The following is a 72,089-nucleotide window of genomic DNA, read 5'->3' as shown; positions in this document are numbered from 1 at the left end:
CTACTTACAGAGTTGAACCTTCCTTTTCATGGAACAGTTTTGAAACAGTCTTTTTGTGGAGTCTGCAAGTAGATATTGGAGCGCTTTGAAGTCTATAGTGGAAAAGGAAACATCTTCACATAAAAACTAGATAGAAGCATTCTCAGAAACTTTTTGAGATGTGCGCATTCAACTCACAGAGTTGAAGTTTCCTTTTGATATATCTGTTTTGAAACACTCTTTCAGTAGAATCTGCAAGTGGATATTTGGAGTGTTAAGAGGCCAACACTGGAAAAGGAAATATCTTCACATAAAAACTAGACGGATGCATTCTCAGAAACTTCCCTGTGCTTTATGCATTCAAGTGACAGAGAGGAACCTTCCTTTTGAAAGCGCAGTTTTGAAACACTCTTTTTGTACGATTTGATAGGGGACGTTTGGAGCGATTTGAGGCCTAGGCTGGAAAATGAAATATCTTCCCATAAAAACTAGACAGAAGCATTCTCAGAAACTTCTTTGTGCTGTGTGCATTCAACTCACAGAGTTGAACCTGCCTTTTGATAGAGTAGTTTGGAAACAGCCCTTTTGTATAATCTGCAAGTGGATATTTGGAGCGATTTGAAACCTATGGTGCAAAAAGAAATGTCTTCACATAAATCATAGACAGAAGCATTCTCAGAAACTTCTTGATCATTTGGGGATTGAACTCAAAGAGTTGAACCTTCCTTTTCATAGAGCAGTTCTGCAACACTCTTGTTGCGGAAACTTCATGTGGATATTTGGTGCAATTTTGGCATCTAGTGGAAAAGGAAATACATTCAGATGAAAACTAGATAGAACCGTTCTCAGAAACTTCTTTGTGATGTGTGCATTCTACTCACAGGGTTGAAACTTCCTTTTGATAGAACAGTTTTGAAACACTCTTTTTGTGGAGTCTGCAAGTGGATATTTGGGGCTCTTTGAAGCCGATGCTGGAAACGGAAACATCTTCACCTAAAAACTAGATAGAAGCGTTTTCAGAAACTTCTTTGTGATGTGCACATTCAACTCACAGAGTTGAAGCTTCCTTTTGATATATCTGTTTTGAAACACTCTTTCAGTAGAATCTGCAAGTGGATATTTGGAGTGCTAAGAGGACAAAACTGGAAAAGGAAATATCTTCACATAAAAACTAGACGGAAGCATTCTCAGAAACTTCCCTGTGCTTTATGCATTCAAGTCCCAGAGAGGAACCTTCCTTTTGAAAGCGCAGTTTTGAAAAACTATTTTTGTAGAATTTGCCAGTGGATGTTTGGAGCGATTTGAGGCCTATGCTGGAAAACGAAATATCTTCCCATAAAAACTAGACAGAAGTATTCTCAGGAACTTCTTTGTGCTGTGTGCATTCAACTCACAGACTTGAACCTTCATTTTGAAAGACCAGTTTTGAAACACTCGTTTTGTAGAATCTGGAAGTGGATATTCTGAGCGTTTTGAGGCCTTTGCTGGGAAATGAAATATCTTTACCTGAAAACTACACAGAAGCATTCTCAGAAACTTCTTTGTGATGTGTGCATTCAACTCACAGAGTTGAACCTGCCTTTTGATAGAGCAGTTTGGAAACAGCCTTTTTGTAAAATCTGCAAGTGGATATTTCGAGCAATTTGAGGCCTATGCCGCAAAAGGAAATATCTTCACAGAAACCCTAGACAGAAGCATTCTCAGGAACTTCTGTGTGACGAGTACATTCAACACACGGACTTGAACCTTCCTTTTGATAGAACAGTTTTGAATCACTCCTTTTGTTGAATCTGCAGGTGTTTATTTGGAGCGCTTTGAGGCCTATGATGGAAAAGGAAATATCTTCACATAAAAACGAGACAGAAGCATTCTCAGAAACTTCTGTGTGATGAGTGCATTCAATTCACACATTTGAACTTTCCCTTTGATAGAGCAGGTTTGAAACACTCTTTTAGTCCCATCTGTAATTGGATATTTGGAGGGCTTTTATGCCAATGCTGGAAAACGAAATATCATCACAGAAAAAGTAGGCAGAAGCATTCTCAGAAACTTCTTCATGATGAGTGCATTCAACTCACAGAGTTGAACGTTCCTTTTGATAGATCAGTTTTGAAACACTCCTTTAGTAGGGTCTGCAACTGCTTATTTGGAGTGCTTTGAGGCCTATGTTGGGAAAGGAAATATCTTCACATAAAAACTAGACAGAAGCATTCTCAGAAACTTCCCTGTGCTTTCTGCATTCAACCCATATAGTTGAACCTTCCTTTTGATAGAACAGTTTTGAAAATCTCTTTTTGTAGAATCTGCAAGTCGACATTTGGAACGCTTTGAGGCCTATGCTGGAAAAGGAAATATCTTCACATAAAAACTAGATAGCAGCATTCTCAGAAACTTCTTTTTGATGTGCAAATTCAACTCACAGAGCTGAAGCTTCCTTTTGATATAGCTGTTTTGAAACACTCTTTTAGTTGAATCTTCAAGTGGATATTTTGAGTGTTAAGAGGCCAAAACTGTAAAAGGAAATATCTTCACATAAAAACTAGACGGAATCATTCTCAGGAACTTCCCTGTGCTTTGTGCATTCAAGTCACCGAGAGGAACCTTCCTTTTGAAAGCACAGTTTTGAAACACTCTTTTTGTAGAATTTGCTAGTGGTTGTTTGGAGCGATTTGAGGCCTATGCTGGAAAACGAAATATCTTCCCATAAAAACTAGACAGAAGCATTCTCAGAAACTTCTTTGTGCTGTGTGCATTCAACTCACAAAATTGAACCTGCCTTTTGATAGAGTAGGTTAGAGACAGCCTTTTTGTAAAATCTACAAGTGGATATTTGGAGCGATTTGAGACCAATGCTGCAAAAAGAAATATTTCCACATAAACCCTAGACATAAGCATTCTCAGAAACTTCTTTGTCATTTGGGGATTGAACTCACCGAGGTGAACCTTCCTTTTCATAGAGCAGTTCTGCAACACTCTTGTTGTGGAAACTGCAAGTGGATATTTGGTGCGATTGTGGAATCTAGTGGAAAAGGAAATACATTCAGATGAAAACTAGATAGAACCATTCTCAGAAACTTCTTTGTGATGTGTGCATTCTACTCACAGAGTTGAACCTTCCTTTTGATAGAACAGTTTTGAAACACTCTTTTCGTGGATTCTGCAAGTGGACATTTGGAGCGCTTTGGGGCCTTTGCTGCGAAATGAAACATCTTCACCTGAAAACTAGACAGAAGCATTCTCAGAAACTTCTTTGTGATGTGTGCATTGAACTCACAGAATTGAAGCTTCCTTTTGATATAGCTGTTTTGAAACACTCTTTCAGTAGAATTTGCAAGTGGATATTGGGATTGTTAAGAGGCCAACACTGGAAAAGTAAATATCTTCACATAAAAACTAGACGGGAGCATTCTCAGAAACTTCCCTGTGCTTTATGCATTCAAGTCACAGAGGGGAACCTTCCTTTTGATAGCACAGTTTTGAAACACTCTTTTTGTAGAATTTGCTAGTGGATGTATGGAGCGATTTGAGGCCTATGCTGGAAAACGAAATATCTTCCCATAAAAACTAGACAGAAGTATTCTCAGAAACTCCTTTGTGGCGAGTGCATTCAACTAACAGACTTGAAACTTCCTTTTGAAAGAGCAGTTTTGAAGCACTCTTTTTGTATAATCTGCAAGTGGATATTTTGAGCGTTTTGAGGCTGGGAAATGAAATATCTTCACCTGAAAACTACATGGAAGCATTCTCAGAAACTTCTTTGTGATGTGTGCATTCAACTCACAGATTTGAACCTGCCTTTTGATAGAGCTATTTGGAAACAGCCTTTTTGTAAAGTCTGCAAGTGGATGTTGAAGCAATTTGAGGCCTATGCTGTGAAAGGAAATATCTTCACAGAAACCCTAGACAGAAGCATTCTCAGGAACCTCTGTGTGATGAGTGCATTCAACTCATGGACTTGAGCCTTCCTTTTGATAGAACAGTTTTGAAACACTCCTTTTATAGAATCTGCAATTGTTTATTTGGAGTGCTTTGAGGCCTATAATGGAAAAGGAAATATCTTCACATTAAATACGAGACAGAAGCATTCTCAGAAACTTCTTTGTGCTGTGTGCATTCAACTCACGGAGTTGAACCTGCGTTTTGATACAGTGGTTTGGAAACAGCCTTTTTGTAAAACCTGCAAGTGGATATTTTGAGCGATTTGAGACCTATGCTGCAAAAAGAAATATCTCCACATAAACCCTAGACAGAAGCATTCTCAGAAACTTCTTTGTCATTTGGGGATTGAACTCACAGAGTTGAACCTTCCTTTTCATAGAGCAGTTCTGCAACACTCTTGTTGTGGAAACTGCCAGTGGATATTTGGTGCGATTGCGGAATCTAGTGGAAAAGGCAATTCATTCAGATGAAAACTAGATAGAACCATTCTCAGAAACTTCTTTGTGATGTGTGCATTCTACTCACAGAGATGAACCTTCCTTTTGATAGAACAGTTTTGAAACACTCTTTTCGTGGTGTCTGCAAGTGGACATTTTGAGCGTTTTGAGGCCCTTGCTGGGAAATGAAATATCTTCACTTGAAAACTAGACAGAAGCATTCTCAGAAACTTCTATGTGATGTGCACATTCAACTCATAGAGTTGAAGCTTCCTTTTGATATAGCTGTTTTGAAACACTCTTTCAGTAGAATCTGCAAGTGGATATTTGGTGTGTTAAGAGGCCAACACTGGAAAAGGAAATATCTTCACATAAAAACTAGATGGAAGCATTCTCAGAAACTTCCCTGTGCTTTATGCATTCAAGTCCCAGAGAGGAACCTTCCTTTTGAAAGCGCAGTTTTGAAACACTCTGTTGTAGAATTTGCTAGTGGATGTTTGGAGCGATTTGAGGCCTCTGCTGGAAAACGAAATATCTTCCCATAAAAACTAGACAGAAGCATTCTCAGAAACTTCTTTGTGATGAGTGCATTCAACTAACAGACTTGAAACTTCGTTTTGAAAGAGCAGTTTTGAAACACTGTTTTTGTAGAATCTGCAAGTGGATATTTGGAGCGTTTTGAGGCCTTTGCTGGGAAATGAAATATCTTCACCTGAAAACTACACAGAAGCATTCTGGGAAACTACTTTGGGATGTGTGCATTCAATTCAGAGAGTTGAACCTGCCTTTTGATAGAGCAGTTTGGAAACAGCCTTTTTGTGAAATCTGCAAGTGGATATTTTGAGGGTTTTGAGGCCTATGCTGCAAAAGGAAATATCTTCACAGAAACCCTAGATAGAAGCATTCTCAGAAACTTCTGGGTGAATAGTGCATTCAACTCACGGACTTGAACCTTCCTTTTGATAGAACAGTTTTGAAACACTCCTTTTGTAGAATCTGCAAGTGTTTATTTGGAGCGCTTTGAGGCCTATGATGGAAAAGGAAATATCTTCAAATAAAAACGAGACAGAAGCATTCTCAGAAACTTCTGTGTGATGAGTTCATTCAACTCACACACTTGAACTTTCCTTTTGATAGAGCAGTTTTGGGACACTCTTTTAGTAGCATTTGTAAGTGCATATTTGAAGGGACTTTATGCCAATGCTGGAAAACGAAATATCATAATTAAACTAGGCAGAAGCATCCTCAGAAACTACTTCATGATGAGTGCATTCAACTTACAGAGTTGAAAGTTCCTTTTGATAGAACAGTTTTGAAACACTCCTTTTGTAGGATCTGCAACTGTTTAATTGGAGGGCTTTGAGGCCTATGGTGGAAAAGGAAATATCTTCACATAAAAACTATACAGAAGCATTCTCAGAGACTTCCCTGTGCTTTCTGCATTCAGCTCACATAGTTGAATCTTCCTTTTGATAGAACAGTTTTGAAAAACTCTTTTCGTAGAATCTGCAAGTCGACATTTGGAAAGCTTTGAGGCCTAGGCTGGAAAAAGAAATATCTTCACATAAAAACTAGATAGAAGCATTCCCAGAAACTTGCTTGTGATGTGCACATTCACCTCACAGAGTTTAAGCTTCCTTTTGATATAGCTGTTTTGAAACACTCTTTTAGTAGAATCTTCAAGTGGATATTTGGAGTGTTAAGAGGTCAACACTGGAAAAGAAAATGTCTTCACATAAAAACTAGATGGAAGCATTCTCAGAAACTTCCCTGTGCTTTATGCATTCAAGTCACAGAGAGGAATCTTCCTTTTGAAAGTGCAGTTTTGAAACACTCTTTTTGTAGAATTTGCTAGTGGATGTTTGGAGCGATTTGAGGCCTATGCTGGAAATTGAAATATCTTCCCATAAAAACTACAAAGAAATATTCTCAGAAACTACTTTGTGATGAGTGCATTCAACTCACAGACTTGAACCTTCATTTTGAAAGAGCAGTTTTGAAACATTCTTTTTGTAGAATCTGCAAGTGGATATTTGGAGCGTTTTGAGGCCTTTGCTGGGAAATGAAATATCTTCACCTACAAATTATACAGAAGCATTCTCAGAAACTAATTTGCAATGCGTGCATTCAACTCACAGAGTTGAACCTGCTTTTTGATACAGCAGTTTAGATACAGCCTTTTTGTAAAGTCTGCAAGTGGATATTTGGAGCGATTTGAGGCCTATGCTGCAAAAGGAAATATCTTCACAGAAACCCTAGACAGAAGCATTCTCAGGAATTTCTGTGTGATGAGTGCATTCAACTCACGGACTTGAACCCTGCTTTTGATAGAACAGTTTTGAAACCCTCCTTTTGTAGAATCTGCAGGTGTTTATTTGGAGCGTTTTGAGGTCTGTGATGGAAAACGAAATATCTTCACATAAAAATGAGACAGAAGCATTCTCAGAACCTTCTGTGTGATGACTGAATTCACCTCACACACTTGAACTTTCCTTTTGATAGAGCAGGTTTGAAACACCCTTTTAGTAGCATCTGTAAGTGGATATTTGAAGGGTTTTTATGGCAATGCTGGAAAAGGAATTATCATCACATAAAAACTAGGCAGAAGCATTCTCAGAAACTTCTTCATGATGAGTGCATTCAACTCACAGAGTTGAACGTGCCTTTTGATAGAACAGTTTTGAAACACTCTTTCAGTAGAATATGCAAGTGGATATTTGGAGTGCTAAGAGGCCAACACTGGAAAAGGAAATATCTTCACATAAAAACTAGACAGAAGCATTCTCAGAAACATCCCTGTGCTTTCTGCATTCAATCTACATAGTTGAACCTTCCTTTTGATAGAAAAGTTTTGAAAATCTCTTTTCGTGGAATCTGCAATTCGACATTTGGAACGCTTTGAGTCCTATGCTGGAAAAGGAAATATCTTCACATAAAAAATAGATAGAAGCATTCTCAGAAACTTCCCTGTGCTTTATGCATTCAAGTCACAGAGAGGAACCTTAATTTTGAAAGCACAGTTTTGAAACACCCTTTTTGTAGTATTTGCTAGTAGATGATTGGAGCGATTTGAGGCCTATGCTGGAAAACGAAATATCTTCCCATAAAAACTAGACAGAAGCGTTCTCAGAAACTTCTTTGCGATGAGTGCATTCAACTCACAGACTTGAACTTTCGTTTTGAAAGAGGAGTTTTGAAAACACTCTTTTTGTAGAATCTGCAAGTGGATATTTTGAGCGTTTTGACACCTTTGCTGGGAAATGAAATATCTTCACCTGAAAACTACAGAGAAGCATTCTCAGAAACTTCTTTGTGATGTGCACATTCAACTGACAGAGTTGAAGCTTCCTTTTGATATAGCTGTTTTGAAACACTGTTTCAGTAGGATCTGCAAGTGGATATATGGAGTGTTAAGAGGCCAACACTGGAAAAGGAAATATCTTCACATAAAAACTAGATGGAAGCATTCTCAGAAACTTCCCTGTGCTTTATGCATTCAAGTCATAGAGAGGAACCTTCCTTTTGAAAGTGCAGTTTTGAAACACTGCTTTTCCAACATAGGCCTCAAAGAGCTCTAAACACTTGCAGATTCTAAGAAAACAGTGTAGAGTGGATTGGAGATTCCAATCCATTCCATTCCATTGCATTCTACTCACAGAGTTGAACCTTCCTTTTGATAGAACAGTTTTGAAACACTCTTTTTGAACAATCTGCAAGTGTTTATTTGAAGCGCTTTGAGGCCTAAGTTGGAAAAGGAAATATCTTCCCATAAAAATTAGACCGAAGCATTCTCCGAAACTTCTTTGTGATGAGTGCATTATTCTCACAGAGTTGAACCTTCCTTTGATAGAATAGTTTTGATTCACTTTTTGTAGATTCTGCAAGTGGATATTTTTGCGCTTTGAAGCCTATGTTGGAAAAGGAAATTTCTTCCCATAAAAACTATATCGAAGCATTCTCAGAAACTTCTTTGTGATGAGTACATTCTACTCACAGAGTTGAACCTTCCTTTTGAGAGAACAGTTTTGAAACACTCTTTTTGGAGATTCTGCAAGTGTTTATTTGAAGCTCTTTGAGGCCTATGCTGGTAAAGAAATTATCTTCACATAAAAACTAGACAGAAGCATTCTCAGAAACTTTTTCTGATGTGCGCATTCAACACACCAAATTGAACCTACCTTTTGGTATAGCAGTTTTGAAACAATCTTTTTCTAGAATGTGCAACTGGATATTTGGATTGTTAGGGGGCCAACACTGGAAAAGGAAATATCTTCCCATAAAAACTAGACAGAAGCATTCTCAGAAACTTCTTTGTGATGAGTGCATTCAACTCACAGACTTTAACTTTTCTTTTGAAAGAGCAGTTTTGAAACACTCTTTTTGTTGAATCTGCAGGTGGATATTTTGTGTGCTTTGAGGCCTAAGGAGCAAAAGGAAATATCTTCACATAAAAACTAGACAGAAACATTCTCCAAAACCTCTTTGTGATGTGTGCATTCAAATAACGGAGTAGAACCATCCTTTTGATAGTGCAGTTTTGAAACACCCTTTTTGTAGAATCTGCAAGTGTATATTTGGAGAGATTTGAGGCCTATACTGAAAAAGGGATATCTTCACATAAAAACTAGAGAGAAGCATTCTCAGAAACTTCTCTGTGCTTTATGCATTCAACTTACAGACTTTAAACTTCCTTCTGAAAGAGCAGATTTGAAACACTGTTTTTGTAGAAACTGCAGGTGGATATTTGGAGCTCTTTGAGGCCTATGCTGGAAAAGGAAATATCCTCACATAAAAACTAGACAAAAGCATTCTCTGAAACTTGTTATGATGAATGAATTCAGCTCACAGAGTTGAACCTTCCTTTTGATGGAACAGTTTTGAAACCCTCTTTTTGTGGAATCTGCAAGTGGGTATTTGGAGCGCTTTGTGGCCTATGTTGGAAAAGGAAATATCTTCACATAGAAACTAGACGGAAGCATTGTCAGACACCTCTCTGTGATGAGTGCATTCAACTCACAGAGTTCAACCTTCCTTTTTGGAGAACAGTTATGGAACACTCTCTTTGTAGAATCTACAAGGGATCATTTGGAGTACATTGAGGCCTATGCCGGAAAAGGAAGTATCTTCCCATAAAAAAATAAGCAGAATCATTCTGAGATACTTTTTTGTGATGAGTGCATTCGACTCACAGACTTGAACCTTCCTTTTGATAGAGCAGTTTTGAAACACTCTCTTTGTAGAATCTGCAGGTGGATATTTGGAGCACTTTGAGGCCTGTGCTGGAAAAGAAAGTATCTTCCCATAAAAACTAAGCAGAATCATTCTCAGAAACATTTTTGTGATGAGTGCATTCAACTCACAGACTTGAACATTCCTTTTGATAGAGCAGTTTTTAAACACTCTTTTTGTAGATTCTGCAAGTGGGTATTTCAAGCGCTTTGAGGTCAAAGATGGAAAAGGAAATATCTTCATATAAAAACTAGACAGAAGCATTCTCAGAAATTACTTTGGGATGAATGCATTCAACTCAAAGAGTTGAACCTTCCTTTTGATAGAACAGTTTTGAAACACTTTTTTTTGTAGAATCTGGAAGTGGATATTTGGGGCAACTTGAGGCCTATGCTGGAAAAGGAAATATCTTCACATAAAAACTAGATGGAAGCATTCTCAGAAATTTCTTGGTGATGAGTGCATTTAACTCACAGGTTTGAACTTGCCTTTTGATAGAAGAGTTTTGAAACACTCTGTAGAATTTGCAAGTGGATATTTGGAGAGATTTGTGGCCTGTGCTGCATAAAGGGAATATCTTAACTTAAGAACTAGACAGAAGCATTCTCAGAGACTTCCCTGTGCTTTATGCATTCAAATCACAGGCTTGAACCTTCGTTTTGATAGAGCAGTATTGAACCACTCTTTTTGTATAATGTGCAAGTGGATATTTTGAGCGATTTGAGGCCTATGATGAAAAAGGAAATGTCTTCACCTAAAAGCTAGACAGATACATTCTCAGAAACTTCTGTGGGATGAGTACATTCAACCAACAGAGTTGAACCTTCCTTTTGATAGACTAGTTTTGAAACACGCTTTTTGTAGAATCTGCAAGTGGATGTTTGGAGGGCTTTGAGGCCTATGCTGGAAAAGAAAATATCTTCACCTAAAAACTAGACAGAAGCATTCTCAGAAATTTCTTTGTGATTAGTGCATTCAACTCACAGGGTTGAAAGTTCCTTTTGATAGAGCAATTCTGACACAATCTTCTTGTAGAATCTGCAAGTGGATATTTGGATCGCTTGAGGCCTATGCTGGAGTAAGAAATAATTTCACATAAAAACTATATTGAAGCATTCTCAAAAACATCTTTGTGATGTGTGCCTTCAACTCAAGAATTGAAACTTCCTTTTGATAAAGCAGTTTTGAAACACCATATTGTAGAATCTGCAAGTGGATAGTTTTAGCACTTTGAGGCCTAGCCTGGAAAAGGGTATATCTTCACATAAAAACCAGACAGAAGCATTCTCAGAAACTTCCCTGTGATTTATGAATTCAACCCACACACTTGAACCTTCCTTTTGATAGAACAGTTTGGAAACACACTTTTTGTAGAATCTGGAAGTGGATATTTGGAGCGCTTTGAGGCCTATGCAGGAAAAGGAAATACCATCACATAAAAACTAGACAGAAGTATTCTCAGAAACTTCTTTGTGATGTGTGCATTCAACTCACAGAGTTGAACCCTGCTTTTGAAAGAGCAGTTATGAAACACCCTTTTTGTAGGATCTGCAGGTGGATATTTTTGGTGCTTTGAGGCCAATGCTGGAAATGGAAATATGTATTCATAAAAACGAGACAGAAGCATTCTCAGAAACTTCTCTATGTTTTATGATTTCAACTCAGAGTGTTGAACCTTCCTTTTGATAGCGCAGTTTTGAAACACTCTTTTTGTAGAATCTGCAAGTGGATTTTTGGAGTGCTTTGAAGACTCTGCTGCAAAAGGAAACATCTTCATATAAAAATTGGACAGAGGCCTTCTCAGAAACTACTTTGTGATGAACGCATTCAGCTCACAGGGTTGAACCTTCCTTTTGATAGAACATTTGTGAAGCACTCTTTTAGTAGAATCTTCAAGTGGATATTTCGAGCTCTTTGAGGCTTATGATGGAAAAGGAAATATCTTCACATAAAACCTAGACGGAAGTATTCTCAGAAACATCATTATGATGAGTGAGTTCAACTCACAGAGTTGAACCAACCTTTTGATTGAACAGTTTTGAAACACTCGTTTTGTAGAATCTGCAAGTGGATATTTGGAATGCTTTGAGGCCTATGCTCGAAAAGGAAATTTCTTCATATAAATACTAGACAGAAGCATGCTCAGAAACTTCTTTGTGATGAGTGCTTTGTACTTACAGACTTTAAATTTCCTTTTGATAGAGCAGTTTTGAAACAGTCTTTTTGTAGAATATGCGAGTTTATATTTGGTGCGATTTGAGGGCTAAGCTGGAAAAGGAAATATCTTCACATAAAAACTGGACAGAAGTATTCTCCTATCTTCTTTGTGATGTGTGCATTAAACTAACAGAGTAGAACCTTCCTTTTGATAGAGCAGTTTTGAAACACCCTTTTTGTAGACTCTGCAAGTGGATATTTGGAGCGATTTGAGGCCTATGGTGAAAAAGGGGATATCCTCGCATAAAAACTAGATAGAAGCATTCTCAGAAACTTCCCTGTGCCTTATGCATTCAACTCACAGATTTAAAACTTCCTTTTGAAAGAGCAGATTTGAAACACTTTTTTTGTAGAAACTGCAGGTGGATATTTGGAGCGCTTTGAGGCCTACGCAGGAAAAGGAAATATCCCCACATAAAAAGTAGACAAAAGCATTCTCCGAAACTTCTTTGTGATGAATGCATTCACCTCACAGAGTTGAACCTTCCCTTTGATGGAACAGTTTTGAAACACTCTTTTTGTAGAATCTGCAAGTGGATATTTGGAGGGCTTTGAGGCCTATGCTGGAAAAGGAAATATCTTCACATAATAACTAGACGGAAGCATTCACAGAAACTTCTCTGTGATGAGTGCATTCAACTCACAGAGTTCAACCTTCCTTTTGGTAGAACAGTTATGAAACACTCTCTTTGTAGAATCTACAAGAGATTATTTGGTACTCATTGAGGCCTATGCTGGAAAAGAAAGTATCTTCCCATAAAAACTAAATAGAATCATCCTCAGAAATATTTGTGTGATGAGGGCATTCAACTCACAGACTTGAACCTTCCTTTTGATAGAGTAGTTTTGGAACACTCGTTTTGTAGAATCTGCAAGTGGATATTTGGAGCACTTTGAGGTCTATGCTGGAAAAGGAAATATCTTCACATCAAAACTAGACAGAAGCATTCTCAGAAATTTCTGTGTGATGAGTGCATTCAACTCACAGACTTGAACATTCCTTTTGATAGAACAGTTTTGAAACATTCTTTTTGTAGAATCTGCAAGTGGGTATTTGGAGTGATTTGAGGCCTATGCTGCAAAAAGTGAAATCTTCACATAAAAACTAGACAGAAGCATTCCCAGAAACTTCCCCATGCTTCATGCGTTCAACTCACATACTTGAACCTTCCTTTTGATAGAGCAGTTTTGAAACACTCTTTTTGTAGAATCTGCAATTGGATATTTGGAGCGATTTGAGGCCTATGATGAAAAAGGGAATATCTTCACCTAAAAACTAGACAGAAGCATTCTCAGAAACTTGTTTGTGATGAGTTCATTCAACCCACAGAGTTGAAACTTCCTTTTTTTAGAACAGTTTTGTAACACTCTCTTTGTAGAATCTGAATGTGGATACTTGGTGCACTTTGAGGCCTATGCTGGAAATGGAAATATGTTCTCATAAAAACTAAGCAGAAGCATACTCACAAAGTTCTTCATGATGAGTGCATTCAACTCAGAGACTTAAACCTTTCTTTCGATATAGCAGTTTTGAGACACTCTTTTTGTAGAATCTGCATGTGGATATTTGGAGAGCTATGAGGCCTACGCTGTAAAAGGAAATATCTTCACATAAAAACTATACAGAAGCATTCTCAGAAACATCTCTATGATGAGTGCATTGTACTCACAGACTTGAACTTTCTTTTTGATAGAGCAGTTTTGAAACACTCCTTTTGTAGAATTTGCAAGTGGATATTTGGTGTGCTCTGAGGCCTAATCTGGAAAAGGAAATATCTTCACATAAAAACTAGACAGAAGCATTCTCTGAAACTTCTTTGTGATGCATGCATTCATCTAACAGACTAGAAACTTCCTTTTGATAGAGCAGCTTTGAAACACCCTTTTTGTAGAATCTGCAAGTGGATATTTGGAACGATTTGAGGCTTGTGGTGTAAAAGGGAATATCTTCACATAAAAACTAGATGGAAGCATTCTCAGAAACTTCAGTGTGCTTTATGCATTCAACTCACAGACTTGAACCTTCCTTTTGAAAGAGCAGGTTTGAAAAACTCTTTTTGTAGAAATTGCAAGTGGATATTTGGAGCGCTTTGAGGCCTATGCTGGGAAAGGATATATCCTCACATAAAAACTAGACAAAAGCATTCTCCGAAATTTCTTTGTGATGAATGCATTCAGCTTACAGAGTTGAACCTTCCTTTTGATAGAACAGTTTTGAAACGCTCTTTTTGTAGAATCTGCAAGTGGATATTTGGAGTGCTTTGAGACCTATGCTGGAAAAGGAAATATCTTCACATAAAAATTAGACAGAAGCATTCTCAGACACTTCTCTGTGATGAGTGCATTCAACCCACAAAAATCAACCTTCCTTTTGGTAGAACAGTTTTGAATCACTCTCTTTGTAGAATCTACAATAGATTATTTGGAGCGCTTTGAGACCTATGATGGAAAAGGGAATATCTTCCCATAAAAACTAAGCAGAATCATTCTCAGTAACATTTTTGTGATGAGTGCATTCAACTCGGAGACTTGAACATTCCTTTTGATAGAGCAGTTTTGAAACACTCTTTTTATAGAATCTACAAGTGGATATTTGGAGCAATTTGAGGCCTATGCTGGAAAAGGGAATATCTTCACATAAAAACTAGACAGAAGCATTCTCAGAAATTTCTTTGTGACGAGTGCATTCAACTCACAGGGTTGAACTTTCCTTTTGATAGAACAGTTTTGAAACACTCTGTTTGTAGAATTTGCAAGTGGATATTTGGAGCAATTTGAGCCCTATGCTTCAAAAAGGGAATATCTGAACATTAGAACTAGACAGAAGCATTCTCAGAGACTTCCTTGTGCCTTATGCATTCAACTCACAGGCTTGAACCTTCCTTTTGATAGGGCAGTTTTGAAACACCCTTTTTGTAGACTCTGCAAGTGGATATTTAGAGCGATTTGAGACCTATGGTGAAAAAGGGGATATCTTCACATAAAAACTAGATAGAAGCATTCTCAGAAACTTCCCTGTGCTTTATGCAGTCAACTCACAGACTCGAAACTTCCTTTTGAAAGAGCAGATTTTAAATACTCTTTTTGTAGAATCTGCAAGTGGATATTTGGAGCGCTTTGAGGCCTGTGCTGGAAAAGGAAATATCTTCACATACAAACTAGTCGGAAGCATTCTCATACACTTCTCTGTGATGATTGCATTTAACTCACAGAGTTCAACATTCCTTTAGATAGAACAGTTTTGAAACACTCTAGTGGTAGAATCTGCAAGAGATTATCTGGAGCGCTTTGAGACATGTGCTGGAAAAGGAATTCTCTTCCCATAAAACATGAGCAGAAGCATTCTCAGAAACATTTTTGTGATGAGTGCATTCAACTCGCAGACTTGAACCTTCTCTCTGATAGAGCAGTTTTGAAACACTCTTTTGGTAGAATCTGAAAGTGGATATTTGGAGCACTATGAGGCCTTTGTTGGAAAAGGAAATATGTTCACATAAAAACTGGACAGAATCATTCTCAGAAACTTCTTTGTGATGTGTGCATTCAACTCACAGTGTTGAACCTTTCTTTTGAAACAGCAGTCTGAAACACACATTTAGTAGAATCTGCAAGTGGATATTGGGAGCGCTTTGAGGCCTTTTATGGAAAAGGAAATATCTTCACATAAAAACTAAACAGATGCATTCTCAGGAACTTCTTTGTGACGTGTGCACTCAACTCACAGAGTTGAACATGACTTTTGATAGAGCAGTTTTGGAACATCCTTTTTGTAGAATCTGCAAGTGGATATTTGTAGCGCTTTGAGGCCTCTGCTGGAAAAGGAAATATCTTCACATTAAAACTACAGAGAAGTATTCTGAGAAACTTCTTTGTGATGAGTACATTCAGCTAATGCAGTTGAACCTTCCTTTTCATAGAACTGTTTTGAAACACTCTTTTTGTAGAATCTGCAAGTGGATATTTGGAGAGCTTTGAGGCCTATGGTGGAAAAGAAAATATCTTCACATAAAAACTAGACAGAACCATGCTCAGAAACTTCTCTGTGATGAGTGCATTGAAGTCAAAGAGTTGAAACTTCCTTTTGATAGAGCAGTTTTTAAGCACCCTTTTTGTAGAATCTGAAATTGAATATTTGGAGCTCATTGAGGCCTATGCTAGAAAAGGGAATACCTTCACATAAAAACTAAAGAAAAGGATTCTCAGAAAATTCTTTGTGATGTGTGCATTCAATTCACAGAGTTGAACAGTATTTTTGATGGAGCAGTTTTGAAACACCCTTTTTTCAGAATCAGCAAATGGATATTTTGAGTGCTTTGAGGCCTATGCTGGAAAATAAAATATCTTCACATAAAAACTAGACTGAAGCATTCTCAGAAACTTCTTAGTGATGAGTGCATTCAACTCATGGATTTGAACCTTTGTTTTGATAAATCGGTTGTGAAGCACACTTTTTGTAAAATCTGCAGGTGGATATTTGGAGTGCTTTGAGGCCTACACTGGAAAAAGGAATATCTTCACATAAGAACTTGACAGAAGCATTCTGAGAAACTTCCCCGTGCTTTATGAATTCAAATCAAAGAGTTGAACCTTCCCTTTGATAGCGCAGGTTTGAAACACTCTTTTTGTAGAATCTACAGTTGGATATTTTGAGTGCTTTGAGGTCTATCCTGGAAAAGGAAATAACTTCACATAAAAACTAGATTGAAGCATTCTCAGAAACTTCTTTGTAATGTGAGCATTCAACTCACAGAATCGACCAGTCCTTTTGACAGAGCAGTTTTGAAACACCCTTTTTGTAGAAACTGCAAGTGGATATTTGTAGCCCTTTGAGGCTTATGCTGGAAAAGGAAATATTTTCACATAAAAACTAGACAGAAGCATTCTCAGAACCTTCTTTGTGATGATTGCATTGAACTCACTGAGTTGAAACTTTCTTTTCATAGGACAGTTTTGAAACACTCTTTTTGTAGAATCTGCAAGTGGATTTTTGGAGCGCTTTGAGGCCTACCCTAGAAAAGGAAATATCTTCACATAAAAACTAGACAGAAGAATTCTCAAAAACATCCAGGTGATGAGTGCATTCAATTCACGGAATTGAAATTTCTTTTCAATAGAGCAGTTTGAAATACTCTTTTAGTGGAATCTGAAAGTGGATATTTGGAGTGTTATGAGGCATTTGCTGTCAAAGGAAATATCTTCACATAAAAACTAGACAGAAGCTTTCTCAGAAACTTGTTTATGATGCCCGCATTCAACTCACAGAGTTGAAACTTCCTTTTGAAACAGCAGTTTTGAAACACACTTTTAGTAGAATCTGCAAGTGGATATTTGGAATGCTTTGAGGCCTATGCTGGAAAAGGAAATGTCTTCACAGAAAAACTAAACAGAAGCATTCTCAGAAACTTCTTTATGATGTGGGCCTTAAACTATCCGATTTGGACCTTCCTATTGATAGAACAGTTTTGCATCACTGTTTTTACAGAATCTGCAAGTGTATATTTGGAGCGCTTCGAGGCTTATGAGGTAAAAGGAAATAACTTCACATAAAAATGAAACAGAAGCATCCTCACCAACTTCTTCATGATATGTGCATTCAACTCACAGAGTTGAACCGTACTTTTGATACAGCATTTTTGAAACACCCTTTTTGTAGGCTCTGCAAGTGGATATTTTCAGTGCTTTGAGTCCTATACTGGAAAAGTAAATATCTTCACATAAAAACTAGATGGAAGCATTCTCAGAAACTTCTTTGTGATGAGTGAGTTGAACTGACAGAGTTTAACTTTGCTTTTTAAGAGCAGTCTTGAAACACCTCTTTTATAAAATCTGCAAGTGGATATTTGGAGTGCTTTGATGCCAATGATGGAAAAGGAAATATCTTCACATAAAAATTAGACAGAAGCATTCTGATAAACTTCTATGTGATGAGTGCATTCAAATCTCAGAGTTGAACCGTCGTTTGGAAAGAACAGTTTTGAAACACTCTTTTTGTAGAATCTGCAGTTGGATATTTGGAGCAATTTGAGGCCTATCCTGGAAAGGGTTATATCTTTATATAAAAACTAGACAGTAGCATTCTCAGAAACTTCTTTGTGATGAGCACATTCATCTCACAGACGTGAGACTTCCTTTAAATAGAGAAGTTGTGAAACACTCTTTTTGTAGAATCTACAAGTGTATATTTGGAGTGCTTTGAGGCCTATGCTGGTTAAGGAAATATCTTCACACAAAAATTAGACAGAATCATTCTCAGAAACTTCTTTGTGATGAGCTCATTCACCTCGCAGAGTTAAGCCTTCCTTTTGATAGAGAAGTTTGAAACACTCTTTTTGTCGGATCTGCAAGTGGATATTTGGGGTGCTATGAGGCTTACGCTGGAAAAGGAAATATCTTCACATAAAAACAAGACAGAAGAATTCACGAAAATTTCTTTTTTATGAGTGCATTCAACTCACAGAGTTGAACCTTCCTTTTCATAGAACAGTTTTGAAACACTCTTTTTGTAGAATCTGCAAGTGGATATTAGGAGCATTTTGAGGCCTATGATGGAAAAGGAAATATCTTCACATAATAACTAGACAGAAGTATTCTCAGAAACTTCTCTGTGATGAGTGCACTGAACACCCTGAGATGAAACTTTCTTTTTATAGAACAGTTTTGAAACTCTCTTTTTGTAGAATCTACAAGTGGATATTTGGAGCCCTTTGAGGCCTATGCTGGAAAAGGAAATATCTTCACATAAAAACTAGACAGAAGAATTCTCAGAAATATCTTTGTGTTGAGTGCGTTCAACTCACAGACTTGAACTTTCCTTTTGATAGAGCAGTTTTGAAAAATTCTTTTGGTAGAATCTGAAAGTGGATATTTTGAGTGCTATGAGGCTTATGCTAGAAAATTGAATATCTTCACATAAAAACTAGACAGAGGAATTCTCAGAAAATTCTTTGGGATGTGTGCATTCAACTCACAGAGTTGAACCTTACTTTTGAAACAGCAGTTTTGAAACACACTTTTAGTAGAATCTTCAAGTGGATATTTGGAATGCTTTGAGGCCTATGCTCGAAAAGTAAATATCTTCTCATAAAAAATAGGCAGATGCATTCTCAGAAAGTTCTCTGTGATGAGTGCTTTCAACCCACAGAGTTGAGCTTTCCTTTTGATAGAACAGTTTTCAAACACACTTTTTGTAGAATCTGCAGGAGGATATTTGGAGTGGTTTGAGACCTATGATGGAAAAGGAAATATTTTCTCATGAAAACAAAACAGAAGCATTTCAGAAACTTCTTTGTTATATGTGCATTCAACTCACAGAGGTGAACCATACTTTTGATAGAGCAGTTTTGAAACACCCTTTCTGTAGTATCTGCTAGTGGATATTTGGAGTGCTTGGAGGCCTATACTGGAAAATTAAATATCTTCAAATAAAAACTAGACAGAAGCATTATGAGTAACTTCTTTGTGATGAGTGCATTCAACTCACAGAGTTTAAAATTCCTTTTCATAGAGCAGCTTTGAAACACCCTTTCTGTAAAATCTGCAAGTGGATATTTGGAGCTCTTTGAGGCCTATGCTGGAAATGGAAGCATCTTCACATAAAAACTAAACAGAAGGATTCTGGGAAACTTCTATGTGATGAGTCCATTCAACTCTCAGATTTGAACCTCCTTTTGATAGGACAGTGCTGAAACACTATGTTTCAATAATCTGCAAGTGGATATTTGGAGCACTTTGAGGCCTATGCTGGAAAAGGAAATATCTTCACATTAAAACTAGACAGTAGCATTCTCAGAAACTTCTTTGTGATGAGCACATTCAACTCACCAATTTGAGCCTTCCTTTTGATAGAGCAGTTTTGAAACCCTCTTTTTGTAGAATCTGCAAGTGGATATTTGGAGGACTTTGAGGCCTATGCTGGAAAAGGAAATATCTTCACATAAAAACTAGACAGAAGAATCCTCAGAAACTTCTTTGTGATGAGCACATTCAATTCACAGAGGTGAGAGTTCCTTTTGATAGAGCAGTTTTGAAACACTCTTTTTGTAGAATCTGCAAGTGGATATTTGGAGCGCTTTGAGGCCTATTCTGGAAAAGGAAATATCTTCACATAAAAACTAGACAGCAGTATTCTCAGAAACTTCTCTGTGATGAGTGCATTGAACTCCCTTAGTTGAACCTTTCTTTTGATAGAACAGTTTTGAAGCTCTCTTTTTGTAGGATCTGCAAGTGGATATTTTGAGCGATTTGATATCTAAGCTGGAAAAGGAAATATGTTCACAAGAAACTAGACGGAAGAATTCACAGAAACATCTTTATGATGAATGCACTTAACTCACAGACTTGAACTTTCTTTTAATAGAGCAGTTTTGAAACACTCTTTTGGCAGAATCTGAAAGTGGATATTTGGAGCGCTATGAAGCCTGTGCAAGAAAAGGAAATATCTTCACATAAAAAGTAGATGGAAGCATTCTCAGAAACTTCTTTGTGATGTGTGCATTCAACTCACAGAGTTGAAACTTCGTGTTGAAACAGCAGTTTTGAAACACACTTTTTGTAGAATCTGCAAGTGGATATTTGGAATGTTTTAAGGCCTATGCTGGAAAAGGAAATATCTTCACATAAAAACTAAACAGAAGCATTCTAAGAAACTTCTTTGTGATGTGTGCATTCAACTCACAGGTTTGAACCTTACTTTTGATAGAGCAGTTTCGAAACACCCTTTTTGTAGTATCTGCAAGTGGATATTTGGAGCACTTTGAGGCCTATGCTGGAAAAGGAAATATCATGACATAAAAACTAGACGGAAGCATTCTCAGAAACTTCAATGTGATGAGTGCATTCAACTAATGGAGTTGAACTTTCCATTTGATATAGCAGTTTTGAAACACCATTTTTGTGGAATCTGCAACTGGATATTTGGAGTGCTTTGAGGCCTATGCTGGAAAAGGAAATATCTTCACATAAAAACTAGAGAGAAGCATTCTCAGAAACTTCCCTCTGCTTTATGCATTCATCTCACAGACTTGAACTTTCCTTTTGATGCAGCAGTTTTGAAACACTCTGTTTGTAGAATCTACACGTGGATATTTGGAGCGCTTTGAGGCCTATGATACAAAAGAAAATATCTTCACATAAAAACTCAATGGAAGCATTCTAAGAAACTTCTTTGTGATTACTGAATTCAACAGACAGACTTGAACCATCCTTTTGATAGAGGAAATTTGAAACACTCTTTTTTTAGAATCTTCAAGTGGATATTTGGAGCAATTTGAGGCTTATGATTGAAAAGGAAATATCTTCACATAAAAATTAGACAGAAGCATTTTCAGAATCTTCTCTGTGATGAGTGCATTCAACTTACACAGTTGTACTTTTCTTTTCATGTAACAGTTTTGAAACACTCTTTTTATAGAATATGCACGTGGATATTTGCAGCTTTTTGAGGCCTATGCTGCAAAAGGAAATATCTTCACACGAAGACTAGGCAGAAGCATTCTGAGAAATTTCTTTGTGATGTGCACATTCAACTCACAGAGTTGAACCTTCCTTTTGATAGAACACTTTTGAAACATTCTTTTTGTAGAATCTCCAAGTTATTATTTGGAGTGCTTTGAGGCCTTTGCTGGAAAAGGAAACAACTTCACATAAAAACTAGATTGAAGCATTCTCAGACACTTCTTTGAGATGTGTGCATTCATCTTACAGGCTTGAACCTGCCTTTTGATAGAGCAGATTTGAAACACTCTTTTTGTAGAATCTGCAAGTCGATATTTGGAGCACTTTCAAGCCTATGCTGGAATAGGAAATATCTTCACATAAAAACAAGACAGAAGCTCTATCGGAAACTTCTTTTAGATGAGTGCATTCAACTCACAGAGTTGAACCTTCCTTTTGATAGAACGGTTTTGAACCACTCTTTTTGTAGAATCCCAAGTGGATATTTGGAGGGCTTTGAGACCTATAATGGAAAAGGAAATATCTTCACATAAAAACTAGACAGAAGAATTCTCATAAACTTCTCTGTGATGAGTGCATTGAAATCCCTCAGTTGAAATTTTCTTTTGATAGAAAAGTTTTGAAATACTCTTTTTGTAGAATCTGCAAGTGGATATTTGGAGCGCTATGAGGCCTATGCTGGAAAACGAAATGTCTTCACATAAAAGTTATACAGAAGAATTCTCAGAAACAACTTTGTGATGAGTGCATTCAACTCACAGATTTGAACTTTGCTTTTGATAGAGCAGTTTTGAAAAACTCTTTTGGTAGAATCTGAAGGTGGATATTTGGAGCGCTATGAGGCCTATGCTATAAAAGAAAATATTTTCACATAAAAACTAGACAGAAGCATTTTCAGAAACCTCTTTGTGATGTGCACATTCAACTCACAGAGTTGAACCTTGCTTTTGAATCAGCAGTTTTGAAACACACTTTTAGTAGATTCTGCAAGTGGATAGATTGAATGCTTTGAGGAATAAGCTGGAAAAGGAAATATCTTCACATAAAAACTAAACAGAAGCATTCTCAGAAACTTCATTGTGATGTGTGCATTCATCCACAGAGTTGAAGCTTACTTTTGATAGAGCAGTTTTTAACCACCCTTTTTGTAGAATCTGCAAGTGGATATTTGGAGCACTTTGAGGTCAATGCTGGAAAAGGAAATATCTTCACATAAAAAATAGACAGAAGCGTTATCAGAAACTTCTTTGTGATGTGTGCATTCAACTCACAGAATTGAAACTTCCTTTTGATAGAGCAGTTTTGAAACACCCTTTTCGTACAATCTGCAAGTGTATATTTGGAGCGCTTTGAGGTCTATGCGGGAAAAGGAAATATCTTCACATAAAAACTAGACAGAAGCATTCTCAGAAAGAGTGCATTAAACTGACAGAGTTGAAACTTCCTTTTGATAGAATACTTTGGAAACACTCTCTTTGTAGAATCTGCAAGTGGATACTTAGAGTGCTTTGGGGCCTATGCTGGAAAAGGAAATCTTACCACAAAAACTAGACAGAAACATTCTCAGAAACTGCTTTGTGATGAGTGCATTCAACTCGCAGAGTTGTACCTTCTTTTTGATAGGACAGTTTTGAAACAGTCTTTTTGTTCAATCTGCAAGTTTATATTTGGAACGCTTTGAGACCTATAATGGAAAAAGAAATATCGTCACATAAAAACTAGACAGATGCATTCTCAGAAAGTTCTCTGTGATGAATGCGTTCAACTCACAGAGTTGAACTTTCCTATTGATAGAAGAGGTTTGAAACACACTTTTTGTAGGATCAGCAATTTATATTTGGAGGGCTTTGCGGCCTATGCTAGAAAAGAAAATATCTTCACACAAAAACTAGACAGAAGTATTCTCAGAGACTTCTTAGTGATGAGTGCATTCAACTCACACAGTTGAACCTTCCTTTTCATAGAAGTGTTTAGAAACACTCTTTTTGTATAATCTGCATGTGGATATTTGGAGCGCTTTAAGGCCTATGATGGAAAAGGAAATATCTTCACATAAAAACTAGAAAGAATCTTTCCAAGGAACTTCTCTGTAATGATTGTATTCAACTCACAGTTTGAACCTTCCTTTTGATTGAGCAGCTTTGGAACACCATTTTTGTAGAATCTGCAAGTGGATATTTGCAGCAATTTGAGGCCTGTGCTGGAAAAGGAAATATATTCACATAAAAACTAAACAGAAGCATTCTCAGAAACTTCTTTGTGATGTGTGCATTCAACTCACAGAGTTGAACCATACTTTTGATAGTGCAGTTTGGAAACACCCTTTTGTAGAATCTGCAAGTGGATATTTGGAGCGCTTTGAGGCCTATACTGGAAAAGTAAATATCTTCACATAAAAACTAGACAGAAGCATTCTCAGAAACTTCTTTGAGATGAGTGCATTCAACTCACAGAGTTTAAACTTTCTTTTGATAGAGCAGTTTTGAAACAACCTTTTTTAAAATCTGCAAGTGGATACTTGGAGCACTTTCCGGCCTATGCTGGAAAAGGAAACATCTTCACATAAAAACTAGACAGAAGCATTCTCAGAAACATCTTTGTGATGAGTGCATTCAACTAACGTAGTTGAACCTTCCGTTTGATATAGCAGTTTCGAAACACCATTTTTGTGGAATCTGCAACTGAATATTTGGAGCACTTTGAGGCCTATGCTGGAAAAGGAAATATCTTCACATAAAAACTACAGGGAATCATTCTCAGAAACTTCACTGTGCTTTACACATTCAACTTACAGACTTCAACTTTCCTTTTAATAGAGCAGTTTTGAAACACTCTTTTTGTAGGATCTGCAAGTGGACATTTGGAGCACTTTGAGGCCTATTCTGGAAACGGAAATATCTTCACACAAAAAATTAATGGAAGCATTCTAAGAAACTTCTTTGTGATGAGTGAATTCAATCACAGGCTTAAACCATCCTTTTGATAGAGCAATTTTCAAACACTCTTTTAGTAGAATCTGCAAGTGGATATTTGGAGGGCTTTGAGGCCTATGCTGGAAAAGGAAATATCTTCACATAAAAAATAGACAAAAGGATTTTCAGAAACTTCTTTGTGATGAGTGCATTCAACTCAAAGAGTTGCACCTTCCTTTTGATAGAACAGTTTTGAAACACTCTTTTTGTAGAATCTGTAAGTAAATATTTGCAGTGCTGTGAGGCCTATCTTGCAAAAGGAAATATCTTCACATAAACACTAGACAGAAGAATTATCAGAAACTTTTTGTGATGTGTGCATTCAACTCACAGAATTCAACCTTCCTTTGATAGAACAGTTTTGAAACACTCTTTTTGTACAATCTGCAAGTTGATATTGGAGAACTTTGAGGCCTGTGCTGGAAAAGGAAATAACTTCACATAAAAACTAGATGGAAGCATTCTCAGAAACTACTTTGGGATGTGTTCATTCAACTCACAGGTTTGAACCTTTCTTTTATTAGAGGAATTTTGAAACACTCTTTTTGTAGAATCTGCAAGTGGATATTTGGAAAATTATGGGGCTTATGATGGAAAAAGAAATACCTTCTCATAAAAACTAGACAGAAGAATTCTCAGAAACTTCTCTGTGATGACTGCATTCAACTCATAGAGTTGAACCTTCCTTTTGACAGAACGGTTTTGAAACACTCTTTTGAACAATCTGCAAGTGGATATTTGGAGTGCTTTGAGGCCAATGCTGGAAAAGGAAATATCTTCACATAAAAACTAGACAGAAGCATTCTTAGAAACATCTTTTGATGAGTGCATTAAACTCACAGACTTGGACCTTCCTTTCCATAGAGCAGTTTTGAAATACTCTTTTTGTAGAATCTGCAAGTGGATATGTGGAGCACTTAGAGGCTGATGTTGGAAAAGGAAATATTATCACATAAAAACAAGACAGAATCATTCTCAGAAAATTTTCTGCAATGAGTGCATTCAACTCACAGAGTTGAACCTTCCTTTTGAGAGAACAGTTTTGAAACATTCTCTTTGTAGAATCTGCAAGTGTATATTTGGAGAGCTTTGGGGACTATGCTGGAAAAGGAAATATTTTCACATAAAAACTAGACAGAAGCATTCTCAGAAACTTCTTTGTGATGTGCACATTCAACTAACAGTGTTGAACCTTCCTTTTCATAGAGCAGTTTTGAAACACCCTTTTTATGGGATCTGCAAGTGGATATTTGGAGAGCTTTGAGGCCTATGTTGGAAAAGGAAATATCTTCACATAAGAACTAGACAGAAACATTCTCAGAAACTACCCTGTGCTTTACGAATTCAACTCACAGACTTGAACCTTCCTTTTGATAGAGCAGTTTTGAAACACTCTTTTTGTAGAATCTGCAAGTGGATATTTGGAGCGCTTTGAGGCCTATGCTGTAAAAGGGAATATCTTCACATAAAATCAAGACAGAAGCATTATCAGAAACTTCCTGTGCGTTGTGCATTTATCTCACAGACTTGAACCTTCCCTTTGATAGAGCAGTTTTGAAACACTCTTACTGAAGAAACTGCAAGTGGATATTTGGACCGCTTTGAGGTCTATGCTGGAAAAGGTAATATCTTCACATAAAAATTAAGCTGAAGCATTCTCAGAAACTTCTTCATGATGAGTGCATTCAACTGACAGACTTGAACTTTCCTTTTGATAGAGTCGTTTTGAAACACTCTTTTTGTGGAATCTGCAATTGGATATTTGGAGCGCTTTGAGGCCTATGCTGGAAAAGGAAGTGTCTTCACATAAAAACTAGACAGAAGCATTCTCAGAAACTTCTTTGTGATGTGTGCACTCAACTCACAGAATTGAACCTTCCTTTAGGTAGAGAAGTTTTGAAACACCCTTTTTGTAGAATCTGAAAGGGGATATTTGGATCGCTTTGAGGCCTATGATGGAAAAGGAAATATCTTCACATAAAAACTTGACAGAAGCATTCTAAGAAATTTCCCTATGCTTTATGAATTCAACTCACAGACTTGTACTTTCCTTTTGATTGAGTAGTTTTGAAACACACTTTTTATAGAATCTGCAAGTGGATATTTGGAGCATTTTCTGGCCTTTGCTGGAAAAGGGAATATCTTCACATAAAACCTAGACAGAAGCATTCTAAGAAACTTTCCTGTGCTTTATGAATTCAACTCACAGACTTGAAGTTTCCTTTGATAGAGCAGTTTTGAAACACACTTTTTGTAGAATCTGCAAGTGGATATTTGGAGCACTTTCTGGCCTATGCTGGAAAAGGGAATATCTTCACATAAAATGTAGACAGAAGCATTCTCAAAAATTTCACTTTGCTTTAGGCATTTAACTCACAGATTTGAACCTTCGTTTTGATACAGCAGTTTCAAAAAACTCTTATTGTAGAATCTGCATGTGGATATTTGGAGCGATTTGAGGCCTATGCTGGAAAAGGAAATATCTTCACATAAAAACTAGACAGAAACATTCTCAGAAACTTCTTTATGATGAGTGCATTCATCTCACAGAGTTCAACATTACTTTTGATAGAACAGTTTTGAAACACTCTTTTTGTAGAATCTGCAAGTGCATATTTGGAGCATTTTGAGGCCTATGATGGAAAAGGAAATATCTTCATATAAAAACTAGACAGAAGCATTCTCAGAAATTTCTCTGTGATGACAGCATTGAACTCACAGAGTTGAACTTTCCCTTTTAAAGAACAGTTTTGAAACACTCTTTTTGTACAATCTGCAAGTGGATATTTGGAGCGCTTAGAGGCCTATGCAGGAAAAGGAAACATCTTCACATAACAGCTAAGCAGAAGCATTCTCAGAAAGTTCTTTGAGATGAGTGCATTCAACTCACAGACTTGAGCCTTCCTTTTGATAGAGCAGTTTTGAAACCCTCGTTTTGTAGTATCTGCAAGTGGATATTTGGAGCGCTTTGTGGCCTATGCTGGAAAAGGTAATATCGTCACATAAAAATTAAGCTGAAGCGTTCTCATAAACTTCTTCATGATGAGTGCATTCAACTGACAGACTTGAACCTTCCTTTTGATAGAGCCGTTTTGAAACACTCCTTTGTGGAATCTGCAATTGGATATTTGGAGTGCTTTGAGGCCTATGCTGGAAAGGGAAATATCTTCACATAAAAAATAGACAAAAGCATTCTCAGACAGTACTTTGTGATGAGTGTATTGAACTCGCAGAGTTGAACCTTTCTTTTCATAGAGCAGTTTTGAAACACTCCCTGTGTAGAATCTGCAAGTGGATATTTGGGTCCATTGAGGCCTATGATGGAAAAGGAAATATCTTCATATAAAAACTAGACAGAAGCATTCTCAGAAACTTCTTTGTTATGAGTGCATTCAACTCACAGACTTGAACCTTCCTTTTCATAGAGCAGTTTTGTAAGACACTTTTTGTAGAATCTGCAAGTGGATATTTGGAGCGCTTTGAGGCCTATGCTGGAAAGGGAAATATCTTCAAATAAAAACTAGACAGCAGTATTCTCAGAAACTTCTCTGTTATCAGTGCATTGAACTCACAGAGATGAATCTTCCTTTTGATAGAAGAGTTTTGAAAAACTCTCTTTGTAGAATCTTCAAGGGGATATTTGGGGTCCTTTGAGACCCATGCTGTAAAAGGAAATATCCTCACATAAAAACTAGACAGAAGCATTCTCAGAAACTTCTTTGTAATGTGTGCATTCAACTCACAGAGTTGAACATTCGTTTTGATAGAGCAGTTTTGAAACACACTTTTTGTAGAAACTGCCAGTGGATATTTGGGGATATTTGAGGACTATGCTGGAAAAGGGAAAATCTTCTCATAAAAGTATTAAAGAAGCATTCACAGAAACTTACCTGTGATTTATGCATTCAACTCACAGACTTGAACCTTCCTTTTGATAGAGCAGTTTTGAAATACTGTTATTGTAGAATCTGCAAGTGGATATTTGGACAGCTTTGTGTTCTATGCTGAAAAAGAAAATATCGTCACGTAGAAACTAGACAGAAGCATTCTCAGAAACTTCTTGGTGATGACTGCATTCAAATCACAGAGTTGAAACTTCCATTTGACAGAACACTTTTGAAACACTCTTTTTATGGAATCAGCAAGTGGATATTTGGAGGGCTTTGAGGCCTACGATGGAAAAGGGAATATCCGTGATGAGTGCCTTCAACTCACAGACTTGAACATTCCTTTTGATAGAGCAGTTTTGGAACACTCCTTTTGTAGAATCTGCAAGTGGATATTTGTAGCACTATGAGGCCTACACTGGAAAAGGAAATATCTTCACATAAAACTAGACAGAAGTACTCTCAGAAACTTCTTTATGATGAATGCATTCAGCTCACAGAATTGAACCTTCCTTTTGATAGAATAGTTCTGAAACATTCTTTTTATAGAATCTGCAAGTGGATGTTTTGAGGGCTTTGAGGCCTATGCTGGAAAAGGAAATATCTTCATTTAAAAATAGACAGAAACATTCTCAGAAAATTCTTTGTGATGAGTGCATTCAACTCAAAGACTTGAACCTTCTTTTGATAGAGCAATTTTGAAACACTTTTTTGTGGAATCTGCAAGTGGATGTTTGGAGCAATTTGAGGCCTATGCTGGAAAAGGAAATATATCCACATAAAAAGTAAACAGAAGTGTTCTCAGAAACTTCGTTGTGATGTACGCATTCAACTATCAGAGTTGAACCTTTCTTTTGATAGAGAAGTTTTGAAACACCCTTTCTGTAGAATCTGCAAGTGGATATTTGGAGCGCTTGAGGCCTATGCTGGAAAAGGAAATATCTTCGCATAAAAATTAGACCAAAGCATTATCAGAAACTTCCCTGTGCTTTATGAATTCAACTCACAGACTTGAACATTCCTTTTGATAGCTCAGGTTTGAAACACTCTTTTTGTAGTGTCTGCCAGTTGATATTTGGAGAGCCTTGAGTGCTATGCTGGAAAAGGAAATATCTTCACAGAAAAACTAGACAGAAGCAATTTCAGAAACTTCTTTGTGATGAGTGCATTCAACTCAAAGACTTGAACCATCTTTTGATTGAGCAATTTTGGAACACTCTTTTGTAGAATCTGCAAGTGGATATATGGAATAATTTGAGGCCTATGCTGGAAAAGGAAATATCTTCACATAAAAAGTAGACAGAAGCGTTCTCAGAAACATCTTTGTGATGTATGCATTCAACTCACCGTGTGGAACCTTCCTTTTGATATAGCAGTTTTGAAACACCCATTCTGTAGTATCGGCAAGTGGATATTTGGAGTGCTTGAGGCCTATGCTGGAAAAGGAGATATTTTCCCATCATAATTAGACAGAAGCATTGTCAGAAACTTCCCTGTGCTTTATGAATTCAACTCACAGTCTTGAACATTCCTTTTGATAGTTCAGTTTGAAACACTCATTTTGTAGTATCTTCAATTTGATATTTCGGGCGTTTGAGTGCTGTGCTGGAAAAGGAAATATCTTCACATAAAAACTAGACAGAAGAATTCTCAGAGACTTCTTAATGGTGAGTGCATTCAACGCACACAGTTGAACCTTCCTGTTGATGGAACAGTTTTGAAACACTATTTTTGTAGGATCTGCAAGTGGATATTTGGAGCGATTTCAGGCCTATGATGGAAAAGGAAATATCTTCACTTATAAATTAGACAGAAGCATTCTCAGCAACTTCTCTGTGATGAGTGCATTCAACTGATAGTGTTGAACCTTCGTTTTGATAGAATAGTTTTGAAACTCTCTCTTTGTAGATTGTGGAAATGGTACTTGGAGCGCTTTGATGCCTATGCTGGAAAAGGAAATATCTTCACATAAAAAATAAACAGAAGCATTCTCAGAAACTTCTTTGTGATGAGAGCATTCAACTCATGGATGTGAACCTTCCTTTTGATAGAAAAGTTTTGAAGCATTCTTTTTGTAGAATCTGCAAGTGGATATTTGGAGCGCTTTGAAGCCTATGCCGGAAAAGGAAATATCTTCACATAAAAACCAGACAGAAGCATTCTCAGAAACTTCTTTTTGATGAGTGCATTCAACTCACAATGTTGAACCTTCCTTTTGATAGAAGAGTATTGAAACACTCTTTTTGTGGAATCTGCAAGTGGATATTTGGAGCCCTTTGGGGCTTATACTGGAAAAGGAAATAAATTCACATAAAAACTAGATTGAAGCATTCTCAGAAACGTCTTTCTTATGTGTGCATTCAACTCACAGACGTGAACCTTCCTTTTCATAGAGCTGTTTTGAAACACCCTTTCTGTACAATCTACAATTGGATATTTGGAGCGATTTGAGGCTTATGATGGCAATAGAAATATCTTCACATACAAACAAGTCTGAAGCATTCTCAGAAATTTGTTTTTGATGTGTGCATTCAAATCGCAGTGTTGAACCTTCCTTTTGATAGAGCAGTTTTGAAACACACTTTTTGTAGAATCTGCAAGTGGATACTTGGAGCGATGTGACGCCAGTGCTGGAAAAGGGAATATCTTCACATAAAAACTAGATAGAAGCATTCTCAGAAACTTCTCTGTGCCTCATAAATTCAATTCACAGACTTGAAACTTCCTTTTGATAGAATAGTTTTGAAACACTCTTTTTGTAGAATCTGCAAGTGATTTGAGTGATTTGAGGCCTATGCTTGAAAGCGAAATATCTTCACATGATAAGCAGACAGAAGCATTCTCAGAAACTTCTTTGTGATGTCTACATTCAACTTACAGAGTTGAACATTCCTTTTGATAGAGCTGTTTTGAAACACCCTTTCTGTACAATTTGCAATTGGATATTTGGAGCGATTTGAGGCCTATGATGGAAATAGAAATATGTTCACATACAAACAAGACAGAAACGTTCTCAGAAACTTCTTTGTGATGAGTGCATTCAACTCATGGTTTTGAACCTTCTTTTCGGTAGAACAGATTTGAAACACTCTCTTAGTAGAATCTGCAAGTGGATATTTGGAGAGTTTTGAGGCCTATGCTGGAATAGGAAATACCTTCACAAAAAAACTAGACAGAAGCATTCTCAGAAACTTTCTGTGAAGAGTGCGTTCAACTCACAGATCTGAACTTTCCCTTTTGATCGAACAGTTTTAAAAAAACCCTTTTGGGGAATCTACAGGTGGATATTTGGAGCGCTTTCAGACCTATGCTGGAAAAGGAAATCTCATCACATAAAAACTAGACAGAAGCATTATCAGAAACTACTTTGTGATGGGTGCATTCAACTCACAGTGTTGAAACTTCCTTTTGATAGGACAGCTTTGAAATACTCTTTTTGTAGAGTCTGCAAGTGGGTATTAGGAGTGCATTGAGGCCAATGGTGAAAAAGGCAATACCTTCACATTAAAAGTAGACAGAAGCATTCTCAGAAACTTCTTTGTGATGAGTGCATTCAGCTCACAGAGTTGAACTTTATTTTTGATAAGGCAGTTTTGAAACACTCTTTTTGTAGAATCTGCAGGTAGATATTTGGAACACTTTGAGGCCTTTGCTGAAAAAGGAAATATCTTCACATAAAAACTGGACAGAAGCATTCTCGGAAACTTCTTTGTGATGAATGCATTCAACTCACAGAGTTGAACCTTCCTTTTGATAGAGCTGTTTTGAAACACCCATTCTGTACAATCTGCAATTGGATATTTGGAGCGATTTGAGGCCTATGCTGGAAAAGGAAATATCTTCACATAAAAACTAGACAGAAGCATTCTCAGAAACATCTTTGTGATGCGTTCATTCAACCCACATAATTGAACATAACTTTTCATACAGCAGTTTTGAAACAGTATTTTTGTAGAATCTGCAAGGGGAGAAGTGGACCAATTTGAGGCTTTCATTGGAAAAGGGAATATCTTCACATAAAAACTTGACAGAAGCATTCTCAGAAACTTCTTTGTGATGTGTGCATTTAGCTCAAAGAGTTGAACCATCCTTTTGGTAGAGCAGTATTGAAACACTCTTTTTGTACAATCTGCAATTGGACATTTGACCTATTTGAGGCCTTCATTGTAAACGGGAATGTCTTCACATAAAAACTAGACAGAAGCATTCTCAGAAACTTCATTGTGATGTGGGCATTTAACTCACACTGTTGAACCTTTCTTCTGATTGAAGAGTTTTGAAACACTCTTTTTGTAGAATCTGCAACTGGATATATGGACTGCTATGAGGCCTTCATTAGTAATGGGAATAATTTCGAATAAAAACTAGACAGAAGTATTCTCAGAAACTAATTTGTGATGTGTGCATTCTACTCACATAGTTGAACCTTCCTTTCAATAGAGTAGTTTTGAACACTCTTTTTGTAGAACCTGCAAGGGGATATTTGGAGCGTTTTGAGGCCTTCGTTGGAAATGGGAATATCTTCACATAAAAATTGGACAGAAGCATTCTCAGAAAATTCTTTGTGATGTGTGAATTGAACTCACAGATTTGAACCTTCCTTTGGATAGACCAGTTTTGAAACACCTTTTTTGTGGAATCTACAAGAGAACATTTGGAGTGCTTTGAGGCCTACACTGGAAAAGGGAATATCTTCACATAAAAACTAGACAGAAACTTCTATGTGATGTGTGCATTCAACTCACAGAGTTCAAATTTCCTCTTGATATAGCAGTTTTGGAACACTCTTTTGTGGAATCTGCAATTGGATATTTGAAGCATTTTGAAGCTTTAGTTGGAGAAGGGAATATCTTCAAATAAAAGCTAGACAGAACAATTCTCAGAAACTACTGTGTGATGTGTGTATTCAACTCACAGAGATGAACCTTTCTTTTGAGAGAGTAGTTTTGAAACATTCTTTTTGTGGAATCTGCAAGTGGACATTTGTAGTGCTTTGAGGGCTATGGTGGAAAGGAAATATCTTCAAAATAAATCTAGACAGAAGCATTCTCAGAAACTTCTTTGTGATGTTTGCATTCAACTCACAGAGTTGAACATACCTTTTCACAGAGCAGTTCTGAAACACTCTTTTTGAAGAACGTGCAAGTGGATATTTAGACCGAATTGACACCATCTTTGGAAACGGGAATATCTTCACATAAAAACTACACAGAAGCATTCTCAGAAATTATTTTGTGATGTGTGCATTCAACTCACGGAGTTGAACCTTCCTTTTGATAGAGCAGTTTTGAAACCCTCTTTTTGTATAATCTGCAAGGGGATATTTTGACCGTGTAGAGGTGTTCGTTGGAAACGGGAATATCTTCACATAAAAACTGCACAGAAGCATTCTCAGAAACTACTTTGTGATGTGTGCATTCTACTCACAGAGTTGAAACTTCCTTTAGATAGAGCAGTTTCGAACCACTCTTTTTGTAGAATCTGCAAGGGGATATTTGTAGCGTTTTGAGGTCTTTGTTGGAAACGGGAATAACTTCACATAAAAACTGGACAGAAGAATTCTCAGAAATTCCTTTTGATGTGTGCATTCAACTCACAGACTTGAACATTCCTTTTGATACAGCAGTTTTGAAAGAACTCTTTTTTGGAACCTGCAAGAGGACATTTTAGGCGCTTTGAGGCCTTCGGTGGAAAAGGAAATATCTTCTCATAAAAACTAGACAGAAGCATTCTCAGAAATTTCTTTCTGATGTGCACATTCAACTCACAAAATTGAACCTTCTTTTTGATAGAGCAGTTTTGAAACACTCCTTTTGTAGAATCTGCAAGGGGATATTTAGACCGATTTGAGGCCTTTGTTGGAAATGGGAATATCTTCACATAAAAACGGTACAGAAGCTTTCTCAGAAACTTCTTTGAGATGTGTGCATTCAACTCTCAGAGTTGAAGCTTCCCTTTTATAGAGCAGATTTGAAACTGTCTTTTTGTACAATTTGCAATGGGATATTTGGACAGTTTTGGGACTTCTTTGGAAACGTGTATATCTTCAAATAGAAACTAGACAGAAGCATTCTCAGAAGCTTCTTCATGATGAGTGTATTCAACTCACAGAGTTGAGCCATCCTTTTGATAGTGCAGTTTTGAAACACTCTTTTTGTAGAAACTGGAGGTGGTTATTTGGAGTGCTTTGAGACCAATGGTACAAAAGGAAATATCTTCACATAAAAACTAGACAGAAGCATTCTCATAACTTCTTTTTGATGTGTCCATTCAACTCACTGAGTTGAACCTTCCTTTTGATAGACCAGTTTTGAAACACTCTTTTTGTAGAATCAGCAAGTGTATATTTTGAGTGCTTCAAAGCCTTCACTGGAAATAAAAATATCTTCAAATAAAAACAAGACAGAAGCATTCCCAGAAACTACTTTGTGATGTATGCATGCAACTCAAAGAGTAGAACATTTCTTTTGATAGAAGAAATTTGAAACTCTCTGCTTTTAGATTCTGCAAGTGGACATTTGTAGAGCTTTGAGGGCTGTGGTGGAAAATGAAATAACTTCAAATAAAAACTAAACAGAAGTATTCTGAGAAACTTCTTTGTGATATTTGCATTCAGCTCACAGACTTGAACCTTCCTTTTGATAGAGCAGTTTTGAAACACATTTTTTGTAGAATCTGCAAGTGGACATTTCGGGGGCTAGGAGGCCTTCGGTGGAAAAGGAAATATCTTCACATAAAAACTAGACAGAAGCATTCTCAGAAACTTCTTGGAGATATGTGCATTCAACACACAGATTTGAACCTTCCTTTTGATAGAGCAGTTTTGAAACACTCTTTGTAGAATCTACAAGTGGATATTTCGAGCACTATGAAGCATTTGCTGGAAAAAATATCTTCAAATAAAAAGTAGACAGAAGCATCCTCAGAAAGTACCTTCTGATGTGTGCATTCAACTCACTGAGATGAACCTTCCTTTTGATAGAGCAGTTTAGAAACACTCTTTTTGTAGAATCAGCAAGTGTATGTTTTGAGCACTTCAAAGCCTTCATTGGAAATGACAATATCTTCAAATAAAAACAAGACAGAAGCATTCTCAGAAACTACTTTGTGATGTGTGCATGCAACTCAAAGAGTAGACCATTTCTTTTGATAGAATAAATTTGAAACAGTCTGCTTTTAGAATCTGCAAGTGGACATTTGTAGAGCTTTGGGGGCTGTGGTGGAAAATGAAATAACTTCAAATAAAAACTAGAAAGAAGAATTCTGAGAAACTTCTTTGTGATATTTGCATTCAACTCACAGACTTGAACTTTCCTTTTGATAGAGCAGTTTTGAAACACTTTTTGTAGAATCTGCCAGTGGACATTATGGGCGCTTTGAGGCCTTCGGTGGAAAAGGAAATATCTTTACATAAAAACTAGACAGAAGCATTCTCAGAAACTTCTTGGCAATGTGTGCATTCAGCACACAGAGTTGAACCTTCCTTTTGATAGAGCAGTTTTGAAACACTCTTTTTCTAGAATCTGCAAGTGGATATTTGGAGCACTATGATGCATTCGCTGGAAACGGGAATATCTTCAAATAAAAAGTAGATAGAAGCATCCTCAGAAAGTACCTTGTGATGTGTGCATTCAACTCACTGAGATGAACCTTCCTTTTGATAGAGCAGCTTTGAAACACTCTTTTTATAGAATCTGCAATTTCATATTTGCAGTGAATAAGCCTATTCTGGAAAAGGAAATATCTGCCTATAAAAAGTAGAGAGAAGCATTCTCAGAAAAATCTTTGTGATATGTGCAATCAACTTTCACTTTTGAAACCTCCTTTTGATAGAGCAGTTTTGAAACACTGTTTTTGCAGAATCTGCAAGAGGATATTTGGAGCGGTTTGAGGCCTATGCTGGAAAAGGATATATCTTCCCATAAAAAGTAGAGAGATGTATTCTCAGAAACTTCATTTTGCTGCGTGCATTCAACTCACAAAGTTGTACCTTCCTTTTGATAGAACAGTTTTGAAACACCCTTTTTGCATAATCTGCAACTGGATATTTGAAGCCCTTGAAGGCCTATGCTGGAAAAGGAAATATCTTCACATAAAAACTATACAGAAATATTATCAGAAACTTCTTTGTGATGTGTGTATTAAATTCACAGAGTTGAACCTTCTTTCTGATAGAGCAGTTTTGAAATACTCTTTTTGAAGAATCTACAAGTGGATATTTGGAGCAACTGTGGCCTTTGGGGGAAAAAGAAATATCTTCATATAAAAACTAGACAGAAGCATTCTCAGAAACTAATTAGTGATGTGTGCTTTCAAATCACAGACTTGTACCTTCCTTTTGATAGAGCTGTTTTGAAAGACTCTTTTTGTAGAATTTGCAGTTGGTTATTTGCAGCACTTTGAGGCCTATGCAGGAAAAAGAAATATCTTCACATAAAAACCAGACAGAAGCGCTTTCAGAAACTTCTTTGTGATGTGTGCCTTCAGCTCACAGAGTTGAACATTCCTTTTGATAGGGCAGTTTTGAGACACTCTTTTTTAGATTCTGCAAGTAGATATTTGGATCTCTTTGATGCCTATGATGGAAAAGGAAATATCTTCACATAAAAACTAAAGAGAAGTGGTTTCAGAATCTTCTTTGTGATGTATGCGTTCAACTCTCAAAGTTGAATCATCCTTTGTATAGCGAAGATTTGAAACACTCTTTTTGTATTATCTGCAAGTGGATAGTTGGAGTGCTTTGAATCCTAAGCTGGAAAAGGCAATATCTTCACATAAAAACAAGAGAGAAGCATTCTCAGAAACTTCTTTGTGATGTGTGCATTCAACTTACAGAGTTGAACCTTCCTTTTGATAGTGCAGTTTGGAAGCACTCTTTTTGTAGAATCTGCTACTCGATACTAGGGGCATCTTGAGGCCTATGCTGTAAAAGGAAATATTTTTCCATAAGAACTAGACAGAAGTATACTCAGAAACTTCTTTGTGGTGTGTGCATTCAAATCACAGAGATGAAATTTCCTTTAGATAGACCAGTTTTGAAATACTATTTTTGAAGTATCTGCAAGTGGATATTTGGAACGCTATGAGGCCTGTGCTTGGAAAAGGAAATATCTTCACATAGAAACTAGAAAGGAGCATTCTCAGAAACTTATTTGTGATGTGTGTGTGCTTTCAACACACAGAGTTGAACCTTCCTTTTGATAGAGCAGTTTTGAAACACTCTTTTTGTAGAATCTGCAAGAGGATATTTTCAGCGCCTTGAGGACTGTGCTGGAAAAGGAAATATCTTCACATAAAAACTACACAGAAGCATTCTCAGAAACTTCTTTGTGATGTCTAAATTCAAGTCATAGAGTTGAACATTCCTTTTGATGGCGCAGTTTTGAAACACTCTTTTTATAGAATCTGCAAGTGGACATTTGGAGTCCTTTAAGGACAATGCTTGAAAAGGAAATATCTTCACCTAAAAACTGGACAGAAGCGTTCTCAGAAACTTCTTTGTGATGTGTGCCTTCAGCTCACAGAGTTGAACCTTCCTTTTGATAGAGCAGTTTTGAAACACTCTTTTTTTTTCGAATATGCAAGTGAATATTTGGAGTGATTACAGATTCTGGGGGAAAAGGAAATATGTTCATTTAAAAACTAAACAGAAGTTTTCTCAGAAACTAATTTTTGATGCATGCTTTCAACTTCCAGATTTGTACCTTCCTTTTGACAGAGCAGTTTAGAAAGACTCTTTTTGTAGAAATTGCAAGTGGTTATTTGCAGCGCTTTAAGGCATATCGTGGAAAAGGAAATATCTTCACATAAAAATTATACAGAAGCATTCTCAGAAACTTCTTTGTGATATGTGGCTTCAACTCACCGAGTTGAACAATACTTTTGATAGAGCAGTTTTGGAACACTCTTTTTGTAGATTATCCAAGTGGATACTTTGATCCCTTAGATGCCAATGATGGAAAAGGAAATATCTTCACATAAAAATTATAGAGAAGCGTTTTCAGAAACATCCTTGAGATGTGTGCATTCAACTCACAGAGTTGAACTTTCCTTTTGATAAAGCAGTTTTGAAACACTATTTTTGGAGAATTTGCAAGTGCATATACGGAGCGCTTTGAGGTCAATCCTGAAAAAGGATATATCTTCACAAAAACTAGACAGAAGCATTCTCACGAACTTCTTTGTTATGTGTGCTTTCAATACATTGAGTTGAACGTTCCTTTTGAGAGAGTAGTTTGAAACACTCTTTTTGTAGAATCTCCATGTGAATATTGCGAGCAGTTTAAGGTCTAAGCTGGAAAAGGAAATATCTTCACATAAAAAGTAGATAGTAGCATTCTCAGAAACTTCTTCATGATATATGCATTCAACTCACGGAGTTGAACCCTTTTATTGATAGAGCAGTTTTGAAACACTCATTTTGTGGAATCTGCAAGGGGATATTTGGAGCGCTTTGTGTTCTAAGCTGGAAAAGGGAATATCTTCACATAAAAACTAGACAGAAGCATTCTCAGAAACTTCTTTTTGATGTGTGCATTCAACTCACAGAGTTGAACATTCTTTTTGATAGAGCAGTTTTGAAACAGTCTTTTTTAAAATCTGCAAGTGTATATCTGGAGCGCTTTGAGGCCTATGCTGGAAAAATAAATATTTCTCATAAAAAGTAGAAAGAAACATTCTCAGAAACTTCTTTGTGACGTTTGCATTCAACTCACAGAGTTGAACCTTCCTTTTGATAGAGCAGTTTTGAAACGCTCTTTTTGTAGTATCTGCAAGTGGATATTTGAAGCCCTTTAAGGTCTATGTTGGAAATGGAAATATCTTCACATAGAAACTAGACAGAAGCATTCTCATAAACTTCTTTGTGATGTGTGCATTCAATTCACAGAGCTGAAACATCCTTTTGAAAGAGCAGGTTTGAAGCACTCTTTTTGCAGAATCTGCAAGTGGTTATTTTGAGCGCTTTGAGGCCAATGCTGTAAAAGGAAATATCTTCAACTAAAAACCAGACAGAAGCATTATCAGAAACGTCCATGAGATGTGTGCATTCAATTCACAGAGTTGAACCTTCCTTTCGATAGAATAGTTTTGAAACACTCTTTTTGTAGAACCTGTAAGTGGATATTTGGATCGCTTTGCGGCCAATGCAGGAAAAGGAATTATATTCACATAAAAACTAGACAGCAGCATTCTCACAAACTTCTTTGTTCTGTGCACATTCAACACACAGAGTTGAACCTTCTTTTTGGTAGAGCAGTTCTGAAACAATCTTTTTTCAGAATCTCCAAGTCAATATTTGGAGCGCTTAGAGGCCTATTCTGGAAAAGGGAACAGCTTCATTTAAAAACTAGAAAGAAGCATTCTCAGAAATTTCTTTGTGATGTCTACATTCAAGTTATAGAGTTGAAACTTCATTTGATAGAACAGTTTTGAAACACTCTTTTTTTAGAATCTGCAAGTGGATATTTGGAGCAATTTCAGGCCAAACCTGGAAAAGGAAATATCTTCACATAAAAACTAGACAGAAGCATTCTCAGAAACTTCTTTGTGATGCATGCATTCAACTCACAGAGTTGAACCTTCCTTTTGATAGAGCAGTTTTGAAACACTCTTTTTGCAGAATTTGCAAGTATATATGTGTTGCGCTTTGAGGCCTATGCTGGAAAAGGAAATAACTTCCCATAAAAAGTAGAGAGAAGCATTGTCAATAACTTCTTTTTGATGTGTGCATTCAACTCACAGAGTTGAACCTTCCTTTTGATAGAGCAGTTTAGAAACCCTCTTTTTTTAGAATCGGCAAATGAATATTTGAAGCCCTTTAAGGCCTATGCTGTAAAAGGAAACATCTTCACATAAAAAACTAGACAGAAGCATTCTCAGGAACTTCTTTGTGATATGTGCAGTCAATTCATAGAGTTGAACCTTCCTTTTGATAGAGCAGTTTTCAAACACTCTTTTTGTAGAATCTGCAAGTGGATATTTGGAGCGATTGCGGCCTCTGGTGAAAAAGGAAATATCTTCATATAGAAACTAGACGGAAGCCGTCTCAGAAACTAATTTGTGGTGTGTGTTTTCAACTCACAGACTTGTACCTTCTGTTTTGTAGAGCAGTTTTGAAACACCTTTTTTGTAGAATTTTCAATTGGTTATTTACAGTGCTTTGAGGCCTATGCTGGAAAAGGAAATATCTTCACATAAAAAAAAGAGAGAAATGTTTTCACAAACTTCTTTGTGTTGTGTGCATTCAACTCCCAGAGTTGAACTTTTCTTTTGATAGAGCAGTTTTGAAACACTGATTTTAGAGGATCTGTAAGTGTATATATGGAGCGCTTTGAGGACTATGCTGGAAAAGGAAATATCTTCACATAAAAACAAGACAGAAGCATTCTCAAAAATTTCTTTGTGACATGTACATTCAACTTATAGAGTTAAACCGTCCTTTTGATACAGCAGCTTTGAAACACTCTTTTTGAAGAAGTTGCATGTGAATACTTAGAGCACTTTGATGCCTAAGCTGGAAAAGGAAATATCTTCACATAAAAACTAGAGAGCTGCATTTTCAGAAACTTCTTTGCGATGTACGCGTTCAAATCACAGAGCTGAACCACCCTATTCATACAGCAGTTTTGAAACACTCTTTTTGCAGAATCTGCAAGTGGATATTTGGAGCGCTTTGATGCCTAAGCTGGAAAAGGGAATATTCTCACATTCAAACAAGAGAGAAGCATTCTCAGAAACTTGTTTGTGATGTGTGCATTCAATTCACAGTGCTGAACATTCCTTTTGATAGAGCAGTTTTGAAACACTCTTTTTCTAGAATCTGCAGGTGGATATTTGGAGCACTTCGAGGCCTATGCTGGAAAAGGAAATATCTTCACTTAAAAACTATACAGAAGCATTCTGAGAAATTGCTTTGTGATGACTTCATTCAATTCACAGACTTGAATCTTCCTTTTGATAGAGCAATTTAGAAACACTATTTTTGTAGAATCTGCAAATGAATATTTGGAGCGCTTTGAGGCCTATGCTGGAAAAGCGAATATCTTCACCTTAAAACTAGACCGAAGCATTCTAAGAAACTTCTTTTTGACGTGTGCATTCAACTAACAAAGTTAAAACTTTGTTTTTATAGAGCAGTTTTGAAACACTCTTTTTGTAGAATCTGCAAGTGGATATTTGGAGTGTTTTGAGGCCAATGCTGGAAAAGGAATTATATTAACATAAAAACTAGACAGCAGCATTCTCACAAACTTCTTTGTTCTGTGTGCATTCAACATGCAGAGTTGAATCTTCCTTTTGATAGAGCAGTTTTGAAACAATCTTTTTGCAGAAACCCCAAGTCAATATTGGGAGCGCTTGGAAGCCCATTCTGGAAAAGGAAACATCTTCATATAAAAACTAGACAGAAGCATTCTCAGAAACTCCTTTGTGATGTCTACATTCAAGTCATAGAGTTGAACCTTCCTTTTGATAGAGCAGTTTTGAAACACTCTTTTTGTAGAATCTGTAAGTGGCTATTTGGAGCGATTGTACCTCTTGTGGAAAAGGAAATATCTTCATATAGAAACTAGATGGAAGCCTTCTCAGAAACTAATTTTTGATGAGTGTTTTCAACTCACAGACTTGTACCTTCTGTTTTATAGAGCAGTTTTGAAACAACTTTTTGGTAGAATTTTCAATTGGTTATTTGCAGCGCTTTGAGGCCTATGCTGTAAAAGGAAATATCTTCACTTAAAAACTACAGAGAAGCGTTTTCTCAAACTTCTTTGTGATGGGTGCATTCAACTCCCAGAGTTGAACTTTCCTTTTGATAGAGCAGTTTTGAAACACTGTTTTTAGAGGATCTGCACGTGTACATATGGAGTGCTTTAAAGACTATGCTGGAAAAGGAAATATCTTCACATAAAAACAAGATAGAAACATTCTCAAAAATTTATTTGTGACGTGTGCATTCAACATATAGAGTTATATCGTCCTTTTGATACAGCAGCTTTGAAACACTCTTTTTGTAGTATTTGCGTGTGAATACTTACAGCACTTTGAGGCCTAAGCTGGAAAAGGGAATATCCTCACATAAAAACAATAGAGAAGCATTCTCAGAAACTTCTTTGTGATGAGTGCATTCAATTCACAGTGCTGAACATTCCTTTTGCTAGAGAAGTTGTGAAACACTCTTTTTCTAGAATCTGCAAGTGGATATTTGGAGCACTTTGAGGCCTATGCTGGAAAAGGAAATATCTTCACTTAAAAACTAGACAGAAGCATTCTCAGAAACTTCTTTGTGATGTCTGCATTGAATTCACAGAGTTGGACCTTCCTTTTGATAGAGCAGTTTTGAAACACTATTTTTGTAGAGTCTGCAAGTGAATATTTGGAGTGCTTTGAGGCTAATGCTCTAAAAGTAAATATCTTCACCTAAAAGCTAGACAGACGCATTCTAAGAAAATTCTTTTTGATGAGTGCATTCAACTAACAAATTTGAACTTTTTTTGATAGAGTAGTTTTGAAACACTCTTTTAATAGAATCTGCAGGTGAATATTTGGAGTACTTTGAGGCCAGTGCTCCAAAAGTAAATATCATCAAATAAAAACTAGACAGAAGCATTGTCAGAAACATCTTTATGATGTGTGCATTCAATTCACAGAGTTGAAGCTCCTTTTTGATAGATTAGTTTTGAAACACTCTTTTTGTAGAATCTGCAAGGGGATATTTGGACTGATTTGAGGCATTCGTTGGAAACGGAATATCTTCACTTAAAACTAGACAGAAGCCTTCTCAGAAACTTCTTTGTGATGTGTGCAATCAACTCACCTAGTTGAACCTTCCTTTTTTGATAGAGCAGTTTTGAAATACTCTTTTTGTAGAATATGCAAGTGGACATTGGGAGCACTTTGAGGCCTTCTGAGGAAAAGGAAGTGTCTTCACATAAAAACTAGACAGTAGCGCTTTCAGAAACTGGTTTGTGATGTGTGCATTCAATTCACTGAGTTGAACTTTCCTGTTGATCAGCTGTTTTGAAACACTCTTTTTGTAAAATCTGCAAGTGGATATTTGGAGTGCTTTGAATCCTTCATTGGAAAAGGGAATATCTTAAAATAAAACAAGACTGAAGCATTCTCAGAAACTTCTTTGTGATGTGCACATTCAACTCACAGAGTTGAACCTTCCTTTTGATACAGCAGATATAAAACACTGTTTTTCTAGGATCTGCAATGGACATTTTTAGTACTTTGAGGGCTATGTTGGAAAATGAAATATCTTCAAATAAAACCTAGACAGAAGCATTCTCAGAAATATCCTTGTGATGTTTGCATTCAACTGACAGAGTTGAACATACCTTTTAATAGAGGAGTTGTGAAACACTCTTTTTGAGAAACCTGCAAGTGGAAATTTGAAATGATTTCAGGCCTTTGTTGGAAACGGAATATCTTCACATAAAAACTAGACAGAAGCATTCTCATAAACGTCTTTGTGATGTGTTCATTCAATTCACAGAGTTGAACTTTTCTTTTGATAGAACAGTTTTGAAACAATGTTTTTGTAGGATCTGCAGTAGGATATTTGGACATATTTGAGGCCTTCTTTGGAAACTGGAATATCTTCACATAAAAGCTGGGCAGAAGCATTCTTAGAAATTTCTTTGTGATATGTGCACTGAACTCACAGAGTTGAACCTTACTTTTGCTATATCAGTTTTGAAACCCACTTTCTGTAGATTCTGCAAGAGGACATTTGGAGGGCTTTAAGGCCTTTGGTGGAAAAGGAAATATCTTCACATACAAACTAGACAGAAACATTATCAGAAACATCTCTGAGATGTGTGCATTCAACTCAATGATTTGAGTCTTCCTTTTGATAGAGCAGTTTTGAAACACTCTTTTTGTAGAATCTCAAAGTGGATATTTGGAGCTGTTTGAATCCTTCATTGGAAACGGGAATATCTTCAAATAAAAATAAGACAGAAGCATTCTCAGAAACTACTTTGTGATATGTATATTCAACTCACAGAGTTCAACCCTTCTTATGATAGAGTAGTTTTGAAACGCTCTTTTTGTAGAATCTGCAAGTGGACATTTGCAGCTCTTTGAGGCCTCTGGTGTAAAAAGAAATATCTTCACATAAAAACTAGACAGAATCATTCTCAGAAACTTCTTTGTGATGTTTTCATGCAACGCACAGAGTTGAACATATCTTTTCATAGAGCAGTAGTGAAACACTCTTTTTCAAGGACTTGCAAGTGGTTATTTGGACAGATTTGAGGCCTTCATTGGAAACAGGAATATCTTCACAGAAAAACTAGACAGAAGCATTCTCAAAAACTTCTTTCAGATGTGTGCATTCCCCTCACAGAGGTCAACATAACTTTTCATAGAGCAGTTTTGAAACACTCTGTGGAATCTGCAAGTGGATATTTAGACCTCTTTGACGCCTTCTTTGGAAACGGGAATATCTTCACATAAAAACTAGACAGAAGCATTCTCAGAAACTTCTTTTTCATGTGTGACTTCAACTGACAGATTTGAAACCTCCTTTTGATAGAGCAGTTTTGAAACATTTTGTGTAGAATCTGCAATTGGACAGTTTGAGAGCTTTGAGGCCTTTGGTGGAAAGGGAAATATCTTCACATAAAACTAGACAGAAGCAATCTCAGAAACTTCTCTGTGATCTGTGCATTCAACTCACAGAGATGAACCATCCTTTTCATAGAGCAGTTTTGAAACACTCTTTTTGTAGAATCTGAAAGAGGACAATTTGTAGGACATTGAGGGCTGTAGTGGAAAAGGAAATATCTTCCAATAAATACCAGACAGAAGCATTCTCAGAAACTTCTTTGAGAAGTTTGCATTCAACTCACAGTGTTGAACATTCCTTTTGATAGAGCAGTAGTGAAACACTCTTTTTGAAGAACCTGCAAGTGGATATTTGGACAGATTTGGGGCCTTAATTAAAAGCAGGAGTATCTTCACATAAAAACTGGACAGAAGCGTTATCAGTAATTTCTTTGTGATGTATGCTTTCAATTCATGGAGCAGAACATAAGTTTCCATGGAGCAGTTTTGAAACCCTCTTTTTGTATAATCCACAAGTGGATATTTGGACCATTTCAGGGCTTCATTAGAAACGGAATTATCTTCCCATAAAAACTACACAGAAGCATTCTCAGAAACTTCTTTGTGATGGGTGCATTCAACTCACAGATTTGAACATAACTTTTCATAGAGCAGTTTTGAAACAGTCTTTTTGTAGAATCTGTAAGGGGATATTTGGACCGATTTGAGGCCTTTGTTGGAAACTTGAATATCATCACATAAAAACTAGACAAAAGCATTGTCAGAAACTTCTTTGTGATGTGTGCATTCAACTCAAAGATTTAAACCTTCATTTTGATAGAGCAGTTTTGAAATCTCTTTTTGTGGAATGTGAATGTGGACAATTGGAGCGCTTTGAGGCCTTCAGTGGAAAAGGAAATATCTTCACATAAAAACTAGACTGAGCATTCTCAGAAAGTTCTTTCTTTTGTGTGCATTCAACTTACAGAGTTGAACCTTCCTTTTGATAGAGCCGTTTAGATACAGTTTTTTGTGGTATCTGAAAGTGGACATTTGGAGCACTTTGAGTTCTCTGGTGGAAAAGGAAATACCTTCACATGAAAACTAGACAGAAGCATTCTCAGAAACTTCTTTGTGAAGTGTGAATTCAACTCACTGAGTTGAATCTTCCTTTTGATAGAGTAGTTTTGAAACAGTTTTTTGTAGAATCTGCAAGCGGATATTTAGAGGGCTTTGAAGCCTTTGTTTGAAACGGGAATATCTTCAAATAAAAACTAGACCGAAGCACTCTCAGAAACAACTTTGTGATATGGCCATTCAACTCAGAGAGTTGAACCTTTCTTTTGATAGAGCAGTTTAGAAACTCTCTTTTTTGTAGAATCTGAAAGAGGACCTTTGTAGCACCTTGAGGGCTATCGTGGAAAAGGCAATATCTTCAACCAAAGACTACACAGAAAAATTCTCAGAAACAACTTTGGAATGTTTGCATTCAACTCACGGAGTTGAACATACATTTTCTTAGTGCAGTTTTTGAACACTCTTTTTGAAGGACCTGCAAGTGGATATTTGGAATGATTTGAGGCCTTCATTGAAAATGAGAACGTCTTCACATATAAACTAGACAGAAGGATTCTCAGAAACTACTTTGTGATGTGTGCATTCAACTGATGGAGTTGAACATAACTATTCATAGAGCAGTTTTGAAACACTCTTTTTGTAGAATCTGCGAGAGCATATTTGGACAGTGTGAAGCCTTCATTGGAAACGGGAATATCTTCACAAAAAATCTAGACAGAAGCGTTCTCAGAAACTACCTTGTGATGTGTGCATTCGACTCACAGAGTTGAACATAACTTTTCATAGAGCAGTTTTGAAACACTCTTTTTGTAGAATCTGAAAGGGGATATTTGGACCGATTTGAGGCTTTCATTGCAAACGGGAATATCTTCAGATAAAAACAAGACCTGAGCACTGTCAGAAACTTCTTTGTGATGTGTGCATTCAGCTCACAGAGCTGAAACTTCCTTTTGATAGAGCAGTTTGAAACCTTTTTTTATGGAATTTGCAAGTGGACATTTGGAGTGCTTTGAGGTCTTTGGTGGAAAAGGCAACATCTTCACATAAAACTAGACAGAAGCAACCTCAGAAACTTCTCTGTGATCTGTGCATTCAACTCACAGAGTTGAACCATCCTTTTCATCGAGCAGTTTTGAAACACATTTTTTGTAGAATCTGGAAGTAGACAATTGGAGTGCTTAGAGGACTTCATTGGAAAAGGAAATCTCTTCACATAAAAACTAGACAGAAGCATTATCAGAAACTTCTTTGTGTTGTGTGCATTCAACTCCCAGAGTTGAATCTTCCTTTTGATAGAGCAGTTTTGAAACATTCTTTTTGTAGTATCTGCAATTGGATACTTGGAGAGTTTTGAAGCCTTCATTGGAAACGGGAACGTGTTCAAATAAAATCAGAAGAATTCTCAGAAACTACTTTGTGATGTGTGCATTCAACTCACAGAGATGAACATTTCCTTTGATAGAGCAGCTTTGAAACACTCTTTTTGTAGAATCTGCAAATGGACATTTGTATCGCTTTGAGGGCTATGGTGGAAATTGAAATATCTTCAAATAAAAACTAGACGGAAGCATTCACAGAAACTTCTTTGTGATATTTGCATTCACCTCACAGTTGAACATGCCTTTTCATAGAGCAGTTGTGAAACAGTCTTTTTGAAATCCTGCAAGTGGATAATTTTACCAATTTAAGGCCTTCGTTGAAATTGGGAAAATCTTCACATAAAAACCAGACAGAAACATTCTCAGAAACTTCTTTGTGATGTGTGCATTCAACTCACAGAGTAGAACATAAGTTTTCATAGGACAGTTTTGAAACACTCTTTCTGTAGAATCTGCAAGTGGATATTTGGACGGTTTGATTCATTCATTGGAAACGGGAATTTCTTCCCATAAAAATTAGACAGAAGCATTCCCAGAAACTTCTTTGTGATGTGTGCATTCAACTCACAGAATTGAACATACCTTTTCATAGAGCAGTTTTGAAACACTCTTTTTGTAGAATCTGCAAGGGGATATTTGGACCAATTTGAGGCCTTCGTTGGAAACAGGAATATCTCCTCATAAAAACTAGACAGAAGCATTGTCAGCAACTACTTTTTGATGTGTGCATTCAACTTAAACAGTTGAACCTTCCTTTTGCTAGAGTAGCTTTGAAACCTTTTTTTTTTTGGAACTTGCAAGTGGACATTTGGAGCGATTTCAAGCCTTCGGTGGAAAAGGAAATATCTTTACATAAAAAGTGGACAGAAGCATTCTCATTAACTTCTTTGTGATGTGTGCATTCAGCTCAAGGAGTTGAACTATCTTTTTGAAGAGCATTTTTGAAACACTCTTTTTTAGAGTCTGCAAAAGGACACTTTTAGCGATTTTGGGCTATGGTGGAAAAGAAAATATCATCAAATAAAAACTACACAGAAGCATACTCAGAAACTTCTTTGTGATGTGTGCGTTCAACTCATAGAATTGTACATATCTTTTCATAAAGCAGTTTTGAAACTGTCTTTTTGTGGAATCTGCAAATGAATACTTGGAACGCTTTGTGGCCTTCCTTGGCAACGGGAGTACCTGCACATAAAAACAAGAAAGAATAATTCTCAGAATTTTTTTGTGATGTGTGCATTCAACTGACAGAGTTGATCCTTCTTTTTGATAGAGGAGTTTTGAGACACTGTTTTTGTAGATTCTGCAAGGGGATAGACCGATTTGGGGCCTTCATTGGAATCCAGAATAGCTTCACATAAAAACTAGACAGAAGGATTCTGAGAAAAGATTTTGTGATGTGTGCATTCAACTCACAGAGGTGAACCTTCCTTTTCATAGAGCAGTTTTGAAACACTCCTTTTGTAGAATCTGCAAGTGGAAATTTGGTCCGCTTTGAGGCCTTTGTTGGAAACGGGAATATCTTCACCTAAAAATTAGACAGAAGCATTCTCAGAGAATTCTTTGTGATGTGTGCTTTTACCTCACAGAGTTGAACCTTCCTCTTGATAGAACACTTTTGAAACACTCTTTTCGTAGAATCTGCAATGGGATATTTGGATCGTTTTGAAGCCTTCATCAGAAACAGGAATATCTTCACATAAAAGTACACAGAAGCATTCTCAGAAACTGTTTTGTTATGTGAGCATTCAACTCACCGAGTTGAATCTTCCTTTTCATAGAACAGTTTTGAAAAACTTTTTTTGCAGAATCTGCAAGAGGATATTTGGAGCGCTTTGAGGCCTTCAGTTTAAAAGGAAATATCTTCATATAAAAACTAGACAGAAGTATCCTAAGAAACTTCTTTGTGATGCGTGCATTCAACTCACAGAGTTGAACATAACGGTTCATCAAGCAGTTTTGAAACACTCTTTTTGTACAATCTGCAAGTGGATATGTGGAGCGCTTTGAAGCTTTCATTGGAAACGGGTATATCTTGAAATAAAATCTAGATAGAAGAATTTTCAGAAACTAATTTTTGGTGTGTGCATTCAACTCACGGAGTTGAGCCTTCCTTTTGATAGAGCAGTTTTGAAACACTCTTTTTGTAGAATCTGCAAGTGGATATTTGCAGTGCTTTGAGGCGTATGGTAGAAAAGGAAATATCTTCATATAAAAACTAGACAAATCATTCTCAGACACTTCTTTGTGATGTTTGCATTGAACTCACAGAGGTGAACAAATCTTTTCATAGAGCAGTTGTGAAACATGCTTTCTAAGAACCTGCAAGTGGATATTTGGACAGAATTGAGGCCCTCTTTGGAAACGGGTATATCTTCACATAAAAACTAGACAGAAGCATTCTCAGAAACATCTTTGAGATGTTTCTCACAGAATTGAACATAATGTTTCATAGAGCAGTTTTGGAACACTCCTTTTCTAGAATCTGCAAGTGGATATTTGGAGTGCTTTAAGGCCTATGGAAGAAAAGGAAATATCTTCTCATAAAAACTAAACGGAAGCATTCTCAGAAACTTCTTTTTGATGTGTGCATTCAACTCACAGAATTGAACCTTCCTTTTGATAGAACAGTTTTGAAACACTCTTTTTGTATAATCTGCAATTGGATATTTGGAGCGCTTTGAGGCCTGTGGTAGAAAAGGAAATAACTTCACTTAAAAACTACACAACAGCATTCTCAGGAACTTCTTCTTGATGTGTGCATTCTACTCACAGAGTTGAACCTTCCTTCTGATAGAGCACTTTTAAAGCACTCTTTTTGTAGAATCTGCAAGTGGATATTTGGAGTGCTTTGAAGCATTCTTTGGAATCATGAGTATTTTCAAATAAAAACTAGGCAGATTCATTTTCAGAAACTACTTTGTGATGTGTGCATTCAACTCACAGTGTACAGCCTTCTTTTTGATAGAACGGTTTTTAGCAATCTTTTTGTGGAATTTACAAGTGGATATTCAGAGCGTTTCAGGGATTATGGTGGAAAAGGAAATGTCTTCAAATAAAAACAAGACAGAAGCGTTCTCAGAAACTTCTTTGTGATGTGTGCATTCAACTCACAGTGTTGAACCTTCCTTTAGATACAGCAGTTTTGAAAAACCCTTTTCGTAGATTCTGCAAGGGGATATTTAGACCTATTTGAGGCCTTCCTTGGAAACGAGCAGATCTTCACATAATAACTAGACAGAAGCATTCTCACAAACTGCTTTGTGATGTGTGCATTCAACTCATAGATTTGAACATAACTTTTCATAGAGCAGTTTTGAAACACTCTTTTTGTAGAATCTGCAAGTGGACAATTGGAGCACTTTTAGGAATTCGGTGGAATAGGAAATATCCACATAAAAAGTAGACAGAAGCATTATCAGAAACTTCTTTGTGATGTATGCATTTAACTCACAGAGTTCAACATAATTTTTAATAGAACAGCTTTGAAACACTCTTTTTGTAGAATCTGCAAGTGGACATTTGGAGCACTTTTAGGCATTCAGTGGAACAGAAAATATCTTCACATAAACACTAGACAGAAGCATTCTCAGAAACTTCTTTGTGATGTGTGCATTCAGTTTACTGAGCTGAAACTTCCTTTTGATAGAGCAGGCTTGAAAGTCTCTTTTTGTAGAATCTGCAAGTGGATATTTGGAGCACATTGAATCCTTCCTTGGAAACGGGAATATCTTCAAATATAAACTAGACAGAAGCATTCTCAAAAACTGCATTGTGATGTGTGCATTCTTCTCACAGAGTTAAACTTTCCTTTTGATAGAGCAGTTATGAAACACTCTTTTTGTATAAACTGCAGGATGATGTTTGCACCATTTTGAGGCCTTCATTCGAAACGCATATACATTTACATAAAAACTAGACAGAAGCATTCTCAGAAACTTTTTGTGATGTGTGCATTCAACTCACAGATTTTAACATTCCTTTTGATAGAGCAGTTTCAAAACCCTTCGTTTGTAGAATCTGCAAGTGGACATTTGGAGCGCTTTGAGGCCTTCTGTGGAAAAGGAAATATCTTCACATAAAAACTAGACAGAAGCATTCTCAGAAACTTATTTGTGATGTGTGCATTCTGCTCACAGAGTTGAACATACCTTTTCATAGAGCAGTTTTGTAACACTCTTTTTGTAGAGTCCGCAAGGGGATATGTGGATCGATTTGAGGCCTTTTTTGGTAACGAGAATTTCTTCACATAAAAAATTGAGGGAAGCATTCTCAGAAACTGCTTTCTGAAATGTGCATTCTACTCACAGAGTTTTACCTTCCTTTTGATACTGCAGTTTTGAAACCCCCTTTTTGTAGAATCTGCAAGTGGATATTTTGAACGCTATGGTTCCTTCATTGGAATCCGGAATATCTTCAAATAAAAAATAGACAGAAGCATTCTCATAAACTACTTTGTGATATGTGCATTCAACTCACAGAGTTCAACCTTTCTTTGGATAGAGCAGTTTCAAAAAACTCTTTTTACAGAATCTGCATGTGGACAATTGTAGTGCTTTGAGGGCTATGGTGTGATAGGAAATATCTTCAAATTAAAACTAGACAGAAATATTCTAAGAAACTTCTTTGTGATTTTTGCATTGAACTCACTGAGTTGAACATTCCTCTTCATAGAGCAGTTGTGAAACACTGTTTTTGAAGAACCTGCAACTGTATACTTGGACCAATTTGAGGCCCTCATTGGAAACGGGAATATCTTCACATAAAAACAAGACAGAAGCATTCTCAGAAATGTCTTTGTGATGTGTGCATTCAACTCATAGAGTTGAACCTTCCTTTTGATAGAGCAGTTTTGAGACACTGTTTTTGTAGACTCTGCAAAGCGATATTTGGACTGATTGCGTTCCTTCATTGGAAAGGGGAATATCTTTACAAAAATCTAAGCAGAAACATTCTCACAAACTCCTTTGTGATGTGTGCATTCAACTCACAGAGTTGAAAATACCTTTTCTTGGAGCAGTCGTGAAACACGCTTTTTGAAGAATCTGAAAGTGGATATTTGGGCCAATTTGAGGCCCTCATTGGAAACGGGAATACCTTCACACAAATACTACACAGAAGCATTCTCAGAAATGTCTTTGTGATGTGTGCATTCAACTCACAGAGTTGAACCTTCCTTTTGATAAAGCAGTTTTGAGACACTGTTTTTGTAGTACATGCAAAGTGATATTTGGACCGGTTGCATTCCTTCGTTGGAAAGGGGAATATCTTCATAAAAATCTAAGCAGAAACATTCTCACAAACTCCTTTGTGATGTGTGAATTCAACTCACAGAATTGAGAATACCTTTTCATAGAGCAGTTGTGAAACACGCTTTTTGAAGAACCTGCAAGTGGATATTTGGGCCAATTTGAGGACTTCGTTGGAAACGGGTATATCTTCACATAAAAACTAGACAGAAGCATTCTGAGAAACTTCTTTGCGATATGTGCATTCAACTCACAGAGTTGAAACTTCCGCTTGATAGAGCAGTTTTTAAACACTCTTTTTGTAGAATCTGCAAGGGGATATTTGAACTGATTTGAGCCCTTCGTTGAAAACGGGAATATCTGCACATAAAAACTGGACAGAAATATTCTCAGAAACTTCTTTCTGATGACGTCATTCAACTCACAGATTTGAACCTTCCTTTTGATAGAGCAGTTTTGAAACAATTTTTTGTAGAACCTGCCAGTGGACATTCGGAGTGCTTTGAGGACCTCAGTGGAAAAAGAAATATCTTCATATAAAAATTAGACAGAAGCATTCTTTGAAACTACCTTTTGATGTGTGCATTCAACTCACAGAGTTGAACATTCCTTTTGATACAGCAGTTTTAAAACACTCTTTTTGTACAATCTGCAAGTGGACATTTGGAGCGGTTTGAAGCCTTCTTTGGTATCGTGAATATCTTCAAATAAAAACTAGACAGAAGCATTCTCAGAAAGCCCTTTGTGGTTTGTACATTCAACTTACAGAGTTGAGCTTTCCTTTTGATAGAGCAGTTTTGAAACAATGTTTTTGTAGAATCTACAAGTGGGTATTTGGAGCGCTTTGAGGCCTATGTTAGTAAAGGAAATAACTTCACATAAAAACTAGACAGAAACATTTTCAGAAACTTCGTTGAGATGTGTGCATTCAACTCACAGGGTTGAATGTAACTTTTCATAGAACATTTGTGAAACATTGTTTTTGAAGGACCTGCAAGTGGATATTTGGACTGATTTGAGGCTTTCATTGGAAACGGAAATATCTTCACCTAAAAATTCCCCAAAAGCATTCTCAGAAACTTCTTTGTGATGTGTGCATTCAACTGACAGAGTTGAACATAGATTTTCATAAAGCAGTTTTGAAACACTCTTTTTGTAGAATCTGCAAGTGGATATTTGCACTCCTTTGAGGCCTTCATTGGAGACGGGAATATCTGCACATAAAAACTAGAGAGACACATTCTCAGAAACTTCTTTGTGGTGTGTGCATTCAATTCACAGAGTTCAACCTTACTTTTGATAGAGCAGATTGAAACACTCTTTTTGTAGAATCTGCAAGGGGATATTTGGACCGTTTTGAGGCCTTTGTTGGAAAGGGGAATATCTTCACATAAGAACTACACAGAAGCATTCTCAGAAACCTCTTTGTGATGTGCGCATTCAACTCACAGAATTGAACCTTCCTTTTTATAGAGCAGTTCTGAAACACTTTTTGTGTAAAATCTGCTAGTGGATGTTTGCAGAGCTTAGAGACATTCAGTGGAAAAGGAAATATCTCCACATAAAAACTAGACAATAGCATTCTCAGAAACTTCTTTGTGATGTGTGCATTGAACTCACAGAGTTGAATCTTCCTTTTGATAGAGCAGCTTTGAAACTTTCTTTTTGTGGAATCTGCAATTGGACATTTGCAGCACTTTGAAACCTTCATTGGAAACGGGAATATCTTCCACTAAAAACAAGACAGAACCATTCTCAAAAACTGCTTTTTGATGTGTTCATTCAACTTACATAACTGAATGTTACCTTTCATAGATCAGTTTGGATACACTCTTTTTGTCAAATCTGCAAATGGACATTTGTAGTGCTTCATGGGCTGTGGTGGAAAATGAAATATCTTCAAAGAAAATTAAACAGAAGTATTCTCAGAAACTTCTTTGTGATATGTGCATTCAGCTCACAGAGTTGAACATAACTTTTCATAGAGCAGCTTTGAAACCATTTTTTGTAGAATCTGCAAGTGTACATTTGATCACTTTGAGGCCTTCAGTGGAAAAGGAAATATCTTCACATAAAAACTAGACTGAAGCAGTCACAGAAACTTCTTTGTGTTGTGGGCATTCAACTGACAGAGTTGAACCTTCCTTTAGATAGAGCTGTTTTGAAACACTTTTATTGTAGGATCTGCAAGTGGATATTTGGAGGGCTTTGAGTCCTATGCTGGAAAAGGAAATATCCTCACATAAAAACTAGACAGAAGCATTCTCAGAAACTGGTTTGTGATGTGTGCATTCAACTCACAGAGTTGAACCTTCCTTTTGATAGAGCAGTTTTGAAACACTCTTTTCGTAGAATCTGAAAGTGGATATTTAGAGAGCTTTGTGACCTATGCTAGAAAAGGAAATATCTTCACATAAAAACTAGACAGAAGTGTTCTCAGAAACTTATTTGTGATGTGTGCATTCAACTTATAGAGTTGAACTTTCCTTTAGATAGGGTAGTTTTGAAACACTGTTTTTGTAAAATCTGCAAGTGGATATTTGGCAGGCTTTGAGGCCTTTCCTGGAAAAAGAAATATCTTCACATAAAAACTGGACAGAAGCGTTCTCAGAACCTTCTTTCTGATGTGTGCATTCAACTCACAGGGTTGAATCTTACTTTTGATAGAGCAGTATTGAAACACACTTTTGGTAGAATCTGCAAGTGGATTCTTAGAGCACTTTGAGTCCTATGATAGAAAAGGAAATATCCTCACATAAAAACTAGACAGAAGCATTCTCAGAAACTTCTTTGTGATGTGTGCATTAAACTCACTGAGTTGAACTTAACGTTTCATAGAGCAGTTTTGAATCACTCTTTTTGTAGAATCTTCAAGTGGACATTTTGAGTGCATTGATGCCTTAGGTGGAAAAGGAAATATCTTTACACAAAAACTACAGAGTAGCATTCTCAGAAATTTATTTATGATGCATGCATTCAACTCATGGGGTTGAACGTTCACTTTCATATAGCAGTTTTGAAACTCTCTTTTTGTAGAATTTGCAAGGGGATATTTGGAGTGCTTTTAGGCCTAAGGTAGAAAAGGAAACATCTTCATATTAAAACTACACAGAAGCTTTCTCAGAAACTTCTTTGTGATGTGTGCATTCATCTGACACGGTATAACCTTCCTTTTTATAGAGCAGTTTTGAAACACTCTTTTTGTAGAATCTGCAAGTGGTTATTTGGAGTGCTTTGAAGCCTTCATTGGAAACGGTAATATCTTCAAATAAAAACTAGACAGAAGCATTCTCAGAAACTACCTTGTAATGTGTACTTTCAACTCACCAAATTGAGCATTTCTTTTGATAGAGCAGTTTTGAATCTCACTTTTTGTAGAATCTGCCAGTGGATATTTGGAGTGCTTTGAGGCCTACATTAGGAAAGGAAATATCTTCACATAAAATCTAGAGAGATGCATTCTCAGGAACTTCTTTGAGATGTGTGCATTCAACTCACAGGGTTGAACCTTCCTTTTTATAGAGCAGTTTTGAAACACACTTTTTGTAGAATCTGCATTTGGCTATTTGGAGAGATATGAAGCCTTTGTTGGAAACGGGAATTTCTTCAAATAAAGAAGAGACAGAAGCATTCCCAGAAACTGTTTTGTGATGTGTACATTCAACTCACAGAGTTGAACCTTTCTTTTGATAGATCAGTTTTGAAACACTCTTTTTGCAGCATCTTCAAATGGTTGCTTGTAGTGCTTTGAGAGCTGTGGTGGAAAAGGAAATATCTTCAAATAAAAACTACACAGAAGTATTCTCAGAAATTTCTTTGTTATGTGCACATTCAACTCACAGAGTTGAACACACCTTTTCATAGAGCAGTTGTGAAACTCTTTTTGAAGGACCTGCAAGTGGATATTAGGACCGATTTGAGGACTTCATTGGAAATGGGAATGTCTTCACATAAAATCTAGAGAGATGCATTCTCAGGAACTTCTTTGAGATGTGTGCATTCAACTCACAGGGTTGAACCTTCCTTTTTATAGAGCAGTTTTGAAACACACTTTTTGTAGAATCTGCATTTGGCTATTTGGAGAGATATGAAGCCTTCTTTGGAAACGGGAATTTCTTCAAATAAAGAAGAGACAGAAGCATTCCCAGAAACTGTTTTGTGACGTGTACATTCAACTCACAGAGTTGAACCTTTCTTTTGATAGATCAGTTTTGAAACACTCTTTTTGCAGCATCTTCAAATGGTTGCTTGTAGTGCTTTGAGAGCTGTGGTGGAAAAGGAAATATCTTCAAATAAAAACTACACAGAAGTATTCTCAGAAATTTCTTTGTTATGTGCACATTCAACTCACAGAGTTGAACACACCTTTTCATAGAGCAGTTGTGAAACTCTTTTTGAAGGACCTGCAAGTGGATATTAGGACCGATTTGAGGCCTTCATTGGAAATGGGAATGTCTTCACATAAAACTAGACAGAACCATTCTCAGAAACTTCTTTGTGATGTGTGAATTCAATTCACATTGTTGTGCATAACTTTTCATAGAGCAGTTTTGATACACTCTTTTTGTAGAATCTGCAAGTGGATATTTAGATGACTTTGAGGCCTTCATTGGAAAAGGGAATATCTGCAGATAAAAACTTGACAGAAGCATTCTCAGAAACTTCTTTGTGATGTGTGCATTCAACTCACAGAGTTGAAGCTTCCTTTTGATAGAGCAGTTTTGAAACACTCTTTTTGTCGAATCTGCACGGGATATTTTGACCGTTTTGAGGCTTTCAATTTAAACGGGAATACCTTCACATAAAAACTAGAGAGAAGCATTCTTAGAAACATCTTTGTGATGTGTGTATTCAACTCACAGAGTTGAACATTTATTTTGATAGAGCAATTTTGTAACACATTTTTGGTAGAATCTGCAAGAGGACATTTCGAGCCCTTTGAGACCTTTGGTACAAAAGGAAATATCTTCACATAAATACTAGACAGAAGCATTGTCAGAAACTTTTTTGTGATGTGTGCATTCAAACTCACAGTGATGAGCCTTCCTTTTGATAGAGCAGCTTTGAAAGACTCTTATTGTAGAATCTCCAAGTGGATATTTGGAGCTCTTTGAATCCTTCATTGGAAACGGGAATATCTTCAAATAAAAATTAGACAGAAGCATTCTCCAAAACTACTTTGAGATGTACTCTTTCAATTCATGGAGTTGAGCCTTTCTTTTGATAGAGCAGTTTTGAAAAATCTTTTTGTAGAATCTGCAAGTGGATATTTGGACCGCTTTGAGGCTTTTGCTGGAAACGGGAATAATTTCACACAGAAACTAGACAGAAGCATTCTCAGAAACTACTTTGTGATGTGTGCATTCAACTCACATATTTGACCCTTCCTTTTGATAGAGCAGTTTTCTAACACGCTTTTTGTAGAATCCGCAAGTGGATATTTGGAGTGCCATGAAGCCTATGGTAGAAAAGAAAATGACTTCACATAAAAATTGGACAGCAACATTCTCAGAAACTTCCTTACGATGTGTGCGTTCCACTAACAGAGTTGAACCTCTCCTTTGAGAGAGCACTTTTGAAACAGTCTATTTGTAGAATCTGCAAATTGACATTTCTAGCACTTTGAGAGCTATGTTGTAATTGGAAATATCTTCATATAAAAACTAGGCAGAAGCATTCTCAGAGACTTATTTGTGATGTGTGCATTCAACTCACAGAGGTGAATATAACTTTTCATAGAGCAGTTTCAGAGCACTCTTTTTGTAGAATCTCCAAGTGAATATTTGGACCACTGGGAGGCCTTTGTTGGAAACTGGAATATCTTCACATGACAACTAGACAGAAGCATCCTCAGAAACTTCTTTGTGATGTGTGCACTCAACTCACAGAGTTGAACGTTCCTTTTGATGGAGCAGTTTTGAAATACTCTTTTTATAGAATCCGCAAGTGGATATTTGGAGCACTTTGAAGCCTTCGTTGAAAACGGAAATATCTTCAAATAAAAACCAGACAGAAGCACTCTCAGAAACCACTTCTTGATGAGTGCATTTATCTCACAAAGTTGAAACTTGTTTTAATAGAAAAGTTTTGAAACACTCGTTTTGTAGAATCTGCTAGTGGACATTTGTAGAGTTTTGAGGGCTATGTTGGAAAAGGAAATATCTTCAAATAAAAACTAGATAGAAGCATTCTCAAAAACTAATTTGTGATGATAGCATTTAACTCACAGAGTTGAAAATACCTTTTCATACAGCTGTTGTGAAACACTCTTTTTGAAGATCCTGCAAACAGATAATTTGAACGCTGTGAGTCCTTCGTTGGAAACTGGAATACCTTCACATAAAAACTAGACAGAAGCATTTTCAGAAACTTCTTTGTGATGTGTGCATTCAACTCACAGAGATGAACATTCCTTTTAATAGAGCAGTTTTGAGACACTCTTTTTGTAGAATCTGAAAGAGGACATTTCTTGGACTTTGAGGGTATGTTGGAAAAGTAAATACCTTCAAATAAAAACTAGAAAGAAGCATTCTCAGAATGTACTTTGTGATGCGTGCATTCAACTCACCGAGTTGAACATAACTTTTCATAGAGCAGTTTTGAAATCCTCTTTTCGTAGAATATGCAAGTGGATATTTAGACCGATTTGAGGCCTTTGTTGCAAACGGGATTATCTTCACATAAAAATTAGACAGAAGCATTCTCAGAAACTTCTTTGTGCTGTGTGCATTCAACTTATGAAGTTTAACCTTACTTTTATTAGAGCAGTTTTGAAACGTTTTTTTGTGGAATGTGCAAGTAAACAATTGGAGCACCTTGAGGCCTTTGGTGGAAAAGGAAACGTCTTCACATGAAAACTAGACAGAAAAATTCTCTGAAACTTCTCTGTGATGTGTGCCTTCAACACACAGAGTTGAACCTTCCTTTTGATAGGGTAGTTTTGAAAAACTTTTTTTGTAGAATCTGCAAGTTTACATTTGGAGCGTTTTGAGGCCTTCGGTGGAAAAGGAAATATCTTCACATAAAAAGTAGACAGAAGCACTCTCAGAAACTTCTTTGTGATGTGTCCATTCAACTCACAGAGTTGAAACTTCCTTTTGATAGAGCAGTTTTGAAAAACTCTTTGTAGAATCTGCAAGTGGATATTCGGAGCGTTTTGAAGCCTATGGTAGAAAAGGATATATCTTCACATAAAAAATAGACAAAACATTCTCAGAAACTTCTTTGTGATGTGTGCATTCACCTGACAGAGTTGAACCTTCCTTTTGATAGAGCAGTTTTGAAACACTCCTTTTGTAGAATCCGCAAGTGTATATTTGGAGTGCTTTGAAGCATTCGTTGGAAACGGGAATATTTTCAAATAAAATCTAGACGGAAGCATTCTTAGAAACAACTTTGTGATGTGTCCATTCAACTCACAGAGTTGAACCTTCCTTTTGATAGAGCAGTTTTGAAACACTCCTTTTGTAGAATCTGCAAGTGTATATTTGGAGTGCTTTGAAGCATTCTTTGGAAACGGGAATATTTTCAAATAAAATCTAGACAGAAGCATTCTTAGAAACAACTTTGTGATGTGTGCATTCAACTCTCAGAGCCGAAATTTTTTGTTGATAGAACAGCTTTGAAACACTCTTTTTGTAGAATCCCAAAGAGGACATTTGTAGCACTTTGAGGGCTATAGTGGAAAAAGGAATATATTAAAATTTAAACTAGACAGAAGCATTTTCAGAAACCTCTTTTTGATGTTTGCATTCAACTCACCGTGTTGAACACACCTTTTCATAGAGCAGTTGTGAAACACTGTTTTTGAAGAAACTGCAAGTGGCTATTTGGACCGATTTGAGGCCTTCATTGGAAACGGGAATATCTTCATATAAAAACTAGACAGAAACATTCTCCAAAACTTCTTTCTGATGTGTGCATTCAATCAAATAGTTGAACATTCTTTTTGATACAGCAATTTTGAAACACTCTTTTTGTAGGATCTGCATGGGGATATATGGACTGTTGTGAGGCCTTCGTTGGAAACACAAATAACTTCACATAAAAACTAGACAGAAGCTTTCTCAGAAACTTGTTTGTGACGTGTGCATTCAACTCACAAAGTTGAACCATTCTTATCATAGAGTAGTTTTGAAAACTCTTTTTGTAGAATCTGCAACTGGATATTTTGACCACTTTGAGGCTTTTGTTGGAAACGGGAATATCTTCACATAAATACTAGACAGAAGCATTCTTAGAAACTACTTTGTGATGTGTGCATTAAACTCACAGAGTTGAACCTTCCTTTTGATGGAGCAGTTTTCTAACACTGTTGTACAATCTGCAAGTGGATATTTGAAGCACTGTGAAGCCTACGATAGAAAAGAAAATAACTTCACATAAAAACTAGACAGAAGTATTCTCAGAAACTTCTTTGTGAGGTGTGCATTCCACTCACAGAGTTGAACCTTTCCTTTGATAGAGCAGTTTTGAAATACTCTTTTTGTAGAATCTGCAAATGGACATTTCTAGTGCTTTGAGTGCTATGTTCTAAATAGAAATATCTTTTAAAAAAACTAGACAGAAGCATTCACAGAAACTTTTTTGTGATGTGGGCATTCAACTCACAGAGTTGAACATACCTTTTCATAAAGCAGTTATGAAACACTCTTTTTGAAGAGCCTGCAGGTGGATATTTGGACCAATTTGAGTCCTTCGTTGGAAGCGGGAATATCTTCACATGAAAACCAGACAGAAACATTCTCAGAAACATCTTTGTGATGTGTGCATTCAACTCACAGTGTTTAACATAACGTTTCATAGAGAACTTTTGAAACACTCTTTTTGTAGAATCTATAAGTGGATATTTGGACCTCTTTGAGGCCTTTGTTGGAAACGGGAATATCTTCACATAAAAACTAGACAGAAGCATTCTCAGAAACTTCTTTGTGATGTGTACATTCGACTAACAGAGTTGAACATAGCTTTTCATAGAGCAGTTTTGAGACACTCTTTTTGTAGAATCTGTAAGTGGATATTGGGACCACTTAGAGGCCTGTTTTGGAAACGGGAATATCTTCACATAAAAATTAGACAGAAGCATTATCAGAAACGTCTTTTTGATATGTGCATTCAACTCACAGGTTTGAACAAAACTTTTCATAGAGCAGTTTTGAATCAATATTTTTGTAGAATCTGCAGGGGGATATTTGTACCATTTTGAGGCCTTTGTTGGAAATGGGAATATCTTCACATAAAAACTAGACAGAAGCATTCTCAGAAACGTCTTTATGATGTGTGCATTCAACTCACAGAGTTGAACCTTCCTTTTGATAGAGCAGTTTTGAAACACTCTTTTTGTAGAATCTGCAACTGGATATTTTGAGTGCTTTAAGGCCTTTGATAGAATAGGATATATCTTCACATAAAAACCAGACAGAAGCATTATCAGAAACTTCTTTGTGATGTGTGCATTCAAATCACAGATTTGAACCTTCTTTTGATAGAGCAGTTTTGAAACACTCTTTTTGCAGGATCTACAAGTGGACATTTGTAGTGATTTGAGGGCTGTGGTGGAAAGGGAAATATCTACAAATATAAACTAGACAGAAGCATTCTCAGAAACTTCTTTGTGATGTTTGTGTTCAACTCACAGAGTTGAAGATACCTTTTCATAGAACAGTTGTGAAACACTCTTTTTGAAGAACCTGCAAGTGGATATTTGTTCTCATTTGAGGTCTAGGTTGGAAACGAGAATATCTTCACATAAAAATAGACAGAAACATTCTCAGAAAATACTTTGTGATGTGTGCATTCAACTCACAGAATTGAACACAACTTTTCCTAGAGCAGTTTTGAAACACTCTTTTTGTAGGATCTGCAAGTGGATATTTGGATCGCTTTGGGGCCTTCGTTGGAAACGGGAGTTTCTTCACATAAAAACTAGACAGATGCATTCTCAGAAAAATCTTTGTGATGTGTGCATTCAACTGACAGTGTTGAACCTTCCTTTTGATAGAGCAGTTTTGAAAACCCCATTTGTAGAATGTGCAAGTGAGTATTTAGAGTGCTTTGAAGACTTCGTTGGAAACCAGAATATCTTCAAATAAAAACTAGACATAAGCAGTCTCAGAAACTACTTTGTGATGTGTGCATTCAACTCACAGAGTTGAAACTTTCTTTTGATAGAGCAGTTTTGAAACACTATTTTGTTAAAATCTGCAAGTGGATATTTGGAGTGCATTAAATCCTTCATTGGAAACGGGAATATCTCCAAATAAAACTAGTCAGAAGCCTTCTCAGAATCTGTTTTGTGATGTATCCATTCAACTCACACAGTTGAACCTTTTTTTGAGAGAGCAGTTTTGGAACTCTCTTTTTGTAGAATCTGCAAGTGGACCTTTGTAGCGCTTTGAGGGTTATGGCGGAAAAGGAAATATCTTCAAATAAAAACTAGACAGAAGAATTCTCAGAAACTACTTGGTGATGTTTGCATTCAACACACAGCGTTGAACATACCTTTTCTTAGAGCAGTTGTGAAATGCTCTTTTTGAAGAATCTGCAAGTGGATATTTGGACTGATTTGTGGCCTTCATTGGAAACAGGAATATCTTCACATAAAAACTACACAGAAGCATTCTCGGAAACTTCTTTGTGATGTGTGCATTCAACTCGCAGAGTTGAACATTCCTTTTGATTCAGCAGTTTTGAAACACTCTTTGTAGAACCTGCAGGTGGATATTTGCACCGTATTGAGGCCTTAATTAGAAACGGGAAATCTTCACTTAAATATTAGACAGAATGATTCTGAGAAACTTCCTTGTTGTGTGTTCATTCTACTCACAGAGTTGAACTTTTCTTTTGATAGGGCAGTTTTGAAACCCTTTTTTTGTAGAATCTGCAAGTAGACATTTGGAGTGCTTTGAGGACTTCTGTGGAAAATAAAATATCTTCATATAAAAACTAGACAGAAGCATTCTCAGAAACTTCTTTGTGATGTGTGCATTCAAATCACAGAGTTGAACCTTCATTTTGATAGAGCAGTTTTTAAACACTCTTTTTGTAGAATCTCAAAGTGGATATTTGTAGCACTTTGAAGACTTCATTGGAAACGGGAATATCTTCAAATAAAAACTAGACAGAAACATTCTCAGAAACTACTTTGTGATGTGTGCATTTAACTGACAGCGTTGAACATTTCTTTTGATAGAACAGTTTTAAAACACTCTTATTTTAGAATCTGAAAGGGACATTTGAAGCGCTTTGTGGGCTATGGTGGAAAAGGAAATAACTTCAAACAAAAACTAGAGAGAAGCATTCTCAGAAATTTCTTTGTGATGTGTGCATTCAAATCACGAAGTTGAGCATATCTTTTCCAAGAGCAGTTTTGAAACACTCTTTTTGGAGAATCTGCAAGTGGATATTTGGACCGCTTTGAGGTCTTCATGGAAAAGGGACTATCTTCATATAAAAACCGGACAGAAGCATTCTCAGAAACTTCTTTGTGATGTTTGTATTCAACTCACAGTATTGAACCTTCCTTTTCAGAGAGCTGTTTTGAATCACTCTTTTTAAAGAATCTGCAAGGGGATATTTGACCGATTTGAGGCCTCTGTATAAAAACTATGAGGCCTTCGTTAGAAACGGGAATATCTTCACATGAAAACTAGACAGAAGCATTTTCAGAAACTTCTTTGGGATGTGTTCATTCAACACACGGAGTTGCACCTTCCTTTAGATAGAGCAGTTTTGAAACACTCTTTTTGGAGAATCTCCAAGGTGATATTTGGAACTTTTTAAGGCATTGGTTGTAAACGGGAATATCTTCCCATAAAAACTAGGCAGAAGCAGACTCAAAAACTTCTTTGTGATGGGCGAATTCAACTCACAGAGTTGAACCTTCCGTTTCATAGAGCAGTTTTGAAACATTTGTAGAATCTGAAAGTGGACATTTGAAGCACTTTGAAGATTTGGTTGGAAACAGGAATGTCTTCAAATAAAAACTAGATAGAAGAAGTCTCAGAAAACTCTATGCTATGTGTGCATTCAAATCACAGAGTTCAACCTTTCTTTTGATAGAGTAGTTTTGAAACACTCTTTTTGTGGATTCTGCAAGTGGACATTTGTAGCGCTATGAGGGCTACAGTGGAAAAGGGAATAACTTCAAAAAAAAAACTATACAAAAGCCTTCTCAGAAACTACTTTGTGATGCGTGCATTGCACTCACAGATTTGAATATAATTTTTCATAGAGCAGTTGTGAAACACTCTTTTTGTAGAATCTGCAGGTGGAAATTTGGACTGCTTTGAGGCCTTCGTTGGAAACGGGAATATCTTCACATGAAAACTAGACAGAAACATTCTCAGAAACTTCTTTGTGATGTATACATTCAACTCACAGAGTTAAACTTTCCATTTGATAGACTAGTTTTGAAACACTCTATTTGTAGAATATGCCGGTGGATATTTGGAGTGCTTTGAGGACTGTGGTAGGAAAGGAAATATCTTAACAAAAAAACTAGGCAGAAGCATTCTCAGAAACTTCTTTGTGATGTGGGCATTCAACTCACCGGGTTGAATCTTCCTTTTGATAGAGCAGTTTTGAAACACTCTTTTTGTAGAATCTGCAAGTGGATATTTGGAGCGCTTTGAAGCCTTCATTGGAAAAGGGAATATCTTCAAATAAGAACTAGACAGAAGCATTCTCAAAAAGTACTTTGTGATGTGTGCATTCAACTCACAGAATTGAGCCTTCCTTTTGATAGAGCAGTTTCAAAAAACTCTTTTTGTGGAATCTGCAAGTGGATATTTGGATCGCTTTGAGACCTATGGTAGAAAAGGAAATACCTTCACATAAAACCTAGACAGAAGCATTCTCAGAAACTTCTTTGTGATGTTTGCATTCAACTCACAGAATTGAATATACCTTTTCTTAGAGCAGTTGTGAAACACTCATTTTGAAGAACGTGGAAGTGGATATTTGGACCAATTTGGGGCCTAGTTTGGAAACAGAAATATCTTCACATAAAACTAGACAGAAACATTCTCCGAAAGATGTCTGTGATGTGTGCATTCAACTCACGGAGTTGTGCACAACTTTTCATAGAGTTGTTTTGAAGCACTCTTTTTGTTGAACCTGCAAGTGCATCAAGTGCATATTTGAACTGCTTTGAGGCCTTCGTTTGAAGTGGGAGTTTCCTCTCATAAAAAATAGACAGAAGCATTGTTAGAAACTTCTTTATGTTGTGTGCATTCAACTCATGGAGTTCAACCTTCCTTTTGATAGAGCAGTTTTGAAAACCCCATTTGTACAATGTGCAAGTGGATATTTGGAGTGCTTTGAAGACTTTGTTGGAAACGGGAATATCGTCACATAAAAACTTGACAGAAGCATTCTCAGAAACAACATTGTGATGTGTGCGTTCATCTCACAGAGTTGAAACTTCCTTTTGATAGAGCAGTTATGAAACACTCTTTTTGTAGAATCTGCAAAGTGATGTTTGCACCATTTTTAGGCCTTCATTGGAAACGAGTATATCTTCACATAAAAACTAGACAGAAGCATTCTCAGAAACTTCTTTGTGATGTGTGCATTCAGCTCACAGAGTTGAACATTCCTTTTCATAGAACAGTTGTGAAACAATCTTTTTGAAGAACTTGCAAGTGGATATTTGGACCGACTTGAGGCTCTCATTGGAAACGGGAATATCTTCCCATAAAAATTAGACAGAAGCATTCTCAGTAATTTCTTTGTGATGTGTGCATTCAACTCCCAGATTTGAACATAACTTTTCATAGAGCAGTTTTTTGCCACTCTGTTTGTAGAATCTGGAATTGGAAAGTTAGGCCGCTTTGAGTCCTTCGTTGGAAACTGGAATATTTTCACATACAAACTAGACAGATGCATTCTCAGAAAATTTTTTGTGACGTGTGCATTCAACTCACAGATTTGAGCCTTCCTCTTTGATAGAGGATTGTTGAAACACTCTTTTTGTAGAATCTGCAAGTGGATATTTGGAGCACTTTGAGACCTATGATTGAAAAGGAAATGTCTTCAAATAAAAACTAGACGGAAGTGTTCTCAGAAACTTCTTTGTGATGTGTGCATTCAACTCAGAGTGTTGAAATTTCCTTTTGATAGAGCAGCTTTGAAACACTCTCTTTGTAGAATCTGCAAGTGAATATTTGGAGTGCTTTGAAGACTTCATTGAAAACGGGAATATCTTCAAGTAAAAACTAGAGAGAAGCATTCTCAGAAACTACTTTGTGATGTGTACATTCAACTCACAGAGTTGAACTTTTCTTTTGATAGAGCAGTTTTGAAACACTTTTTTTTTTCAGAATCTGCATGTGGACATTTATAGCATTTTGAGGGCTATGGTGGGAAATATCATCAAATAAAAACTAGATAGCAGCATTCTCAGAAACTTCTTTGTAATGTGTGCATTAAACTGACAGAGATGAACATTCCTTTTCATAGAGCATTTGTGAAACACTCTTCTTGAAGGAACTGCAAGGGTATATTTGGACGGATTTGAGGCCCTCGTTGGAAACGGGAATATCTTCACATAAAATCTAAACAGAAACATTCTCAGAAACTCCTTTGTCATGTGTGAATTCAACTCATAGGGTTGAACATACGTTTTCATAGAGCAGTTGTGAAATACGCTTTTTGAAGAACCTGCAAGTGGATATTTGGACTGGATTTGTGGTCTTCATTGGAAACGGGATTATCTTCATCTAAAAACTAGACAGAAGCATTCTCAGAAACTTCTTTGGGATGTGTGCGTTCAAATCACAAAGTTGAACCTTCCTTTTGATAGAGCAATTTTGAAACACTCCTTTGTAGATTCTGCAAGTGGACATTTGTAGCCCTTTGTGGGCTTTGGTGCATAAGGAAATATCTTGAAATAAAAACTAGGCAGAAGCATTCTCAGAAACTTCATTTTGATGTTTGCATACAACTCACAGCGTTGAACATACCTCTTCATAGAGCAGTCGTGAAACACCCTTTTAGAAGAAACTGCAAGTGGATATTTGGACCCTTTTGAGGCCTTCGTTGGAAATGGGAATATCTTCGCATAAAAACTAGACAGAAGCATTCTCAGAAACTTCTATGTGATGTGTGCATTCAACTGACAGAGTTGAACTTTCCTTTTGATAGAGCAGTTTTGAAACACTCTTTTTAGAATCTGCAAGTGGATATATGGACCACTTTGAGACCCTTCATTGTAAATGGGAATATCTTCAAATAAAAACTAGACAGAAGCATTTTCAGAAACTTCTTTGTGATGTGTGCATTCAACTTACAGAGTTGAACCTTCCGTTTGATAGAGCCTTTTGAAAAACTCTTTTTGTAAAATCTGCAAGTGGATATTTGGACTGCTTTGAAGCCATCATTGGGAATATCCTCACATAAAAACTCGACAGAATCATTCTCAGAAACTTTTTTGTGATGCGTAAATTCAACTAACGGAGTTCAACTTTCCTTTTGATAGAGCAGTTTTGAAACACTCTTTTTGTAGGATGTGCAAGTGGATATTTGCACCGTTTTTGAGGCCTTCGTTGGAAAGGGGAATATCTTCATGTAAAAACTACAGAGAAGCCTTCTCTGAAATTTCTTTGTGATATGCACGTTCAACTCGCAGAGTTGAACCTTCCCTTTGATAGAGCAGTTTTGAAACCCTCTTTCTGTAGAATCTGCAAGTGGACATTTGTAGCTCTTTGAGGCCTTCCTTGGAAAAGGATATATCTTCATATAAAAACTATACAGAAGAATTCTCAGAAACTTCTTTGTGATGTTTGCATTCAACTCACAGAGTTGAACATAACTTTTCATAGAGCAGTTTTGAAATTCTATTTTTGTAGAATCTGCAAGTGGAAATTTGAAGCCCTTTGAAGCCCTCATTGGAAACGGAAATATCTTGGAATAAAAACTAGACAGAAGCATTGTTAGAAACTACTTTGTGATGTGTGCATTCAATTCAGAGAGTTGAACATTTCTTTTGATAGAGCACTTTTTAAACCCTCTTTTTGTAGAATCTGCAAATGTACATTTGTAGTGCTTTGAGGGCTATGGTGGAAAAGGTAATATCTTCTTATAAAAACTAGACAGAAGCATTCTCAGAAACTTATTTGTTATATTTGCATTCAAGTCACAAAGTTGAACATACCTATTCATAGAGAAGTTGTGAAACACTCTTTTTGTAGGATCTGCAAGTGGATTTGGACCGCTTTGAGGCCTTCATTGGATATGTGATTATCTTCACATAAAACTAAACAGAAGCATTGTCAGAAAATTCTTTGTGATGTGTGCTTTCAACTCACAGAGTTGAACATAACTTTTCATTGAGCAGTTTTGAAACACTCCTTTTGTAGAATATGCAAGTGGACTTTTGAAGCGCTTTGAGGCCTTCAGTGGAAAGGGAATTATCTTCGCATAAAATCTGGTCAGAAGAATTCTCAGAAACTGCTTTTTGATGTGCACATTCAACTCACAGTGTTGTAATTTCTTTTAATGGAGCAGTTTTGAAACTCTCTTTTTGTAGAAACTGCAAGTGGATATTTGGTGCTCTTTGACCTCTATGATGGAAAAGGAAATATCTTCACATAAAAACAACACAGAAGTATTCTGAGAAACTTCTTTGGGATGTATGCATTCAACTCAAAGCATTGAGCCTATCTTTTTATTGAGCAGTTTTGAATCTCCCTTTTTGCAGAATCTGCAAATGGGTGTTTGGAGAGCTCTGAATCTTACTGTGGAAAAGGAAATATCTTCACATAAATACTACACAGAAGCATTCTGTAAACTTCTTTGTGAGCTGTGCGTTCAACTCATAGACTTGAACTTATCTTCTCATTAAGAAGTTTTGAATCTCTCATTTTGTAGAATCTGCAAGTGGATATTTGGAGCCCTTTGCATAATATGGTGGAAAAGGAAATATCTTCAAATAAAAACTACATAGAAACAATCAGAGAAACTACTTTGTGATGTGTGCATTCAGCTCACTGTGTTGAACCTGTCTTTTGATTGAGTAGTTTTGAATCTCTCTTTTTGCAGAATCTGCAGGTGGATATTTGGAGCCCTTTGAGGCTTATAGTGGAAAAGCAAATATCTTCACATAAAAATTACACAGAATGATTCTGAGAAACTTCTTTGTGATGCGTGCATTCAACTCCCAGAGTTGAACCCATCTTTAGATTGAGCAGTGTTTAATCTGTCTCTTCCAGAATCTGCAAGTGGATATTTTTAGCCCTTTGTGGCCTATGGTGGAAAAGGAAATATCTTCAAATAAAAACTACACAGAAACTTTTGGAGAAACTTCATTGTCATATGTGCATTCATCTCACAGGGTTGAAGCTAACTTATGCTCGAGCAGTTTTGAAACAGTCTTTTTGTACAGTCTGCAAGTGGATATTTAGAGTGCTATGAGGCCCACCGTGGAAAAATAAATATCTTCAGACAAAAACTACACAGAAGAATTCTGAGAAACTTCTTGGGATGCGTGCATTCATCTCACAGAGTTGAAACTTTCTTTTGATTGAGCAGTTTTGGAACACTCTTTTTGTAGAAGCTGCAAGTGAATATTTGCAGTCCTTTGTTGCCTATGGTGGAAAAGGAAATCTCTTCACATGAAAACTGCACAGAAGCATTCTGAGAAACTTCTTTGTGATGTGTGCATTCATCTCACAGAATTGAAACTTTCTTTTGATTGAGCAGTTTTGACACACTCTTTTCGTAGAATCTGCAAGTGGATAATTGAAGCCCTTTGAGGCCCGCTGTGGAATAGGAAATATCTTCACATAAAAACTACTCAGAAGCATTTTGAGAAACTTCTTTGTGATGTTTGCATTCAACTCACAGAGTTGAATCTATCTTTTGATGGAGCAGTTTAGAATCTCTCTTTTTGTAGAATCTGCAAGTGGATATTTAGAGCACTTTGTGCCCTGTGATGGAAAAGGAAATAACTTCAAATAAAAACTACACAGAAGCATTCTCAGAAATTTCTTTGAAATGTGTGCATTCAATTCACAGAGTTGAACTTATCTTCTTATTGAGCAGTTTTGAATCTCTCTTTTTGAAGGATCTACAAGTGGATATTTGGAGCCCTTTGCGACCTATTGTGGAAAAGGAAATATCTTCAAATGAAAACTACTCAGAAGCATTCTAAGAAATTTTCATGATGTGTGCATTCAACTCAATGAGTTGTTCCTACCTTTCTATTGAGCCGTTTGGATTTCTCTGTTCATAGAATCTGCAAGTGGATATTTGGAGCGCTGTGACTCCTACCGTGGAAAATAAAATACTTTCAAATAAAACCACACAGAAGCATTCTGAGAAACTTCTTTATGATGTGTGTATTCAACTCACAGAGTTGAACCAATCTTTTGATTGAGAAGTATTGAATCTCTCTTTTTGGAGAATCTGCAATTGGATGTTTAGAGAGCTTTGAGGCTTTGTGTAAAAGGAAATATATTCACATAAAAAGTACACAGAAACATTCTGAGAAACTTCTTTGCAAGGTGAACATTCAAATCACACACTTGATCTTATCTTCCCATTGAGCAGTTTTGAATCTCTCTTTTTGGAGAATCTGCAAGTGGATATTTGGAGCCCTTTGTGCCGTATGGTGGAAAAGGAAATATCTTCAAATAAAAAGTACAGAAAATCATTCAGAGAAACTTCCTTGTGATGTATGCATTGAACTGATAGAGCTGAACCTGTCTTTTGATTTAGTCATTTTGAATCACTAACTTTGCAGAATCTCCAGGTGGATATTTGGAGACATTTGAGGCCTAATGTGGAAAAGCAAATATCTTCTCATAAAAACTACACAGACGCATTCAGAAAAACTTCTTTGGGATGTGTGCAATCAACTCACAGAGTTGAACCTTCCTTTTGATTGAGCAGTTTTGAATCTCTCTTTTGCAGAATCTCCAAGAGGATATTTGGAGCCCTTTGTGGCCTATGGTGGAAATGGTTATATCTTCAAATAAAAACTGCACAGAAACATTCTGAGAATCTTTTTGAGGAGTGCACTCATCTCACAGGGTTGAACTGATCTTATCATTGAGAAGTTTTGAAACACTCTTTTTGTAGAATCTGCAAGTGAATATTTGGAGCCCTTTGAGGCCTACCATGGAAAACCAAATATCTTCAGATAAAAAAATACACAGAAGCATTCTGAAAAACCTCTTTGTGATGTGTGCATTCAACTCACTGAGTTGAAACTTTGTTTTGATTGAGCAGTTTTGAAACAATCTTTTTCTAGAATCTGCAAGTGGATAATTTGAGCCCTATGAGGCCTATTGTGGAAAAGGAAATATCTTCAGATAAAAACTATTCAGAAGCATTCTAAGAAACTTCTTTGTGATGTGTGCATTTAACTCGCAGAGTTGAATCTATCTTTTGGTTGAGCATTTTAGAATCTCTCTTTTTGTAGAATCTGCACGTGGATATTTGGAGCCCTTTGGACCCTATGGTGGAAAAGGAAATATCTTCAAATAAACGTTACACAGAAGCATGCAGAGAAACTTCTTTGTGATGTATGCATTCAACTCACAGACTTGAACCTATCTTTTGATTGAGCAGTTTTGAAACTCTTTTTGCACAATCTGCAGGTGGATGTTTGGAGGGCTTTGAGGACTATTGTGGAAAAGGAAATATCTTCACATAAAAACTACACAGAAGCATTCTGAGAAACTTCTTTGTGAGGTGTGCATTCAACTCACACTGTTGA

This window comes from Pongo abelii, chromosome 16 (assembly GCF_028885655.2).
Source record: "Pongo abelii isolate AG06213 chromosome 16, NHGRI_mPonAbe1-v2.0_pri, whole genome shotgun sequence".
Lineage (NCBI taxonomy): Eukaryota > Metazoa > Chordata > Mammalia > Primates > Hominidae > Pongo > Pongo abelii.
The sequence above is the reverse complement of the archived record's forward strand: the minus strand, read 5'-3'. Positions refer to the sequence as shown.